Below are 72,089 nucleotides of genomic sequence, written 5' to 3'. Positions count from 1 at the left end.
GGAGAGGGACGGAAGCAATACTGTTACGTTGATGCTGTTGACCCGGATCACTGGTTGCTGCGGAGAAGGAGGAGGTTAAAAGGGGGGTGAGTGTAACCGATGTGAAATGGCTAGCTAGTTAGTGGTGGTACGCGCTAATAGTGTTTCAATCGGTGACGTYACTCGCTCTGAGACCTGAAGTAGTTGTTCCCCTTGCTCTGCAAGGGCCGCGGCTTTTGTGGAGCGATGGGTAACGATGCTTCGAGGGTGACTGTTGATGTGTGCAGAGGGTCCCTGGTTCGAGCCCGGGGCGAGGGACGGACGAAAGTTATACTGTTACACACATGTAGCCTATAGCTTGTTTAAGAGAAATGTATTCATTGAGTATTGGCTACTTATATACCCCCTTTATTTATCCTAGTTCTGACTTGGTGTACAGGGAGAATACTGTACAAAAGGCCCATGTTCTGAATTCTGTTGCTGTACATTTCAAATGTGCTGAACAACTAGTTATATTGACTACGTCCGTCCTAGCTCGCTCATTATTTCTTAATAAAAATAACGGATTGCCTCTTGTCAGCTCGTCGTCCCCTTATGCCATAGTTTGTACATCTCAATTGTCAGTAGAAACCACATTTGTTTAAGCAAGTCAGCCATATCAGCTATGTTTTTTTAAATGGCAGTAAATGAGGCTGCATGAACTGTTTCGCTGCCAGGTGTTACAGTGGTAAGGTGGTGCTGTTGGGACTCCACTGTTGGGACAGCTTTATGTAGGCCCTAACAGTTTGTGGACACCGTTTGTCACCGTTATAGTCCAATTAATGTATTGTTTAGTGTTGTTTTGTGTAGTGGCTTTGATGGAATGCATAAAAAAACATACATACAGTTTGTCCCACCAATATTTACTTGCTAAAATCGCCACTGATTCCCAGTCATGTGAAATTCATAGATTACAGCCCGGATGTGGGTACCCAGACCTGCAAGCAGCTGCGGTCCCTGATGACAAGTTCAGATTTTTTTGTGGCCCCCACCCCCATCAATGTTACCCATCCCTGATCTAGGTAGAACCCTTTGCCTTTCAAAAGAACTCTTGCCTTCCAAAAAGGGTTCTTCAGATCAACACGGTTCTTGGTAGAGTCCTATCTCTCCGCAAAGAACCCATTTGTAACCCATTTTTCTTAGAGTGTATTTTTGTCTGGAGATACAAAGGAACAGCCTTCATTACAATATCTCTGGTGTTTAGACCTTCACACAAAGCCAACCAATTAAACATAATCATTTTACCATCATTATGAGAAGTGTTGGCAGGGGAGACACAACGGAGCGTATAAATGTTATGAGGTTTAAACTGTATCTAAAAATATATATTCTCCTTGTACTGTATGAAAATGTCATGGTATGAATATATGAATTTGTAAACTGCAGAATGGTAGTCTGAGTGATGCATTTAAAGGTTACATTCAAACAATGCGCTTGTAGATCGCACAGTGCAGCGGGATTTTGGAAGTGGGTACTGAAAATGGAAGGAGAGACATGGGATGAGAAATTATACTCTAAGGTGCTGTTTTGGTTACAGTATGCCTATTGCAAACCATGGTATCTCCACCAAGATTCAACGGTTTTGGACCATACCGTCAGTGTATCTGGGCTTGCTTTAGAGAGCTGAGACTGGAAGTTAACCTATGTGTCACTTTTACATTAAGGTAATATACACTGAGTGTACAAAACATTAAGAACACCTTCCTAATATCCTTCCTAATATTGAGTTACAGTCGGCCCCCCCCCGCCCCAACTGAACAGAGCTCTTGCAGCATTAACTGATATGTCCACCTAATCAAGGGATCAGAGAATTAGTCTAGTACTGAAAGCATAAGTTACAGCTAGTAACAGCACTGCAGCTCATAAAATGTGGTGAGTAGTTGACTCAAAGAAAGAGATAGACAATAGATGAACAGTTTTTAACAAATTAAGGAGAAGCAAAAAAGAAAGAAAGAAGAGCTACATTTGGTKGTATATTTTTTTACTTTCACATAGCTAGCAAATGCAGCTAGCTAGTTTAGCCTACTCAAACACTTGGCTCAAACATATAGGGATGCTATGTTAGCTAGCTGGCTATGGGTATCCAACACTGGAACTCGTCCAAGTCAAGGTAAGCTTTTTTTGTTTCAATAATTTATTGCCATCGGGGAACCCTGGTGTAACTGCTAAACTGCTTTCTGGCTGTACACTGTACTGCATGATTGTAGCGGATTTACTAACACGTTAGTTCTAGTAGTTCTAGTTCACTATGACCTGAAAATAATGTAGGCTGTGTATTGACTTAATGTAATAATGTTATTCTACTTCTTTGTCACGTTCCTGACCTGTTTTCCTTTTTCTTGTATTTATTTAGTTGGTCAGGGCGTGAGTTGGGTGGGTTTGTCTATGTGGTATTTTCTATGTTGGGATGTTTGTGTYCGGCCGGGTATGATTCTCAATCAGAGACAGCTGTCAATCGTTGTCCCTGATTGAGAATCATACTTAGGCAGCCTGGGTTTCACTTGTGTTTTGTGGGTGTTTGTCTTCCGTGTAGTCGTTGTGCCACACGGGACTGTTTGTCGGTTTTCTATTTGTTATTTTGTTTCATTATAGTGTTCAGTTCGATGCTAATAAATTATGGACACTAACCACTCCGCGTATTGGTCCGATCCTTCTCGCCTCTCCTCGTCCGAGGAGGAGGAATTAGAAAGCCGTGACAGAAACACCCACCACCAAAGGACCAAGCGGAGTGGAGAAGGGCGGCAACAGCAGCGGAAAAAAACCCAAGACTCCTGGACTTGGGAAGAGATTCTGGATGGCAAAGGACCCTGGGCTCAGCCAGGGGAATTTCGCCGTCCCAAGGCGGAGTTGGAGGCAGCGAAGGCAGAGAGGCGCTGGTATGAGGAGGCAGCGCGGCGACGCGGTTGGGAGCCCGAGAGTCAGACCCACAAATTTCTTGGGGGGGGTGGCACACGCGGAGTGTGGCAAAGCCGGGTAGGATACTTGAAAATAAAAAAGAGCCGCACACTCTAGGAGCTCAGATGCAAAAATATTTAATTTACCAACGTTTCGACAGGCAAGCTGTCTTCATCAGGGTGATGAACAGGCAAGACAGCTTGCCTGTCGAAACGTTGGTAAATTAAATATTTTTGCATCTGAGCTCCTAGAGTGTGCGGCTCTTTTTTATTTTCAAGTTTTCTACTCCGCTAGCCAGCACCTCGCCTAAATAGGTGTGCGTTTCTTTTTCTTCTAGAAAGCCGGGTAGGATACCTGAGCCAACTCCCCGTGCTTACCGTGGAGTGAGAGGGCGTCGTACTGGTCAGACACCGTGTTATGCGGTAAAGCGCACGGTGTCCCCAGTACGCGTGCTTAGCCCAGTGTGGGCTATTCCACCTCGCCGCACTGGTAGGGCTAGGTTGGGCATCGAGCCGGGTGCCATGAAGCCGGCCCAACATATCTGGCCTCCAGTACGTCTCCTCGGGCCGGCGTATATGGCACCAGCCTTACAGATGGTGTCCCCGGTTCGCCAGCATAGCCCAGTGCGGGCTATTCCACCTCGCCGCACTGGCAGGGCTACGGGGACCATTCAACCTGGTAGGGTTGGGGAGGCTCGGTGCTCAAGAGCGCGTGTCCTCCTTCACGGTCCGGTATACCCGGTGCCACCTCCACGTACCAGTCCTCCGGTGGCAGCCCCCCGCACCAGGCTGTCTCTCCGGGTTCTTTCTCCAGCTGCTCCCACCTGTCCAGCGCTGTCAGAGCCTTCCTCCTCTCCAGCGCAAGCCTGAGTCTGAACTGCCTGTCTTCCCGCGCTGTCTGAACTGTCTGCCTGGCCAGCGCTGTCCGTCTGGCCAGAGCCGTCCAGCCAGGACCAGCCAGAGCCGTCCAGCCAGGACCAGCCAGAGCCGTTCAAGCCAGGACCAGCCACGAGCCGTATCAGCCAGGATCAGCAGAGCCTTCCGCCAGACAGGATCAGCCAGAGCCTTCCGCCGCAGGATCAGGAGTTCGCCAGCAGGACACAGAGCCTTCCGCCAGACAGGAATCAGCCAGAGCCTTCCGCCAGACAGATCAGCCAGAGCCTTCCGCAGACAGATCAGCCAGAGCCTTCCGCCAGACAGGATCAGCCAGAGCTCGCAGCTCACAGAGCCTTCGCCAGACAGGACCGCCAGAGCCGGCCAGCCAGGACCCGCCAGAGCCGGCCAGCCAGGACCCGCCAGAGCCGGCCAGCCAGATCCGCCAGAGCCGGCCAGCCAGGATCCGCCAGAGCCGGCCAGCCAGGATCCGCCAGAGCCGGCAGCCAGGATCCGCCAGAGCCGGCCGCCAGGATCCGCCAGAGCCAGCCAGCCAGGAGCTGCCAGAGCCAGCAGCCAGGATCCGCCCTCAGTCCGGTGCTCCCTCAGTCCGGAGCTGCCCCTCAGTCCGGTGCTGCCCTTTGGTATAGGATTGACATGGAGGGTGGCCATGGGAGGAGGCCATGGAAGCTGGGTTTGACTATGGTGGGTGGGGGACCACGACCAGCGCCAGAGCCGCCACGTGGACAGACGCGCCACCAGACCCTCCCCTAGAGGTTTATGCTGGTGTGCCCGGAGTTCGCCACCTTAAGGGGGGTTATGTCACGTTCCTGACCTGTTTTCCTTTTCTTGTATTTATTTAGTTGGTCAGGGCGTGAGTTGGGTGGGTTTGTCTATGTGGTATTTTCTATGTTGGGATGTTTGTGTCCGGCCGGGTATGATTCTCAATCAGAGACAGCTGTCAATTGTTGTCCCTGATGAGAATCATACTTAGGCAGCCTGGGTTTCACTTGTGTTTTGTGGGTGTTTGTCTTCCGTGTAGTCGTTGTGCCACACGGGACTGTTTGTCGGTTTTCTATTTGTTATTTTGTTTCATTATAGTGTTCAGTTCAATGCTAATAAATTATGGACACTAACCACTCCGCGTATTGGYCCGATCCTTCTCGCCTCTCCTCGTCCGAGGAGGAGGAATTAGAAAGCCGTGACATTCTTGAACTTCATGTCTAACTTGTTCTTCTCAAGTTGTCTTGTATTACTCTTATGATCGTGTTCTTTTCTTCTGAATTCTTCCAGACGATGCTTGTTCCACAGCTACACGACACATTCCCTGGTTCGCGGGTTTGATTGAAGGTTGAAGGTTGTCATAAGTGTAGATGATACTTGGTTGGAGAACTCTAGTAGAACGTCTACTAAACTCTGTATCATTTTGATCATCCTCTGATTCTGTATTGTCAGCTTGACCATTGTCCTGCTCATGCTCTTTTTCTGGTTCCGTATCGGGTTCCTTTTCGGGTTCCTCTTCAGTTCCTGACTCCTCAGTATGACCTTCATCCTGAGCGTACTCTGGTGCCTCAGCTTCCTCTTCAGCTTCCGTTTCTTCAAGATGCTCTCTTACTGCAGGTCGGAAGAGGGTTGAGAATGTTTTCTTGCTTTGGTATCCACAGGTTGTACTTTTCCTCACTTGAACTTCCATATTGTCCACGGTAAGTATGAGTCTTTGACTGTTTACGTCTCACTGATTATTTTCTTGGTTCTCTATTTTTCTCTTTCAGGTTTGTTGAGTTTTGCTGTGTGTTTTGTCTATCGATGAGGTAAGGACAGGGTAACAAAATATTTTTTGGGCCGATTCCTTCCAAAGGTTGTACCACATGGACTGAACTGTTCACTCCTCTTCTTTCTTTAACCACGTGGACATGGTTTTCCCAGTAAGCACAGATTTTGCCTGGTCCTCCTCTCTGCGAAAAATATCTTATCAGGACATGGTCTCCGAGTTCCAGTACTGAACTCCATGCTCTTTGATTGTAGTAGTTTTGTCCTCTCTTTGCTGCTTTTTTCATGTTCTTCGTCACAATGTTGTAAGCTTCCAGCATCGATGTCTTGCATTTCTCTACGTATCCTGCACAAGACTGTGTTCTTCCTCCATTGTCTCTCCGGAAAATCAGGTCGATTGGCAGTATCGGTTCTCGTCCAAAGAGAAGGAAAAAGGGAGAGAAAACAGTTGACGGCATGAACAACTGTTGAGGTAATCCTTACAGTTCAGTTTCTGTGTTTCTTTCAGTGTCCTCAGTATACTTAACAAGGTTCTGTTAAAGCGTTCTCCTGGGTTTGAATCGGGATTGCATGGGGTCGTTCTTGAGTGATGTATTCCACTGTAGCTTTGCAACTTTCTGAACAGTTCATTCTCAAACTCCCTCCCCTAATTGTGATTAATTTTGGATGGGTAGTCGAAGCGCAGAATGAAGTCATTGAAGATCTTGCGAGCTGCAGTCTTTGCGGACTTGTTCGGTGTAGCGTAAGCCTGGGCAAATTTTGTGAAGTGGTCTGCAATCCCCAGAATGTAATCAACATCACCCTTGCTTCTCTCCAATTGAAAGGAAAAGGAAAGGGGGATACCTAGTCAGTTGTACAAATGAATGCATTCAACTGAAATGTGTCTTCCGCATTTACAAGGTAGTCAATTGAGATGATCTCAAATGGGGGAGAGGTTTTGATGTTTTGCAGCGGTGTTCTTGTCATTCTGTTTGGTTTCTTTTGCTTCAGACAGCGGTAGACTTGTCACATAGTGTTACATCTCTTTGATGGACGTCTTGATAGGAAATCTGCACCTCTGTTAGCAGTTCCAAGTCGGTATTTCAGTGTGAACCGATAATCTGCCAACTCTCCCACCCAGCGATGTCCTACAGCATTGAGCTTCACTGACTTCATCACGTAAGTCAAAGGTTTGTTGTCACTATGTACAGTGAAATGAGGGCCATGGAACAGATAGTAGATAACCGGAATCGCTCAGTAATGGCCCACTTTAATTCCAGAAATTCCAGTTTCCCAGAATGCAACTTGTAGTTCTTCTCAGTAGGGGTTAACGTCCGCAACCCATATCCGATAACTTTCAACACACCTCCCTGTCGCTGATACAGTACAGTACGGCACCAAGACCTTCTTCAGACTCATCTGTGTGTAACAAAAACAGCTTCTTGAAATCTGAATATCCCATCACAGGTGGATTAGTCAGTGTCGTGACTAACCTCTCTAGCACCTCTTTGATGTTTCTCTGTCCATTCCACTGCTGGGATGACGGCAGCTGGAAAGAACAACATCCACAATCTTTCTTCTTTGGGTGTAATAACATGTCGTAGAGCAGCTTGGCGATCCTGGAGAAATCAGCGATGTAAGCTCTGAAGTGTCCCAGGAAGCCAACCAGTGTTCTCACCTCCTTGAATGTCTTTGGTTTTTCAGTGTCAGAGCTTGGATAGCCTCCACCTCGTTGGGGTTCATGCAGTATCCATTCTCTGAGATCGCAAGTCCCAGACTTCTCTATTCAAAAAATCTAATTTCTTGGCTCTTAGCTTGATTCCACATTCCTTTTGTCTTTGCGGCACTTTTCGAACTTTCTCGGTATGTTTGTCAAAGTCTGTGCTGAAGACCAGGATGTCATCAAGGTAAGGGGGACACATCTCATCTCTCTGGTCTCCCAGACAACCTTCCATGTAGCGCTGATAAGATGCCCGAGCATTCGTAAAGCCAAACGGGATTCTCACCCATTCATATAGTCCCCAGGGTGAAATTGATGCTGTCTTTGTCCTGCTCTCTTCACTGATGAAGCCCTGATGATATGCTTTTCCTTTGCCAAGCACGGTGAACCAGGAGTTTCCACCAAGATTTTCCAGTATCTCTTGTATTCTCGGAATGGGATGACGGTCAGGTGTGTGTTCTCATTCAACCCTCGGTAGTCCCAACATAGACGCAGGCTACCATCCTTCTTCCTGACGCACACGATCAAAGAGGAATAGAAAGAGTACAATTTCTGAATCCATCCTCGACCGTGTAGATCTTGTATGTGATTCTTCCCATCTTGATACAGTGGTAGTGGAATGCATCCTTCAGTTGGATCTCCATTTGTAGATCTGGAATACATCCAGTGTCCCAATCGTATTTTGAGAACACATCACATTCCTCTCTTAACATACAACAAATCTTCTCTTGCTGGTCCTCTGATAAGTAATTGAGGTTGACTGGTGGGTCCCAACTAGCCTCTTCAAATTTCTTCTCTTGGTGTTTAACCACTTTGTATTTTATGTCCGGATCTGGGCCGTGTGGACTGCTCTTGAGGTGCTGGTTTAGCTTCAAAAGGGAGGATGACATCAATAGCATGTAACCAAGCAAGCACTGTTTTATTCTGGAGAGTCATTTTCTGTAGTGCTCCCTACTGTCACTGTGATAACAGCTTTGTCTTCATGTTTCTTTACCGCCAATCCAATAGGCCATGAAGTATTCTCATTGGGTTGTAGCATCACGAGTTCCTGTCATTAAATTCTTATTCAAATTGCCATAGTTCACTTTTGCAACTTTGTATTGTCTTGCAATGTGACCGTAGGTGTTGCGGTTCGGTTTCTTCAGCACTGTAAAAACAACTCTAGGCCCTACATCCAACGCTGAGTTTAGGCTGTAAACAAACTGACTTGAGGAAACAGTTTGGTCTGCAGTTAAATCTTCTTGAGCCAACTCTTCAATCATGTTGAACCCTATGATCGGCCTCTCAAAGGAACTGGTGCTTACCAACACTGGGACTTCCTGTCTGGGTTGTCTGGCAGATCAAATTCCCCTTCAAACCAGCCCTCGTAAGGTACACTTGTTCCGTTAGCAGCTGGGAGGTTCAACCCTTCATCATCAAGTAGTTCTTCAACGGATCTGATTTCAACGTCAGATAAGTATCTCCTCTTCCAGTTCAGCCCCACAATTGACACTTGTGATCCAGCATCCCACAACACTGAGGTGTTGATTCTGTCAAGAGAGCACTGGACTAGACATATGTGTCCTACCAGCTTGGCAGCTCTCGCTTGCTTCCTGGTAAGTGGCAACTGTCTCTCTGTAATTGCAGCTGAACATGTTTCAATCTTGCTTGTAGTTGCAGTATTTTCTTTTTGTTTACAACAGCCTGCAGCGAAGTGTTCATTACTGACACATTTGTAACAGTGTGCACATCTTCCATCAGGGTTGGACTCTTCACACTGTCTTGGTTTGCATTTCTCGTTACCACCACCAGAGTCTTTTTTTTGTACGTGGCTGGTGTGTTTACTTCCCAGTCTTTATCCTATTGGTCTGAGAGAGGCTGGCTACTTGTGTGGTGAGGTTTTGAAGAGCATCAGAGATAGCTTTGTTTCCAGCGTCAAGCTTCTCAACCAGGGTATTTGATAGGTGTGTGATAGGTGTGTGACTTTCCCCTTCCTGGAACCACTGACCTGTTCTGTGTCATCTTTCTCTTCTTCCTGAACTGCAGCTACTTTAGCTCCTCTGCTCTTCAATAAGGCCGAACACTTGTTTTTCTTTTCCATCTCCAGAATGTAGACAGTATTCATGTTCTCCAGTAATGTCTCGTCCATCATGTTTGGATCCTGTAAGCAAGGCTTGTGATCTGCACATATGACGTCATCTTGGAGGCCTGTCATCACTGTCTGCAAGAACTATGTTTGGATCAGTTCTGGATTGTACTTCAATCCAGCTTTAGCTCTTTCTGATCCAGAGATTACTTTCTGTCTGATGTCCATTGCACGCACTAGCAACTGAATTGGGGTTTCTTTGGGTTCTTGAACTGCACTGGTCAATGAGTGATACAGCTCTGTTGCATCTTTTTCAATGTAGTGAGTTCTCAGTACTTGTCTCAATGAGCTCAGTGTCAACTCAGTTCTGCTTTCTAAGTATGTTTTCAGTTTAACCTCTGGAGCGATCGACTGAATGACAGCTTCAACAATTTCCCTTTCATCATAGCCTTTTTTCTGAGCTCTTTCAATCTGTTGAAGTTAAATTGATCCTTCTGGCCAACTTCACCGATCTGACCACTGATTCTGAACACTTTTCTGTAAATGGGGTGTACACTTGCATGGCTTTTCACTCGTATTGGCTTATTATCTGACTCAATTGCACTGGCTGGTTTGTGAGGAGAAATGCTTGTAGCAGTAGTACCATCATCCACCACAAGAGGGCACTCGTCAACCACATCCACACCCTTGTTCCCCAAGTTGTCAGTCAAAGGCATACACACACAATCCATGTCTCAATAGTCTCAAGGCTTAAAAATCCTTCTTAAACCTGTCTCCTCCACTTCATCTACACTGACTGAAGTGGATTTAGCAAGTGACATCAATACTAGCTTTCACCTGGATTCACTTGGTCAGTCTACAGTATGTCATGGAAAGAGCAGGTGTCCTTAATGATTTGTACACTCAGTGTTTAGGCCCAGGCACTTTACTGTAATCTCGTCAACAAGTGGCATCTTAGTCCCCCTCACACTGGGGCATTTTACCAATGCTATTGCCTGCCTGCTAGACAATGGGACAAACTGTACTCGTTTAGCATTGGGAAGCATTTCTAAAGCTCTTTCTCTGAGACAGACAAGGATGGATCCTGGTCTGTTGTTCTCTTGAATTGCAATTGAAATATCCAGTTCAATATACTTACTCTGCACTTGCCTTATAGACGTGGAGGGCCACTCTGCCTCCCCAGAGATGACATGAGAAGAGCACTGAGCTCTCTGTGTAATACAATAAAACTGTGAACTATACGACCCTCGACGCGTGCATGTCTGTGCATTTAGAAATGTGAACTGAAGCTTGAAAAGCACAGAGAGGCTATGTTTCATAAGATGTTTTGCTGTCTGGGGTTAAGACACCTGTCTAGTCTTGCTCACAAACACACACTGGCGTGATACTATTTTGAATACATCCTGAATGTGAATGCATGACAAGCCGATGAATGTGGTTGAAATATATTGCATTTTCAGTTTTCATCCCAATACTACACTTTATATACATCACAGAAGACTGAAATATAACAAAACCGTTTGACATAGAAACACCGGATTATATATGTATATTTTATAATGTTTATTAATTATGAAATTATGAAAAATATTAACATTCCACCCTTGAGGCCACTAGAGGGAGCGTTGGTCATTAGACTGCAAGAAAGGGTTTTAATTAATCAGGTTAACGTTCACAAGGCCCCGGGGCCAGACGGATTACCAGAACGAGTACTCAGAGCATTCGCTGACCATTTGGCAAGTGTCTTCACTGATGTTTTAAACCTCTCCCTGACCCAGTCTGTAATACCTACATGTTTCAAGCAGACCACCACAGTCCCTGTGCCCAAGAATGCCAAGGTACCCTGTCTACATCACTATCGCCCCGTAGCACTCACATCTGTACCCCTGTAATGCTTTGAATGGCTGGTCATGGCTCACATCTACACCATCATCCCAGAAACCCTGGACCCACTCCAATTCCGGTACCGCCCCAACAGATCCACAGATGACACAATCTCTATTGCAGTCCACCCTGTCCTCTCCCACCTGGACAAGATGAACACCTACGTGAGAATGCTGTTCATCGACTACAGCACAGTGTTCAACAACATAGTGCCCTCCAAGCTCATCACTAAGCTCAGGACACCGGGACTGAACAACACCCTCAGCAACTGGACTTCCTGACGGGCCGCCCCCCAGCTGGTGAGGGTAGGCAATTTGGCATGTGCCCTCAGATCCTCAAGTAGTTTTACAGCTGCACCATTGAGAGCGTCTAGATTGTCAAAGACTCCAGACACCAAGTCATGGACTGTTTTCTCTGCTACCGCACAGCAAGCAGTACCGATGCACCAAGTCTGAAACCAACAGAACCCTGAACAGCTTCCACCTCCAAGCCATAAGACATCTGCATTGACCCTTTTTGCACTAACTCTTTTGACTCAATCCAAACGCTGCTGCTACTGTTTATTATCTATCCTGTTGCCTCGTCACTTTACCGCTACCTAAGGTTGAAGTCGGAAGTTTACATACACTTGGGTTGGAGTCATTAAAACTCGTTTTCAACCACTCCACAAATTTCTTGTTAACAAACTATAGTTTTGGCAAGTCGGTTAGGACATCTACTTTGTGCATGACACAAGTCATTTTTCCAACAATTGTTTACAGACAGACTATTTCACTTATAATTCACTGTATAACAATTCCAGTGGGTCAGAGGTTTACATAAACTAAGTTGACTGTGCCTTTAAACAGCTTGGAAAATTCCAGAAAATGATGTCATGCCTTTAGAAGCTTCTGATAGGCTAATTGACATCATTTGAGTCAATTGGAGGTGTACATGTGGATGTGTTTCAAGGCCTACCTTCAAACTCAGTGCCTCTTTGCTTGACATCATGGGAAATCAAAAGAAATCAGCCAAGACCTCAGAAAATAAATTGTAGACCTCCACAAGTCTGGCTCATCCTTGGGAGCAATTTCCAAATGCCTGAACAACAGCAAAGACCACAGACCTTGTGAAGCTGCTGGAGGAAAGCTGCTGGAGGTACAAAAGTATCTATATACACAGTAAAACAAGTCCTATATCGACATAACCTGAAAGGCCGCTCAGCAAGGAAGAAGTCACTGCTCCAAATATGCCATAAAAAAGACAGACTACAATTTGCAACTGCACATGGGGACAAAGATCGTACTTTTGGAGAAATGTCCTCTGGTCTGATGAAACAAAAATAGAACTGTTTGGCCATAATGACCATCGTTATGTTTGGAGGGAAAAGGGGGAGGCTTGCAAGCCGAAGAACACCATCCCAACCGTGAAGCACGGGGGTGGCAGCATCATGTTGTGGGGGTGCTTTGCTGCAGGAGGGACTGGTGCACTTCACAAAATAGATGGCACCATGAGGGAAGAAAATTCTGTGGATATATTGAAGCAACATCTCAAGACATCAGTCAGGAAGTTAAAGCTTGGTCACAAATGGGTCTTCCAAATGGACAATGACCCCAAGCGTACTTCCAAAGTTGTGTCAAAATGGCTTCAGGACAACAAAGTCAAGGTATTGGAGTGGCCATCACAAAGCCCTGACCCCAATCCCATAGAGAATTTGTGGGGACAGGGGACCAACACTTTACATGTTGCATTTTATATTTTTGTTCAGTATAATTTCTCATCCTAGAAAAGTAAGTAATTGTGAGGATGAGATGAGGAATTGACCATCCGCAGATTGCCTATGAGGATATTTACTTGGAATGCTCCACATTGTGAAACTACAGTCCAGTAGGCCTAGGCATATCAATAGCTGTATAGTGGGAAGGTTGAATTCTTCATGAAGAAAATTAAGACTTGATCTCATCGCCAAACAGTTTGTCAAATTACCTAGCTAGTGAAGCAAATAAGTAAGTAGGTACTTACAAATAAGTAACGATGTGCCTTCTTTGCCACCACAAGTTAACAAAGATGGCGGTGCCTTTATTTCTGTGAAAAATAAGATGCAGAGAAGCTTGATTGGTTGCTAAAGCTTTCCAAATGCACTCTAAAGTTTAAATTGATTGATAAAATAAAATAAATGGAGAATAAATGTGTGAGTAAGAAGGACATCATCTGATCCTTATCCGTCAGTAAATGTTGACCTTCTTGACTTGTTCACACTTGTTAATTTCCTCAGTTATAGCCTGAACTTCAGTTAGAACACATGACCCAGGGATACGAGAGACTGTGGAGAAACAATCAAGTTCTGAGTAGGAAAGGTCGGATCATATCAAATACGCAATGAGAACCCCTTTCATATGGTACTTCAATATGTCTGGAGAAAATGTAATTCTCTCTCTCTCCCCTCTCTCTCTCTCCCTTTTTCTCTCTCATTTGGTTGGGGTTCTCTATGGGATATGATATTATTGAAATCCAAAGCTTACTCCAATACGAGTTGTTTTCAATTAAACATGCAACAGTAATTGTGTATAAATGAAATAAATTGAACAGTTAATTGGAATGAAAAATACATTGGGCATAATAAATCAGCTTTGCATATTGCTGCTGTATATCACCCGTAAGGTATAACAGTAGTTCATTAAATCTGTTTATGGCATGGTAATTATTTAGACATGCCTCAAGGAGATTTCATACAAAGTGAGACCCATAGAAATATAATTATTTCAAATTCTATGGTGAGACCAATCTTCATAAAATCCAAATGTGTGCCTCTTAAATGGATGCAATGCATGTTTGAAATGCTTTGGGGCTGTGTCACAGGGATTTCAGCATATTACCTTATAGTTTAAATGACATAAATCCCACACACAGGTCAAGAGGCGAAATACCCCAAACCCGCTAGATCAATATGGCCCCTTCTACCTACAGTTTTCACTGTTGCTAGGCAACAAACAACCTTGTAGGGATAAAGAGTGACAATCTGTGATGGGTTAGATTATGAATATTTACTGAGAATTGACAATTGCATTTCCTTGTCCAGTCCTTGATAAACAATATCTGTTTCAGAGGGGATAGTCTGAGTAAAGTCTGCTCGACTTGGGGGATGGGGCCACAGTGTCTCCTGACCCCTCCTGTCTCAGCCTCCAGTATTTATGCTGCAGTAGTTTATGTGTCGGGGGGCTAGGGTCAGTTGGTTATATCTGGAGTACTTCTCCTGTCTTATCCGGTGTCCTGTGTGAATTTAAGTATGCTCTCTCTAATTCTCTCCTTCTCTCTTTCTTTCTCTCTCTCGGAGGACCTGGAGCCTAGGACCATGCGCAGGACTACCGGGCATGATGACTCCTTGCTGTCCCAGTCCACCTGGCCTTGCTGCTGTTCCAGTTTCAACTGTTCTGCCTGCGGCTATGGAACCCTGACCTGTCCACCGCACTTGCTACCTGTCCCAGACCTACTGTTTTCAACTCTCTAGAGACCGGCAGGAGCGGTAGAGATATCCTTAATGATCGGCTATGAAAAGCCAACTGACATTTACTCCATGATTATTATTTGACCATGCTGGTCATTTATGAACATTTGAACATCTTGGCCATGTTCTGTTACAATCTCCACCCGGCACAGCCAGAAGAGGACTGGCCACCCCTCATAGCCTGGTTCCTCTCTAGGTTTCTTCCTAGGTTTTGGCCTTTCTAGGGAGTTTTTCCTAGCCGCCGTGCTTCTACACCTGCATTGCTTGCTGTTTGGGGTTTTAGGCTGGGTTTCTGTACAGCACTTCGAGATATTAACTGATGTACGAAGGGCTATATAAAATAAACTTGATTTGATTTGATTCAGCCTCTTGGTCATTTCACCAATTCGGTGCCTTTTGAAAAGTGTAACTTGGTAAAAGAAAAACGTTGGGATTTCACCTAATTTTAACATTCTGTCATAAGGAGCACATGTTCAACTTCATTAAAAACAGGTTTGTGCCAAATAAAGTAACAGGGTTGACGATTTCTTCTTAAATCAGCCATAAATTTGATTCACTGTTCATGAGTCTTATTGCAATAGCTTCTACCCCTAAGCCATAAGACTCCTGAACAGCTAATCAGATGGCTACCCAGACTATTTGCATTGCCCCCCCTTTTATGCTGCTGCTATTCTCTGTTTATTATTATTGCATAGTCACTTTAACTCTACCTATATGTACATATTACCTCAATTACCTAGACTAACCGGTGCCCCCACACATTGACTCTGTACCGGTACCCCCTGTATAAAGCCTCGCTGTTGTTATTTTACTGCTGCTCTTTAATTATTTGTTACCTTTATTTCCTATTTTTTACTTAACATATATTTTTTATTAAAACTGCATCGTTGGTTAAGGGCTTGTAAGTAAGCACTTCACTAAGGTCTACACATGTTGTATTCGGTGCATGTTAATTTTTGATATGATTTGAAATTCCCTTGTGACAGCGGGAATGGAAGCTTGTTGTGTGCATCAGGGAGTGGCAATTGAATACAAGCTTCATCCCAAAACATTTCTATCCCGTCTATCTCAGGCTTCCACCACAAAACACCAGAAAATGGCCAAAAAGAGTAGAACCAGCTCACCTGCTTTTACTCTATGGTTTGACTTTTAGATGTTCAATGTTCCATTTAAAAATTATATTTTAAATAGTTTCACCATATCAAAACGAGAGTTCAGTTCACATAACAGGTGTTGACTTTAAAAGGAGGGACAAATGTAAATAAATCATAATTTTCAGAAGTGACTTTTGACAAAGTAACAAAATAACTTTCACATTATTTTGGGGTTATGTGGCTTAAAATCTTCCTAGAAGTGATACAGGGTTGAGGAAAGAAATGTAACAATTCAGAATTTTGGCACTTTAGCAAGCTTTAATTCATATTAAAAATCAGATGTATTGAATTCTCCATGTGGTCTATATTAAAAGGCACTCTACAGTCTCACCACACAGTATCAAGGTTCAATTTCTTCCAACAATTCTACACATATAAATGGTTAAAATTGTTCCATACCCCCAATGAGTATACAGTACGTTATACAGTAACATAATGGAATTGATACCATTGGTACCTTATTAGGAGAGTCCAATTTAGATTGTGAGAAACAAATTATCCAATTCTTTTTAGGGGATTTCGTATTTATAACATAAAAATACATTACAAAGCAATCATGTCAATAAGACAATGCTAACCGAATTAGGCCTATGCATGGAGGAAGGAACCCAACCCAGTGGATACTCTTCTGTTCCCATTAATGCCATTTGGCTAATTGGCAGGACAAATTACACCAATCCTGCAGAACAGAAGCACTTCAGGCATAACCTCTACAATCTCCCTGGTATTATAACCCTCTTACAACATGGCCATAGAAGGTCACGCTCAATAAACCAGCCGGTCAGTGAGAAATATCAGTGGTGATTTCTTTTTCAAATTTTACCCMCTTTTTCTCCCCAATTTCGTGATATCCAATTACAATCTTGTCTCATTGCTGCAATTCCCAGACGGCTCGGGAGAAGCGAAGTTGATCGTAATGCATCCTCCAAAACGCGACTCACCAAACCGCGCTTCTTAACACCCGCTTGCTTAACCCAGAAGCAAGCTGCACCAATGTGTTGGAGGATACACCGTTCAACATGCGACCGAAGTCGCCCGCCACTAGGAGATGCTAGAGCGCGATGAGACAAGTAAATCCCACCCGGCCAAACCCTCCCCTAACCCGTACGACGCTAGGCCAATTGTGCGGTGCCCTATGGGACTCTCAGTCACGGCCGGTTGTGTCACAGCCTGAGATCAAACCCCAGGCTGTAGTGACGCCGCAACACTGCGACGCAGTGCCTTAGACCGATGTGCCGYCCGGGAGACTTAAGTGGTTATTTCTAATAAGGTAGAGGGGCCCTTTACTAAGGTCAGAGTGAGAGGTCATCCAGTCATATCCAATGACTGTCTTCATGTCTCTCTGGGGCGGTGCCCTTGATTTGGACTCATACTTCCCTTAATTATCCCATTAATTATAGTGTAAACCTAAGGCTCTGCACAGAGCTTTAATAGGACAGCTCTGTGATTTAGAGCTCCAGTAATGTCAGCTTTGATCTGTGGGCCCACTGGAAACATCAGGCATGATTACCAAGCAGCAGCCAAGGAGCAGGTCTGGGAGACCACTAGGCCATTTAAAAGGACCAGGAAAGCCTTAAGAATCTACAGTTGAAGTCGGAAGTTTACATACACCTTAGCCAAATACATTTAAACTCAGTTTTTCACAATTCCTGACATTTAATCCTAGTAAAAATTCCCTGTCTTAGGTCAGTTAGGATCCTCACTTTATTTTAAGAATGTGAAATGTCAGAATAATAGTAGAGTGATTTATTTCAGCTTTTATTTATTTCATCACATTCCCAGTGGGTCAGAAGTTTACATACACTCAATTAGTATTTGGTAGCATTGCCTTTAAATTGTTTAACTTGGGCCAAACGTTTTGGGTAGCCTTCCACAAGCTTCCCACAATAAGTTGGGTGAATTTTGGCCCATTCCTCCTGACAGAGCTGGTATAACTGAGTCAGGTTTGTAGGCCTCCTCGCTCGCACACGCTTTTCATTTCTGCCCACAATCGCACACAAATTTTCAGTTCTGCGCCACAAATTTTCTATGGGATTGAGGTCAGGGCTTTGTGATGGCCACTCCAATACAATGACTTTGTTGTCCTTAAGCCATTTTGCCATAATTTTGAAGGAAGTATGCTTGGGATCATTGTCCATTTGGAAGACCCATTTGCGACCAAGATTTAACTTCCTGACTGATGTCTTGAGATGTTGCTTCAATATATCCACATAATTTTCCTCCCTCATGATGCCATCTATTTTGTGAAGTGCACCAGTCCCTCCTGCAGCAAAGCACCCCCCACAACTGATGCTCCACCCCCGTGCTTCACGGTTGGGATGTGTTCTTCGGCTTGCAACCCCCCTTTTCCTCCAAACATAACGATGTCATTATGCCAAACAGTTCTATTTTTGTTTCATCAGACCAGAGGCCATTTCTCCAAAAAGTACGATCTTTGTCCCCATGTGCAGTTGCAAATTGTAGTCTGGCTTTTTTAATGGCGGTTTTGGTGCAGTGGCTCTTTAATTGCTGAGTGGCTTTCAGGTTATCGATATAGGACTCGTTTAACTGTGGATATAGATACTTTTGTACCTGTTTCTCCAGCATCTTCACAAGGTTCTTTGCTGTTGTTCTGGGATTGATTTGCACTTTTCGCACCAAGTACGTTCATCTCTAGGAGACAGAACGCGTCTCCTTCCTGAGCGGTATGACGGCTGCGTGGTCCCATGGTGTTTATACTTGCATGCTATTGTTTCTACAGATGAACGTGGTATCTTCAGGCATTTTGAAATTGCTCCCAAGGATGAACCAGACTTGTGGAGGACTCGTTTTACTGTGGATACTTTTGTACCTCCAGCAGCTTTCCTCCAGCAGCTTCACAAGGTCCTTTGCTGTTGTTCAGGCATTTGGAAATTGCTCCCAAGGATGAGCCAGACTTGTGGAGGTCTACAATTTATTTTCTGAGGTCTTGGCTGATTTCTTTTGATTTCCCATGATGTCAAGCAAAGAGGCACCGAGTTTGAAGGTAGGTCTTGAAATACATCCACAGGTACACCTCCAATTGACTCAAATTATGTCAATTAGCCTATCAGAAGCGTCTAAAGGCATGACATCATTTTCTGGAATTTTCCAAGCTGTTTAAAGGCRGTCAACTTAGTTTATGTAAACTTCCGACCCACTGGAATTGTGATACAGTGAATTATAAGTGAAATAATCTGTCTGTAAACAATTGTTGGAAAAATGACTTGTGTCATGCACAAAGTAGATGCCCTAACTGATTTGCCAAAACTATAGTTTGTTAACAAGAAATGTGTGGWGTGGTTGAAAAACGAGTTTTAATGACTCCAACCTAAGTGTATGTAAACTTCCGACTTCAACTGTATTACATGTCAAGCTGTCTTTCCTTTTTCTCCCCCTCTATTTTCTCTATCTCACCTCACCCTGTATTAGACCTTTGATTCATTATTTCATGAATTAATGASGGCATTCCGTAGCGACTGCGTTCGAGACAACTCATGGTCCAATGAATGCACCTGCTAGGACCATTTGTCCTGCGTCCAAAGCTACATCCATAATCGGTAGACGGTTCTGTATGAAGAATTACCGTTTGCATCGCACAGCAGTGAACAAGAATCTATTAAATCCAATGTTTTCAGGTTTTTCCCGCGTTTACACCTGTCTGTTGTTAGCTAATGAGTCACGCAAAATGAGCAGACGTGAAGTAAAGGGGGGGGGGGGGGGGGGGGGGGGGGGGGGGGGGGGGGGGGGGGGGGGGGGGCGGTAGCATCTAAAAACTGGATTTAATAGATTCTTGTTCACTGCTCTGTGATGCAAACGGCGATTCTCCAATCAGAACTGTCTAACCCATGATATATTCAACATTTATCAACACTTTATTACACATGTCAATCTGCAGGTGAGAGGTTTAGCTAGAGGAACATATCTGTTTCAAATTCAGTGTTCTCTGCTACCCAAAGGCCATTAGTTGTGCAGTCCATAATATGAATATAAATACAGCAAATATTGTTCGTTGTATTTATTTAATATTATTATTATTATTATTATTATTTGCCTACTTCTTCGTGTCTCGGTGGCATTAATTGGTGGATATTTTGAAACACCAAGCAGGGTACTGCTGCTTTAAATATATCAGGCTATGTAACCTACAGTAAGTAGTCAGTCCACTAGTGTTCACAAAACTGTGTAAAGGAGCAGATACTCGGTGCTTGCGTGCTACCTTCGTACACACACATACACACACACACACACACACACACAGTCCACTTCGTTCAGTTGGTCATCTTTGGAGAGGTGTGCTCATCCAGTGTGATAAATATTTCACACTTTGCGTGTTTTATGCTCAAGATGGACCAGAAAGACACCGATATGAATGAAAAGGGAGTTACTTCTTCGAYCAGTGGAGTTGTGGTCCAAGTAAGAGAGAAGAAAGGACCTTTGCGTGCAGCTATTCCATACATGCCATTCCCAGTAGCAGTAATATGCCTATTTCTCAACACTTTTGTTCCTGGTTTAGGTGAGTTTACACTTTGATTTAGCAACTTTTTTTTAAAAACACCATGTGAAGTATCAACTGTCGAAAGCATACAGTGAGCATATTGCACTGTTTTTCTTAGGTTTTTCTTAGAACTGAATATTTGCATACTTTTTGAAACGGTTTGTATTCATCACAAATTCGTTTTTATTATCATTGTAGTTGTATTATATATWTTTTTTTTGTGAATGTCTGAATTCACCGTTATGCGCACCTGGGGTGTATTAATTACGCCATTATGTTGCAAAACGTTTTGCAACCGATACTGTTTACTCCAAACGGAAAACGTTTTGCAACAAAAAAAAYGTTTTATTTTGGACAAATTCTGGTAGGTCCCTGCTCCCTTCATTCCCTTTGCTCAGTTTGCTTCTGGTTGGTTCTTAAACTGTAAACGGTTTCCGTTACAAGACGTAATGAATGCACCACTGATGCTTGGGACATGGTTGTAACATTTGCCAGGTTAGGCGTAGGAGTAAAGAGAAAAGCGAGGCCATAAAACTGAAAGTGGTTGCTGCCATCTTGCTAGTTCAGGTTTTACTGGGACTAGTCTGTCCGCTGACTAGCGCTCAGTGCATACATGAGCAGCAAAGGAGCGACGACGTCATCATGACGTCATCCAAAAACTTGACAAACATTGATTTTAATATAAAATGTTAATGCATTCGACATTGCAGCCGACTTTGAAGGCAAGGTGAGACTGACTAATCTACAAATCCACTTGCATCATAAATAACTACTCAATATTATTTKTAGATCAGCCAGTCGGTCACGTTTTACCCATGATACAYCATAGTTTTGATGCACTCATACACTCTGAGTGCAAAAAAAAGGCCTCTGCAACAATTATTTGAGTAATTAAATTGTTATTTTGTGCACAAAGGTAATGACTAAAGTGTCTTATTTGGACTAGAAAAATGTAACTTCTCTATTGTCTTTTTGGCAGTACATCAGATAAACTGCAGTGAGGAAAGTGCCCTCTGAGCACAAGGGAGAGCCTGTGACATATCTTCCGCTTTTGGATGAGCGCCTCGCTGTTTACAGTCCCTGGTGAAACGGATAGCGTACGACTGGAAAACATTGAGCTTTCCGAGCAAGTGTTCGAGGAAGCTCTAACTAAAACTTATTCATGGGATAGCTTCTTTGTAGGCACTTCCACATACCAATTTTGTTGCTGTCAACTTGGTTGGAGATTCTATTATCGCTAGATAACACTAGCTAATATCTGGGAAGCAGCTAGCTAAGGCAGGTTTGCTAGCTTGCTCTCTGAAATTGTTTCCAATATTAACGAGACGACACTCCATCTTAACAACTCCTCCAAATTTACTGAACAGTGCAGAAGTGAACCTCCAAACGTTTTTTTYCCCTCTCGTCATGACCAGAATTTGGGGCATGTACACTAGTTTCAGGCGTTTCTTTTTCGCCTGCTACGTTAGGTTAGCGTTCTGTGGAGAACTGTTCCCTTCTTTGCCAGTGTCAACTCTGGTAGCTGGCTTCCATGAAAGAGAGGCTATAACTTTAAACTATAGCAAAATACACAATTAAGTGAATTAGTGATACAAATTGTTAGACATACAGTACGTGACCAAAAGCATGTGGACACCTGCTCGTCGAACATCACATTCCAAAATCATGGGCATTAATATGGAGTTGGTCCCACCCTTTGCTGCTATAACAGCCTCCAATCTTCTGGGAAGGCTTTCCACTAGATGTTGGAACATTGCTGCGGGGACTTGCTTCCATTCAGCCACAAGAGCATTAGTGAGGTCGGGCACTGATGTTGGGCGATTAGGCTTGGCTCGCAGTCGACGTTCCAATTCATCCCAAATTTGTTCGATGGGGTTGAGGTCAGGGCTCTGTGCAGGCCAGTCAAGTTCTTCCACACCGATCTCGACAAACCATTTCTCTATGGACCTCGCTTTGTACATGGGGGCATTGTCATGCTGAAACAGGAAAGGGCCTTTCCCAAACTGTTGCCACAAAGTTGGAAGCACAGAATAGTCTAGAATGTCATTATATGCTGTAGCGTTAAGATTTTCCTACGGGGCCTAGCCCGAACCATGAAAAACATCCCCAGACCATTATTCCTCCTCCACAAAACTTTACAGTTGGCACTATGCATTGGGGCAGGTAGCGTTCTCCTGGCATCTGGATTCATCACTCCAGAGAACTCGTTTCCACTTCGTCGGAGTCCAATGGCTGCGAGCTTTACACCACTCCAGCCGATGCTTGGCATTGCGCATGGGGATCTTAGGCTTGTGTGTGGCTGCTCGGCCATGGAAACCCATTTCATGAAACTCCCGACGAACAGTTATTGTGCTGACATTGCTTACAGACGCAGTTTGGAACTCGGTAGTGAGTGTTGCAACCGAAGAGTGATGATTTTTAAGCGCTTCAGCACTCGGTGGCCCGGTTCTGTGAGGTTGTGTCCTACCACTTCGCGGCTGAGCCGTTGCTACTCCTAGACGTTTCCACTTCACAATAACAGCACTTACAGTTGACTGGGGCAGCTCTAGCAGGGCAGAAACTTGACAAACTGACTTGTTGTGAAGGTGACATCCTATGACGGTGCCACGTTGAAAGTCACTGATCTCTTAGTAAGGCCATTCTACTGCCAATGTTTGTCTATGGAGACTGCATAACTGTGCTTGATTTTATACACCTGTCAGAAACTGGTGTGGCTGAAATAGCCGAATCCACTAATTTGAAGAGATGTCCACATACCTTTGTGTATATATAGTGTAAATCATTAATACACATTTATGAGATGCATATCATAATAGTGATACATAATATACATTAGAAAGACATTTCATCAGCAAACTATTACTCCCCTTCATCTCTTCATCTATGAAGATGAATTCGTTGAGAATCTCAGTCAGATGCTTCCTCCCTAGAGTCTCAGTAATTGCAACACTGCTGTTTAATATGGATTTTGCAATTTGGTTTTATATGCCCTATCTTCTTCCCTATCCTCCTTTATCTTCAACTCTTCCTCATCTCCTAATTGTCAAGAGGCGATGCTGGGCTGACAATAGGTCCCATTTGGAGTTCCGTCTATGCATGCCTCTGTCTTTGTACAGATGCCACTGTACCCTATCTGGACCATGGAGTTAGAGGATCTAATAGGAGTCAGTAATGGGATCTGTATAGTAGTGATTTCCATTTTCAGCATAACATTGATTTCCACACTATCCTGCCCTGATCCTAATGAATCCTGTGGAGCCCAGGCCCCACATATCCCTTTCATAGCAGGCACATCTGAAAGGAGAGGAGCCAGGAGCTGCTCGGCCCTCGTTAGAAAAGTGAACTAGGCCTACTGTGCTGTTCACTGCCAGTGCCATTCACTGACTGAGTCACTGTTATTATTTGATCATACAGTATTTCTATTCAGTATCTGTTTCAATAGAGCCAGACGGAGCTACACACAGTCTTTCTTAGTTTCCTTTCAGATTCATGTATCCATGGTTATTGACCACAGTTATTGATCGCCCTTTTATGCGACACTATCCATGGCCCGAGTACTATGACTTGTCCTCTTTGGGATATCTTTGTGGGGACTAGGCCTAGGGAGTCTATAGTACTGAGTGTGTAACATTAGAAATGTGTCTCTCCATGTGGCATATCCGTGGCATCCCTGTAATGTCATTGTGTACCTGGCTGGCCCAGATGTAATTCTTTATATTTTTTGTGGTTTTTATTAGTATTTAAAAACAAAATGTATTTATTTTTTCTAGTATTGGTTTTGTTTTTTTAACCTAGTCAAGTCAGTTAAGAACAAATTCTTATTTACAATGATGGCCTACACCGGCCAAACCCGGGCTACAGGTTTGCCAACAGGCCTCCCCAGTTCCCATGTCACCCAGCAGCAGCTGAGGGTTCTGTGTGACTACCATGTCTCTTCAGGTTTTGTCCAATCACCAGTCTTATTCTTGATTTTGTGGTTTGACCTATACCCTGGCTAGTGTTGCTGTCTCATCAACCTGTTTACACTGAAACAGCATCATCACACTTCCTCAACCCTGCAAGGCCATCACGTCAACTGGGATGTCCACTAGTCCCACGACTGAGTGAAACTAAATACATTCACAGGAGCTGGGCAAAGCTGTTTTTAAGTAGCAGCTTGTTGTTTTATTAGGAAGGAGTGATATTTCTTAGGGACAGATTCAGACGGGTCTTTATTGGGCGTCTGTGAAGTCAGCACCTGAGATGAGGAACAGAGAGCGGATACAAAGTAGTAATGTACAGTAGCTGAGTGCTAAATACAAAGAGACATCTCCCGCTACAGTCAGTGAGCCATATCTAACACACCCTGTCCTTGTGTTTACTGTAATTGCTAGTGGCATGTGCTGTGTGCCAAATTAAGTTAAATGAAATCTTGTTAATTGGCACTGGATTTGATACGGCTATAATTGAAAGAAATATATAAAAAAATCCTCTGCTGAACTGACAAAATAAATGAATATCTGCTAGCTTGTTTGTCAGCACCTTTCACCAGCAGCTTTCTAGAGAGAGAAATTAGGCTACCTTCAGAGGGAGACCAGATAGTGTGGCTGGGACTGTGGACAGAGGGATGGGGATTAATTGGTTGAGGGAAATAGCATGGGTTTTCGCCCCATGTGATCCTTATCTGTTTGGCGAGGCTGGTCCAAATTGAATTAAATTTCAAGATCAATGACTAGTCATAGGAATACCCTTCAAAGATATGCCAATGGAAACATTACAATTGGACTTCGGTATCTGCTTTTTTCACTGTTCAGACCTGTTCTCATTGTTGGCTACATGAAGCTCCCTAAACGTAAAAACAGTATATTTGAAAGAACAATTAAAACAACTGTTCTAATTATTGGTCTTGATGGAGAGTTAAAGAAATCCTCGTATTTTTTGCGCAATCTTTCTTTACCTTTGTGTCTTCCCGTCTTTTACAACAAAGGTATTGTGGAGGATGTCCATTATAATCTGATCAACAAGTGAGACAGTTGGAGGTACTGTATCACTCTCCATTAGTTTTCACACAAGACCACTGTAACCTTGGAMCGGATGTTTTTTCTTCTTCTGTGGATACATCATATAATAGCATTCTGACAATGGCAAACCATTACAATGCGATTCATAAAATTAAAAAGGCAGCATCAAAAACAGCGTAGGAAAACCACAGTCAAACCACAGAAGCAACAGGCCATGTGTGGCTTCTCTCTGTCCCCTAACCTGTTACAGAGCAGTTGTTATTGGCTCCTTTAATCACAAGGCCTTCTGAATGGTTACAGGGCTCCCATTGTACCACTCCCATTGCTCTCCCTCCCCGTAGTACGCTGCAGTTTCCATGACAGCAGGTAGAGCTACCAGAACAGAAGGCTGTTCCTACCATTAAAGGTCTTCTCTATGGATGGCTGTGCCTTTCTTTCTGGTGACACTCAGCAGGAGTAGGACTCATAGCAGGGGGAGATTATGGGCTGTTTTAGGGAAAGCTAATTGCATACACTTGAAACGACCACTCACATTTTTAAACCCAAGATGTGAGACCTGCATAGAATAGGAGCCATGACTTGAGTGAACACAGTAGGACATACACTGATTGTACAACACATTTTTTTTTGCTCTTTCCATAGCATAGACTGACCAGGTGAATCCAGGTAAAAGCTATGATCCCTTATTGATGTCACTTGTTAAATCCACTTCAATCAGTTTAGATGAAGGGGGGGGACTGTTTAATGAAGGATGTTTAAGCCTTGAGACAAGACATGGATTGTGTATGTGTGCCTTTCATAGGGTGAATGGGTAAGACACAATATTTAAGTGCCTTTGAACAGGGTATGGTAGTAGGTGCCAGGCGCAACAGTTTGAATGTGTCAAGAACTACAGCGCTGCTGGGTTTTTCAGGCTCAAAAGTTTCCCGAATGGTCCACCGCTTATAGGACATCCAGCCAATTTGACACAACTGTTGGAAGCATTGGAGTTAACATGGGCCAGCATTCCTGTGGAATGCTTTCGACACCGTGTAGGTCATGTAGGTCATGCCTCGACGGATAGAGGCTGTTCTCAGGGCAAAAGGGGCTGCAACTCAATATTAGAAAGGTGTTCCTAAGGTTTTGTACACTCATTGTATATCTTACAGTACAGTACTGGCCATCTGACACACTGGAAACAAGCTTTATTAGGACTGAGAGAGAAGAGAGAGAGAGGAGAGATGAAAGAGAGAGAGATGAGAGATGAAAGAGAGAAAGAGCGATACCATGGAGATGCTTGGTTTGGCATTGGTCCGGCGACACAGCTGGTTTTACAGATCCTCACCCCAACAGAAGCACAGAGAATTGATGTTTCACCCTTTAGATGAGTAAGTTAACATCAGACACACTTCTTCCATCTCTACCATCCATCCTGCTTTAATACTGTACAGAAACCCGGTGGCCATCAGAAATGTAAATACACTGGGCCAGAACAAATTGCCGTACGTGGTGAGTGGTTACAGTGAAGTGTCAGAGTAAGTACGGTACGAGCTGCATGCTGGATGATTAATGACAAACCCCCTCTAAGCAATAAACATGAGCCTTCCTTCCCAGAAGCAACTTAATCAGCTCCATCCAGACAAATGCACATTTCCATTACTGAAAACAGAGGAAAATTAGGTCTGGGTAGACATCGCAAAATGATTCATAAGAGCAGAGATCCATCATATGATGCACAAGCGTCGGGCTGCATGAGGACATGTTGATATCCTCCCCCAGTCTCTAATTGTGTTGACTGAACTTCCAGAATGGCTTTGTGTCTTGGTTTGGAAAAGAGAATAACATGTGGGTTTATTTAGAAGTAGACAATAGGCTACGCCTGCTGTTTCAGTGTCATGAGTATTTGTGATCTTGGTTGAGCGTTGACAAATTAATATCAATAAGAACTATTATTCAATGGGACTGTTTTAAAGTCAAACCTCAGAGACTGTTCAAGTCTCTCCCTAACACGGAACCCAAACCGGCTGTGCGCGTGCGCCATCGGACACACATTTATTCCCCCCCCCCTCACCATACGCGATCACAACACGCAGGTTAAAATATCAAAACAAACTCTGAACCAATTATATTAATTTGAGGACAGGTCGAAAAGCATTAAACATTTATGGCAATTTAGCTAGTTAGCTTGCACTTTCTTGCTAATTTGTCCTATTTAGCTAGCTTGCTGTTGCTAGCTAATTTGTCCTGTGATATAAACATTGAGTTGTTATTTTACCTGAAATGCACAAGGTCCTCTACTCCGCCAATTMATCCACACACAAAACGGTCAACCGAATCGTTTCTAGTTATCTCTCTTCCTTCCAGGCTTTTTCTCCTCTTGACTTTATATTGCGATTGGCAACTTCCATAAATTAGGTGCATTACCGTGACCGACCTCGTTCGTCTTTCAGTCACCCATGTGGGTATAACCAATGAAGAGATGGCACGTGGGTACCTGCTTCTATAAACCAATGAGGAGATGGGAGAGGCAGGACTTGCAGCGCGATCTGCGTCAGAAATAGAACTGATTTCTAATTTAGCCCTTGGCAACGCAGAAGCTCGTGAGCAGTGTGGGAGCAATAATTGACTAACATAGATTTTTTAATTTGTGGTGTGGTCAGCCTGTTAGAGTTTACTTCATTGTAAACGAACAGCTCCATGCCCTTGATAATGTGCGGTCTAATACCAATGGGAGATAGGTGTTTCTTGCCAGGTTTTCGCACTTTCTTGTGGATGCAGAAATATTCTACAACCCACCACAATTGCAACAGATGAATAGAGTTGATATGATATTTGGATACTGTTTTTTCAAACACAGTCAATCAATCTAATATAATTCATACTGGATCCCTACACTGTTCGTAAAAAATATATACTATGTAGAACCTAAAAGGGTTCTTTGGCTGTCCGAATAGGGGAACCCTTTGAAGAACCATTTTTTGGTTCCAAGTAGAACCCTTTTGGTTCCAGGTTGAACTCTTTTGGGTTCCATGTAAAACCATTTCCACAGAGGGTTCACCATGGAACCTAAAAGGGTTCTCCTTTGGGGCATCCGAAGAACCCTTTTGGAACCCTTTTTTCTAAGAGTGTATCTGTTCTAGATTCTGGCCATTCAAACTAATCAAATTAGATTGGTCATAAATTGTAGCACCTGCAGCCTGTTACTGTATGGTGGTGCTGTCACAGGCCCAGAGTGCATGCTGCACTTGTCCTTGAGCTTGTATTCCTTTTTAAAATCATAAATTGAGGTCACTTAAGCACACATTTTCAATTTCCGGTCTGCATGCTGGAAAGACTCTGACAATAGTGCCATCATGGCAGGCTACACATCTCCCATGTGCCCAACCTCAAGGCTAATCCCACGTCTCCCAGACACACACACACACACACACACACACACACACACACCGCACACACACACACACACACACACACACACACACACACACACAGAGACTGTTATCTAGCTGTCATACACCGTTTGTTAGCGTCTAGGGATCAGAAACACAGGTAGGCACAGACAGTACTGAATGTGGGGTTTTGCTTTGATGCAAGTTAACCGTCCACTAGTTATACGCTATCCCAATATGTTTGGAGGCGATATAATCCGAACAAATTGACATGTGGCCCTCTCCAGCCAGCTAGAGCATGGATGTTGTAGTATGCCGCCATAATGAGAGAGCAGATCTGTTGAGAGAGCAGATGTTGAGCCCAGGTAGGCAGGCAGGCCCAGTGAAAGTGGGGGTGGTTGCCTGGGTGAATGATTGATCGGCTGTGTCAGCTAGTGCTAGAGCAGGGATGGGCAACTGGCGGCCACGGCCCCCATTTTCTAGGCCCGCAGATTAATCCCCCCTCCCCCAAAAAAAAGTTGGTCTCAACTTAATATTGAGAGTTAGAATAGTACAATACACAAGTTGCGATTTTGACATTTGGTTGTGCATCAGCAATTTTTCTCTTGTTGTCAGTCACTGACAGTGACTCAATTAGCCCATGTCAACTAACATTTTTTAGATTGGTAAATTAGTCTTGCCAGCTATCTAAACTTGTAGTAACCATGGTCAAATTACCATCCAGGAGGGGGGGCATTGATTTTGTTTGTCACACTCAGATATCGTATTCAAAACTGCAAACATTTCTCTCCACTATATGGCAAATTGAGTAGAAAAGCAGGAAATAAGCTTTAAAGCAGCACATTTTTCTCCACCCCATGGCAAAACGAGTAGAATTGCATGAAATGTGTTATAACATTTCAAAAATCTTTCCTCTGCCCCATGCCAAAATGTGTAGAATTGCAGCAAACTTGCTTTAACACTGAAACATTTTCTCTACGTTCCATGGCAAAATGTGTAGAATTGCAGGAAATTAACTCCAAAATGTCAATTTTTTCTCTCCATTGTCAAGACGGGGTGGTCACTTTTTTTGTTGTTGCTCAGAACAAAATTTCACTTGGGTCCCCAAAAAAGGCTAGGGCCGAGTGAGTGAGTGAGTGAGTGAGTGAGTGAGTGAGTGAGTGAGTGAGTGAGTGAGTGAGTGAGTGAGTGGGTGAGTGAGTGAGTGGGTGGGGATGGGATTGGAGAAGGGATGGGAAGGGGGGCGGTTGTTGGGAGGCAGGGGGAGTATGTTTTTAGCCAAGGTTAAATTTAGCAGAGGTCATTTTCTATTTCAATCTCGGCATATCCAGTTTTCTGTCTCTGTGTGGGTTAGTAAATACCATGTGAACTCTTTAGGGCCTTTGGCTAGAATCCAGTTTCTTAATTAATTTGGTGCCACCCGAGCATTAGTAGATTTACTTTACAAAGACAGGGTATCTAAATGTTGTGTGGAAATGACCTTTTTGAATCATTCTGGAACTACGCCATGTACACTGCTCAATCATAAATGTGAAAAGCAATGCTTTGAATAGCACAGACGAGTAGATTGAAATCATGAAGGACAAGCTTTTTAGATTATCCAACAAATTAGCACCTGGACTGAAGTGTGGAACAACATAAGACACTCATTGGTGCTCAGTACTGTTGACATTGTTTTAGTGTTTAAAAAAGTCTCTCTCTCTGCTTCTTCAGCTCAGATGAGTTCCCCTCTAATTCTGCCACAAGTGGTCCCTTCCAAGGCCACTCGCAGTGAGAGTTTTCTATTTCTCTCTTGTCGTCATTCTCAAAAAACAAGGACTAAACAGGATAATTAACCTCCCACTTTTTCAGTGGGCACTAAGTGTGAATGCTTGAGAAAATTACATTCATCAGCGGCTTAATGGATGAGGACGATGACACTCACCATCCCCCTGTCTCACTCCACACACAGACTCTGTGCAGGGGTGGGCGGGGGAGGGAGGGATGGGGTGGAGGGTGAGTGAGAAGGGGCTTTGGTGAGAGAGGGAGACAGAAACAGAGACAGAAACAGAGGAGAGTATTAGACCTCAGGATAAGACCCAGATGCAGACAGTTCGAAGTAACAAAAGTTTATTACAAAAACAGGGGGCAGGCAAACGACAGGTCAAGGGCAGGCAGAGGAGTCTTGTTCTGAGCACAGACAGTGCAGGCGGCAACGAAAGCAGAGACATCCGGAACCATGGTGGGCCACCAAAAGCGTTGTCGCACAAAGGCCAGGGTCCGACGGGCCCCCCCGGGGTCCGGTTGGGAACGCTGAGCCTCACGGACCTGGTGCTCTGTTCCCCAGACGAGGGCAGCCGCCAGGCACGAGGTAGGAAGAATGGCCTCGGGGTCCAAGGGTGTAGAAGCAGGACAATTGCGGCGTGAAAGCATGTCCGGCTTAACATTCTTAGACCACGGGCGGTAGGAGATGGTGAAGTTGAACCAGGTGAACAACAGGGCCCATCGAGCTTGCCTGAAACGTGCAGCTGCACTCTGGACGTGGGTTAGGGCCAATCCACCACAGCTCTCACCTTTCCCAGATCCATCTGCACATTCCCAGCAGCGATGATGTATCCAAGGAAGGAGATGATGGAGCAATGGAACTCGCAAATTTCGGCTTTGATAAACAGCTGGTTCTCCAGGAGACGCTGGAGGACTTGTCGGACATGGAGAACGTGTTCTTAAACTGAGCGGGAAAAGACGAGGATATCGTTGCGGTAGATGAACACAAACCGGTTCAACATGTCCCGGAGAACGTCATTAACTAGGGCGTGGAACACAGCAGGAGCATTGGCCAAACCGAATGGCATCACCAGGTATTCATAGTGTCCGCTAGCAGTGTTAAAGGCTGTCTGCCGCTCGTCACATTCCTGTATCTGTACCAGGTGGGAGGTCTTCCGCAGGTCTTACTTAGAGAAGATAGGGCCCCCTGGAGCGGCTCGAAAGCCGATGCAATGAGTGGTAGCAGGTAACGTTTTTTAACCGTGATGTCATTGAGGCCCCGGTAGGCGATGCACGGGCGCAGAGGTGGAGGGAGAAGGATGGATACCCCCTGCAGCCAGGAAGTCCTCGATGCACGTCTCCATAGTCTTGGTCTCCGGACCCGACAGTGAATACAGCCGTTCCTGGGGTAGTGTAGTGCCCGGGAGAAAGTCGATCCTGCAGTCATAGGGTTGATGCGGAGGAAGCAAAGTGGCCCGGGCCTTGCTGAAAACCTCCCGGAGATCCTGGTACTACCGCGGGAAAGGTTAAGAGGTCAGAGGCTTCTTCCAAGCCCACAGGAAGATGTTCCCGGGCAGGCTGCGCCGACTTCAGGCAATGGGCGTGGCGGAACGGGCTCCAGCCCCCAATAGTACCCGCAGTCCAGTTGATAAGGGGATTGTGGCACTGGAGCCAAGAACACCCCAATACCACGGGAACCTGAGGAGACTTGATGAGCATAAACTGTATAGACTCACTGTGGTTCCGGGACACACGCAGGTGGATAGGAGTAGTATTGTGGGTAACCCTGCCTATGGAGTGCCATCCAGTGCTCTAACGTCCAGGGGACTGGAGAGGGGCTGAGTGGGGATGCCCAGCTCAGATACCAGGGTGGCGTCCATGGAACTCTTGTTGGCCCCAGAGTCAAGGAGAACCCAGAGAGATTTAGACTGAGTCGCCCAACAGCAGGTTGGCATGGAGAGGGGTGCGAATAAGGGGAGAAGAAAAACTCACCGTGTGGCATACCGGAGAACTCGTAAACTACTTATGAGCCTGGTCTATTTAAAGGACCGGTAGACACATAATGACCGGCAGTTCCGCAATACAGACAACTCTGGGTGTTAAGTCTGCATAAGCGTTCGGCTGGAAACAGCCTAGCTCTGCCGAGTTTCTCCGAAAAAGGCGAGCCGGCAGACCTCAGACTCTCGTAGGACCTCGGGTAAGCTCGGATCCTCGGGGACGTAGACGCCGGGGACTTCCAGAGTTCCTCGGAGGCAAGGTGGAATCCTTTGGCGAGCGATTGGGATTGGAATCAGACCTCTCGCTCCTGTTCCCGTAGCCGCCCATTGATCCGGATGGTCAAGGCGATGAGCGAATTGAGATCCGTAGGCAGCTCCCGGGCTGCAAGCTCGTCCTTAACCTCCTCCGATAATCCATTAAGGAATATGTCGAACAGGGACTCCAGGCACTCTCGGCAGCCAAAGTGCAGAAATCAACCGCATAGTCTGCCACACTGCGGGAGTCTTGGCAAAGCTGGAGTAACTTCCAGGCAGCCTCTCTCCCAGACAATGGAGAATCAAAAACCTTTTTCACCTCAGCCACGAACTCCTCCAGGATGAAACTCACGGCAGATTGTTGTTCCCACACCGCAGTGGCCCAGGCAAGAGCCCTCCCGGACATTAGCGTTATGAGATACGCTATCTTCGAGCGCTCTAGGGGAAGGACAAGGGCTGCAGCTCGAAAATGAGGGATCACTGGGAGAGAAACACCCGACAGGTTCCTGACCCTCCAGCGACGCGTTCCAGAGGACTTAAGTGGGGTTCTTGGGAAGCCGGGGTGGCCTGGAGAGACGCACTGCTGACAGCGGTGTTACTGGGGGGTCTTGGAGGCTACTGTTGTGGCCGGCGGCCTCATAGATAATCCGCAGAATTTCTTCAGCACTGTATTCAAGGCACAGTCATGGCATTCTGCCAATGTCTGGAATCAGTCCATAAGACCTCTGAGTATCTCCTCGTGTCTCTTAATGGTGGCTCCTTGGGAGGAGATGGCGTTGCGGAGCTGGTCTGAGTCTGCAGGGTCAGTCATCGCCAGTTCGTACTATCAGACCTCAGGATAAGACCCAGATGCAGACAGCTACAAAAGTTTATTACAAAAACAGGGGGCAGGCAAATGACAGGTCAAYGGCAGGCAGACTCAGACCAGACTCAGACCAGCTCAGACCAGTAATCCAGAGCAGTGTCCGAAAGGTACAGAACGGCAGGCAGGCAGGCTCAGGGTCAGGGCAGGCAGAATAGTAAAAACTGGGAAAATTAGAAAACAGGGACTAGAGAGAAAAACACTGGTAGGCTTGACAAGACGCACTGGCAACAGACAAACACAGGATAATTGGCAACACCTGGAGGGGGTGGAGACAGGCACAAGACAGGTGAAACAGATCAGGGTGTGACAGAGAGATTAGTGATGGAAATTCCACCAACAGTGGTTGGACTTTCATTTGTGTTTCTTGTCATTACTCATTTTATTTAACTAGGCAAGTCAGTTAAGAACAAATTCTAATTTACAACGACGGCCTAGGAACAGTGGGTTAACTGCCTTGTTCAGGGGCAGAACGACAGATCTTTACCTTGTCAGCTCAGGGATTCAATCTAGCAACCTTTCAGTTACTAGTCCAACGCTCTAACCACTAGGCTACCTACCACCCCAAATGTTTTGTTCTAATGACAGCTTTAACAATGTATGTTATTATAAGTGTCATTGCAGAAAGCTATTACTATCTGTGACCAGATGCTGTAGGGAAATTCCATGGTAACAGTGATGCTGACACTGAGATTTCTCACTTTAATAAAATGTATTCCAAACAAAACACCAATGATTGCAAATTTTAACAAACCATACAACTTTGTTAAAGTTGCACAAGGACTACTTTTAAAAATGTCCACTGAAAATTTGACAAAAGCATATTTACTTGAACAGTGCAGATGCAAAGTTTTCTGTGAAAATTGTTAAAAGTAGTCCTCGTGCATTGAATTGTATGGTATGTGGAATTGGCCTGTACTAACTAATCTAATCAAAACAAATCAAATTGTATTTGTCACATGCGCCGAATACAACAGGAGTAGACCTTACTGAGATTAACCAACAATGCCGTTTTAAGAAAATGGAGTTAAGAAAATATTTACTAAATAAACTAAAGTAAAAAATGACACAATAAAATACAAATAACGAGGCTATATACAGAGGGTACCGATACCGAGTCAATGTGCGGGGGGTACAGGTTAGTTGAGGTAATTTGTACATGTAGGTAGGGGTAAAGTGACTATGCATAGATAAACAGCGAGTAGCAGCAGTGTAAAAGCAAAAGGGATAAAAAGGGTTGTTTTGAGGCTAGGTGCAGTTTGTGCCAAGAGACATACCTTTCTGGTCATGGGTGGTACATTATAGAGTGTATATAAAACACAGGAAAATCTTGTTTTTGGCTGCACTGGGCTTGTCAGAGGATTTGTTGTGACTCTCACATTCCTGCGTGTGCTCTGTTCATATTTAGAATTACTGAGAGACAATTTTGCATCATCTCTCACCATGGCATAATTTTGATTTTAATCACCCTCGTCTGATTATCTCTAGATCAGTATGGTATGGATGAATTTCCAGTAGGATATAACCTTGATTTGAAAAGGACAGCAATTAAGCAGCATGTCAAGTCGTTCTGAAATCAACCGACCTGTCATGTTCATTCTCACATACAGTGGGGCAAAAAAGTATTTAGTCAGCCACCAATTGTGCAAGTTCTCCCACTTAAACAGATGAGAGAGGCCTGTAATTTACATCATAGGTACACTTCAACTATGACAGACAAAATGAGGGGGAAAAATCCAGAAAATCACATTGTAGGATTTTTCATGAATTTCAGCAAATTATGGTGGAAAATAAGTATTTGGTCACCTACAAACAAGCAAGATTTCTGGCTCTCACAGACCTGTAACTTCTTCTTTAAGAGGCTCCTCTGTCCTCCACTCGTTACCTGTATTAATGGCACGTGTTTGAACTTGTTATCAGTATAAAAGACACCTGTCCACAACCTCAAACAGTCACACTCCAAACTCCACTATGGCCAAGACCAAAGAGCTGTCAAAGGACACCAGAAACAAAATTGTAGACCTGCACCAGGCTGGGAAGACTGAATCTGCAATAGGTAAGCAGCTTGGTTTGAAGAAATCAACTGTGGGAGCAATTATTAGGAAATGGARGACATACAAGACCACTGATAATCTCCCTCGATCTGGGGCTCCACGCAAGATCTCACCCCGTGGGGTCAAAATGATCACAAGAACGGTGAGCAAAAATCCCAGAACCACACGGGGGGACCTAGTGAATGACCTGCAGAGAGCTGGGACCAAAGTAACAAAGCCTACCATCAGTAACACACTACGCCKCCAGGGACTCAAATCCTGCAGTGCCAGTACATGTCCAGGCCCGTCTGAAGTTTGCTAGAGAGCATTTGGATGATCCAGAAGAAGATTGGGAGAATGTCATATGGTCAGATGAAACCAAAATAKAACTTTTTGGTAAAAACTCAACTCGTCGTGTTTGGAGGACAAAGAATGCTGAGTTGCATCCAAAGAACACCATACCTACTGTGAAGCATGGGGGTGGAAACATCATGCTTTGGGGCTGTTTTTCTGCAAAGGGACCAGGACGACTGATCCGTGTAAAGGAAAGAATGAATGGGGCCATGTGTCGTGAGATTTTGAGTGAAAACCTCCTTCCRTCAGCAAGGGCATTGAAGATGAAACGTGGCTGGGTCTTTCAGCATGACAATGATCCCAAACACACCGCCCGGGCAACGAAGGAGTGGCTTCGTAAGAAGCATTTCAAGGTCCTGGAGTGGCCTAGCCAGTCTCCAGATCTCAACCCCATAGAAAATCTTTGGAGGGAGTTGAAAGTCCGTGTTGCCCAGCAACAGCCCCAAAACATCACTGCTCTAAGAGGAGATCTGCATGGAGGAATGGGCCAGAATACCAGCAACAGTGTGTGAAAACCTTGTGAAGACTTACAGAAAACGTTTGACCTCTGTCATTGCCAACAAAGGGTATATAACAAAGTATTGAGAAACTTTTGTTATTGACCAAATACTTATTTTCCACCATAATTTGCAAATAAATTCATAAAAAATCCTACAATGTGATTTTCTGGATTTTATTTCCTCATTTTGTCTGTCATAGTTGAAGTGTACCTAAGATGAAAATTACAGGCCTCTCTCATCTTTTTAAGTGGGAGAACTTGCACAATTGGTGGCTGACTAAATACGTTTTTTGCCCCACTGTACATAACCCTCTAAATTATTTGGATGACATCCTTATATCAATCAATTAAAGAGCATTTCACAAAGATTAAGATTATGGAAGTCTGTTAAGTATAGTTCTCCTAAATTAGATTTTGTGTCAAATTGAACCTRCCATTCTGATGCAATTATGAAATGGGCTCATCTGAACAAGCCAAAATTGGCACAGGACAGTGAACACAAGGACTGCTAGTCCCCTGCTGCTGCCTGTTGATTGTTGAGCTCTTTCCCTGTAAATCATGTTTATCTGCCTGCAGAGGAAATTTGGAGGCTATTCTTAGGCTGATTGGCCCGTTGTAAAGGGAAAGGGAGGCAGATCTCTGGCAGTGTACTTACTCTGTGTCTCGTTGGAATCTCCAGTATGATTAATGGTATGTCTCATTTGATAAGACAGATTAAAATTAAACATAGTGGGAAAATGGGAGGATATTTATTTGTTCACTTCCTTTAGCTGTTTTTTTTTGCGAAAGTCACATTGATTTAGAGGCCTGGCATTTAACAATTGAGAATAGTTCATATTCTGGAAACACTTCAAATAAATAACCCTGTATGAGGTTTGGTTCAGATCACCATAGGCACAAACACGCTCACTATACTGCCGCCATTGACCTCGACAGAGTTAACTAGCTGTGGTATACTTCAAGCTTATTATTTAACCTTTTCCTAATTGACTGGACAATGTTTTGGCCCATCAGTCAGTTTACATAGTGTTGCACTGCTGCATGTGAATTAATATTGTATTTGAAACTTCCTTTTACCTGCTCCCTCTCTCTTTGATCTCCCTGTCCTTTTGAATATTCTTGAATATTCTTTGTAGCAAATCATCAGAGTCCTAATATGTTGTGTGTGCGTGTGTGTGTGTGTGTGCGCCTTTACACCTGCGTCTTCTCTCCGCAGGTACATTCGTGTCTGCCTTCACTGTGCTGTGCGGAGCGCGTACGGACCTGCCCGACCGCCACATGTGCTGTGTGTTCTGGCTGAACATCGCAGCAGCCTTCATCCAGATCCTCACAGCCATCGTCATGGTTGGCTGGATCATGAGTATATTCTGGGGCATGGACATGGTCATCCTGGCAAGTATGTATCACTATRTATCATGCCTTTAGACGTGATTGATTTAACTTTTGAAAGTCTATGTGTATAAGGCTTATTATTGTGTATCAAAGGTCTATACAGGACATTTTCGAGCAGACCATCATAAGACAGGTCAGAAAATGTCCAGAAAGGTCATATCGTACCCCACACATGTACTGAACACAGATTTTCAGCTGATGCCATTGGGGTGGTGTTATCAGTTTCCTAGATGCAGGCTGAACATATACAAACATTCCTTTCCTTTTCCTGTCAATAAAATGTCTAAACAGTAAAAGAGGTAGGACTGGAGCCTGGCCAGTAGGCCTTAAATCACCAATAAAAAGTTCGGACACACCTACTCATTCAAGGGCTTTTCTTTATTTTTTTACTATGTTTGACATTGTAGAATAATAGTGAAGACATCAAAACTATGAAATAACACATACGGAATCATGTAGTAACCAAACAAGTGTTAAACAAATCAAAATATATTTTTATATTTAAGATTCTTCAAAGTAACCACCCTTTGCTTTGATGACAGCTTTGCACATCTTGGCATTCTCTCAACCAGCTTCATGAAGAATGCTTTTCTAACCGTCTTGAAGGAGTTCCCACATATGCTGAGCACTTCTTGGCTGCTTTTCCGTCACTCTGCGGTCTAAACTCTCATTCCTTCACTCTCACTCCAAACCATCTCAATTGGGTTGAGGTCGGGTGATTGTGGAGGCCAGGTCTTCTGATGCAGCACTCCGTTACTCTCCTTCTTGGTCAAATAGCCTTTACACAGCCTGGAGGTGTGTTGGGTGATTGTCTTTTTGAAAACAAATGATAGTCCCACTAAACACAAACCAGATAGGATGGCGTATCGCTGCAGAATGCTGTGGTAGCAATGCTGGTTAAGTGTGCCTTGAATTCTAAGTAAATCACAGACAGTGTCACCAGCAAAGTACCCCCACACCATCACACCTCCTCCATGCTTCACAGTGGGAACCACACATGCGGAGATCATTCGTTCACCTACTCTATATCTCACAAAGACACCGCGGTTGGAACCAAAACTCTTAAATTTGGACTCATCAGACCAAAGGACAGATTTCCACCGGTCTAATGTCCATTGCTCGTGTGACTTGGCCCAAGCAAGTCTCTTCTTCTTATTGGTGTCTTTTAGTAGTGGTTTCTTTGCAGCATTTCAACCATGAAGGCCTGATTCAAGCAGTCTCCTCTGAACAGTTGATGTTGAGATGTATCTGTTACTTGAACACTGTGAAGCATTTATTTGGGCTGCAATCTGAGCTGCAGTTAACTGTAATGAACTTATCCTCTGCAGCAGAGGTACAGTGGTTCTTCATTTAAAAGTTTTGAGCTTATGCCGTGACCGTTAGTGGTAGATGGTGGCATTCTGTCATTGCACCACACCATCACAAGGTGGAGTTAGACCACTGATCTATCGGTAGTCTAAACTGTGGCAATTAATGGAGGCGTTTTCAGTCTGAGAGTCTCTCCTCTGGCACTAGAGTCCTGCATCAGGCAACAACCACAAAAACTGTCGGTGGTCCTGGAGTTAAGAGAGAACTTGGGTATATACCAATTAAAAAATTAAAAAATTCGCCTTTATTTAGCCAAGTAGGCCAGTTGAGAACAAGTTCTCATTTACAACTGCGACCTGGCCAAGATAAAGCAAAGCAGTGCGATAAAAACAACAACACAGAGTTACACATAAATAAACGTACAGTCGAAAAGAAAAATAGAAAAATCTATGTACAGTGTGTGCAAATGTAGAAGAGTAGGGAGGTAGGCAATAAATAGGCCCTAGAGGCAAAAATAATTACAATTTAGCATTAATACTGGAGTGATAGATGTGCAGATGATGATGTGCAAGTAGAGATACTGGGGTGCAAAAGAGCAAGAGGGTAAGTAATAATATGGGGATGAGGTAGTCGGGTGTACTATTTACAGGTACAGTGATCGGTAAGCTGCTCAGACAGCTGATGCTTAGAGAGGGAGGTATAAGACTCCAGCTTCAGAGTTTTTTTGCGTTCGATTCATGTTCATTGGAAGCAGAGAACTGGAAGAAAGGCGGCCAAAGCGGGTGTCGTGTCTTTTGACTATGCCAGATTGATCGCTATGAAATGCTATTCTATAAAATAATTTCTCCGTAATTATTATCACCTGATTGAACTAATCATGTAAATATTAATTAACTAGAGAGGGACCACACGAAAGAATATTTATAGAGCTGTTATCTTTCGAATAAACTCTTAAAGATTTTGTAATATTTTACTAAATAGCCGTCACATTAATCGTCATTATATTCAGTCTCATCTGAAAGTTGTAAGTCCTTGATTGTCTGCAAGAATCCTGGCCAACAAGTTGAATCAGCAATACAAAATTGGGGTTAATTATTTATTTACTAAATACCTAACTAATCACACCGAATCACACATATACAATTAAATCATAACTTGATCACAAAATTACGTCATACAGAAAACGGCCCTAGCGGGCGGAATAGATATGACAGCTTGTTACACAAAGGAAGGGGCGGGATTTTAGTGAAAGAGCGGGAGATTCGGACTAGGCGAGCTGTGCTCTCGTAAATCAGTATTTGGTGCATTCTAAATTACCGCCCATTTAAGAAAGAAAATGCAATACATATTACTCTGAGCTGCGCTTCAGTAGGTTGGTGGTAGATGGAAGACCGTATCGCCAACCCGAGTCCTCTGTCCTTTGGAGGATGTCTCTGGTCTCTGGTAGTCACGGGATACTTTGTAGTACCGTTGTGTGTGGAAGACGGGATACTCGACTGTCCTTCCTAACCTGCGTTTGTAGCAGCTGTTGCCAACTCAACGGCTAGGAGATATCACTTCTGTAGTGAACACGAGTTCAAAGTTCATACCATTCACAATCAAAGTCCCTGCTGATGTTGGCCTAGTTCTGTAGTATTTGTCTGAACCATCTTGACATCGGATCGTCATCCAAAATGTGCCCGGAACAGGAAGTTACATTTTTGTCACTGGCTTTATATAGTGGATAGAGGGTGTGTCTGAAAAGTTTATAACCCATGCCTCTTCACAGGGGCGGCCACTGTGAGCAGAGGGAAACTTATGAAAGCACAGATCTCTCATTTGGAAGCTAAAATTACATTTCAACTCTTCACAAATAATGTCATATTCAAACATTTCAATTAAACAACAATTCCATGTGAATCCGATACCTCTGACGTTTAGACTTTTCACAGTAGAGTTTGTCATTCTATCATTGATGAGGAATGTGTCAGCGGGCAACCGAACTGACATAATATACCTTAAGTACCACCGCATATGTTCAGTTGGTTGGATTGCCAGAATATAGTTCATTTTCCCCCAACTTCTGATGTTACCCAGAATCTCTATGTTAACCCATGGGTTTCCTTATGTCACATCAGTTATAGTGGGGAGAGAGAAAAAGGGGGAAGGAGGTATTTATGACTGTCGTAAACCTACCCCCAACCCAACGTCATGACAGTCCCCCCATGTTGGGTTCAATCTTGCGATTAAACTGCATGTTGCAAACCAACATACAAATGACCGTGGGTTGTCCTGGTTGTGGACCATCGTTTTGGTCCCCATCTGGTGGTCGCTCCAGGTAGGGTATCTGCGAATCAAGAAGTCTGCTCCTTGGCTGGACAGCAGATGTCCAGTTGGTGATCGCTGTGGCAGTCCCCCCTCTGGTGTGGTCGACCCGGGTAGGGTGTCTGCAAATGAAGAAGTCTGCTCCATGGCTGGACAGCAGATGTCCAGTTGGTGATCGCTTGTGGCAGTCCCCCCTCTGGTGTGGTCGACCCGGGTAGGGTGTCTGCAAATAAGAAGTCTGCTCCATGGCTGGACAGCAGATGTCCAGTTGGTGATCGCTGTGGCAGTCCCCCTCTGGTGTGGTCGACCCGGGTAGGGTGTCTGCAAATGAAGAAGTCTGCTCCATGGCTGGACAGCAGATGTCCAGTTGGTGATCGCTGTTGCAGTCCCCCCTCTGGTGTGGTCGACCCGGGTAGGGTGTCTGCAAATGAAGAAGTCTGCTCCATGGCTGGGCAGGGAGGTCCGGATTGGGATCACCGTTCCGGACCCGTAGTCTGGTCGTCCAGACTGGAAGATTGGGCAGTAACTTAGGCAGATGTTAACAACGCACACACACTCATGAAATATAGCATTACATTTCCTCCAAATGAGCGGCGTGTGGCACTAACTGATGGTTGTATGGGGAAGTTGTTGCCAATTTTGCCGAAGAAAATGAAACAAAATGAAATGAAAGCATAAACAAAACAAAATATAGTTTATGCCACCTTAAACCATCTAATTGGACTGTATTCTATCTACGTCCATGGTCTTGGCAAAATGACCCTATCATGGCATTGTCTAATGTCATATCTAGGGCTCTTCTAATTTGCGGGGTGTGGTTAGGGTACTATCCTAAGTTGATAACTATATGATACGTCTACAGCTGTAAGGCACTAGTTTTGGGCAGTCTACAGGGATTGACCTATGGACTTCTGAGAAGAAAACTGGTGAGTGCTGTAGCTGTAGAGTTAAAGGCCTCAAAATAAATGTTCAACTTTACTAAGGCTGGTATTTTGCTCGGACCCTTAAGTGATCCTAGCATAAATCCTAATTGGATGTTCCGTTGTACATGTGCGTTTATGCGTACGCAAGCAACATGTCAAGGGAGGAAACCAAGTATCCTGGCAGATTACAACTTGTTCAGAACGATTCTGACGTAGTCAGGTAATTTTCAGGTCAATGCCTGGAGGTCAGTCAGAATTGGTGTCGAGGGAGTCTGTAGTGGTTTTACTACCAGTCACTGTCTTCCACTATTGTAGTGGCAGTAGGTATGGAGAAGTATTCTTCATAGCTATGTTATCCACGGAGGAGCTAACCTCATGACGGAAGTACTAAGTATTAGACCAGTCGTACATGGTGTGATCGTGGTTCCTGCCTTCTAATAACTTTTCTCCTGAACGGAGGGTTCTATTTATTAGCGGCGTGTGTAACCATTGGAAGAGTGCAATGGAGATTCCCTTCCCCGCGCTGCACCCTGAGTGACTCGGACTCAGTCACTGTTATCAAAAGCAATTTAAGTGAGGTTACTAATCCTCTTACTGAGTGTTGCTGGACTGACTGTGGTATTGGTACTGGTACTCAAGGGGTCCAGTCGTCCTACCGATTTATTTCTGAAATGTTATCCTACAGGAATACCTGATTAGAGCATATTACTAGTTGTCTTGTAGTGACTACTACACATGGCAAGGAATGATTATTGTTGCCATTTGTTTTGGAGGTGGACAAGTCCACTGGACTTCCTTTACGACCAGGTGGTACACCTCAATAATATCTTAATGTGTTCTAAGATAATCCCCGTCTAGGGCCTGTCTGCTCCTCACTGTTCTCAAATGGGAGTTTACAACTAGATTTGATTTTTGCTCTGGCGGCCTCGTACGGTGTTGTCCGTAGTCTCGACCCCCCCACCGGCCTCGATAAGGCTCATCATGGGTCTGGCTACTATTCCCCCCTTTGCGTCTCGGGACCCCCCACCAGCATGTGGTGTTGGTATCCGAGGCGCAAACGAAAGGTTCGGACCCTATGTACGAGTGTCAGTGGCCGCGTTATTATGAGAATGGCTGCAACCTTTCAACCAAATCTCCTGGTGGTTGTGCTTCAACACCCTCAGTGGCTGTCGAGGTCTGTCAGTCACCACGCGACCGCGTGTGGCAACCTCTTCAGTACCTGCGAACTGAGACGAGGATATCGGTCTGTGATATCGCAAAGTGTTTCACCAGTGGGAGTCAACGGGTCAGTTGCTGGACTGACGCCATTAGTGTCATTGTAAGGGTTGACAGTCCCCCACAAAGCGGAAGGTGTGTCATCGGAAGCAGAGTATACTCTGCGCATCGATGTGTTTTTCTTGCTGAGACGGCCGCAGTGCTTGCGGAAGTGTCTGAAGGGCAAGAGAAGTTCATCTCCAACTACCGTATTGCATGACTGCAAGGAGGAGGGAAGTAGCTCATTCACAGAGACACTGGCTCGAAAACGTGAAAAGAATTGTCCATCAGATTGGCTGATGGAATGTGTTGAGATATCGTAATATCTCCTTGGATCGGATTCTGCACCCAGTGTTTTTTAAACGTCTTTTTCCCGAGGGGTGCTTCCGACAGATACCCCTCGTGACTGACTGCGTTGCAGCTAGCGTTAGGGAAAGACAGTGTGGTCGGTGTGGAGAAGGCACGGTAGCCTGTGACCATACCTGGTTTGTTTTCCAATCCATCAATGGGAGTAACCGATCCATCAAGTCTGCTCCCAGTAGCAGGGGTACAGTTTCGAGGCTAGTAACATACACAGGGTGGACGAGCGATATGTCCTTGAAGTGTAGTTTCAGCATGACGCTCAATGTGAGAGGCGAGGTAGTCTGAGTGACCCCTCGAAGTGTAGTGTCGCATCGTTCCACTTTTAACCAACGTTTAGTTGGCTTCAAAGCCCTTTTTAGATCATCAAACAATGTTTGAGAGATGAGTGATATTGTCGCACCCGAATCAATTAGCGCATGACAAGTTAAGCAGTCCTCCAGGACTGTTTCCAGGTATGGGCGTTTAGATTCGTGTTTAGTGGACATATTCCCCACAAAGTGAAGTGGTCTTTCGCAACAACGTGATGTGTCAATTCTGTTCAAGGTGGAAGCAGATTGACTTTTACGATTTTGAGTGGGCTTGCTTTAACAAGCGTTTGACCTTTTTCTTCGCAACCTGTATCAGAGTTTATAGACAAAGCCCGTGGGCTTGTTTCTTGGTCAATCGGGCCCTGGATAGGGTCTCGAGTGAAAGCAGGAGGGATTTGAATTTTAACGTTCCTTGCTATGGGTTAATTCCTGCGGACCTGGAGTCCGGTAATTCCCTGTCTAGTCCTTGTGACTTATCTTTTACCCTTTTCTCAAATGTTTCTCCCTTTAGTTCTTCACGTAGTGGAACTTCTGGAGAACATTGGTCTACGTTTTGATCATCCTTCAACCCTTTGTTACCCTTGTGCTCTGACCTTGTGTGGGTTGGGTGCAGGAACGTAGGTGAACAGGTCGATTGTAGCGGTAGTCGTTTTGATGGCGACGTGCTTTACAGTTTATTTCGACCGCGGAGGTTATTGGAATCATGGTTTTGTGGTAGAAACTGTTGTTGTGCTGTCATTTCTTAACGCTCCAATACCTGATAATGCACCCTCTGACTGGAGTGAGTGCTCCTGGTCAAACTTCAAAACCGAGTGGTCAGGCTCTTTGCGTTGCGAGCTTTTGATGCCTCAAAAGCTGTGCTTGCGAGCTCTCTGAGTTGTAAGATAGGCAAGCCAATGTGGGCTGCATGCCCAAGTAGGTAATGAAGGTGGGATACATGTTCGACAGGAACATTTGTTTAAATGGTAACAGGTCTTCCATGCCTGTTTCAGTGAGTAGGCCAAAGTAAGCTGAACGAAGCCTATGATAGTAAGCTTGTGGGTGCTCATTCCGAGCTTGTTTGACCGTGTTAGCCAGTGAGCTATCGTGTTTGCGAGTTGCAGAACCACTGAATTCTAATTTCAAAGCTGTGGCAAGTTTTAGCGTAGTCATTTACACGTGTTGCTGTTGTAGGCGAATACCTTGTCACGTGTCTATTCGACGTTCGCTTCAACAAGGTAAACCCTGTCAGAACCCGTAGCATTCGGGTAGCCATCCAACACGTCCTCTATGTCAGCGAGGAACGTTTCAGTATCGTTTGGCTGACCTGGAACGGGGTCAAAGGTGGGGAAATACTTGACGAGTTTGTCAAGGTATTCCGCATCAAGCGGGCGGGCTTTATCCTGTGGGGAAAGTGGGGCCAAAAGGCCAAGAGGAGAAGCCAAGCTTTGGCTTTGTTGGCCAAGAGGCGCCATATTACTCAGTGCCGAATGGCCAAGCGGAGAAGACTGGGGGACACCTGACGGAGGCAATGTCTGAAACCTATCGTCTTCACTCCATTGAGTACCGGGCTCCGGTTGCTTGGATGGATAGTCACGCTGTAGAGCGTGACCCTTCTGGACTTCCTCCAGATGGTACCTAAGGTGGTATTTCTGCTGCATTGCAGAGTCCACTTGAGCGCTTAGAGTACTGATTTTGGACACGTGAGTGTCGCACTTGCTCCTTTCGGTCTCAAACTTATCTGTCATGGCTTGCAGATAGATGTCTTGAGTACTGAGCGAGAGATTCAGTGATGAGATTTCTTCCGCTTGTTTAGAAATCAAGATTTCCATCTTCATCACCCGAGTTCTCTCATCATTCATTTGGTCAGCGACTTCAATGATGTTCTGGCTATTTGTTCATCAAACTTCGTCATTTTGTTCATCAACTGGATCGTCTTTGGTCTGCAGAATGTTTTGAGTAGCGCCGTGTGTACTCTGAGTAACGTTTCAACAAAACTGCCTGCATGTCTGTTATCGAATTGCGCGCTCCTATTTGTAATACACTCAACAGATTATCGTTTGGAGTTGGACCACCTCGTATTCAGTTTTTGGCTAAATCGAGTTGTTGCTGGAGACAACGATTTGTGTTGAAGGATTTTGCTCTCATCGTCAGTAAGCTATTTGCACATTACTTTCAATTGTTCAGATTTCCAAACGGCAGTTCCATCGACTAAGCAGAATGTTTTCCATTTTTCCTGCTTTTGTCAATAGTGGCTCAGTTCTCTCCACCTGTACCCTAATGCTAGCACGACTGCACGTGCTTCAAGCTTGTGCACGTTGGATTGAACGATTGCCACCATTTTTTATGGTCGATAACGATCAGTGCAAAAGTGGGGGAGACCGTTCACAAAGCCTGCGTTGATGGGTTGATTTCTGTGAGGCGTGCGCACTTTCGGCTGTTTATTTCGCACTAATGGGCATAATTGATAGGGTTTGGTATCGCTGCTGAGGTCAGAGATCAATCCGTTTTCATGGGTTGGAGGATCACTACTTAGCGGAGGAGTGGTGACCCCCTCCTTTGCTGTAAGCTTGCCACATTCATTAGAAAATTTAGAGGAAATTTTTGCACTAAATTATTCAAAGTTTGGGATTTGAATTGAATTGGACAGCTTGCAAGACAAAGTATTAATCTATTTATAGATGTTTTGGACCAAAACTACCAGACGTGTACCAGTAATGTGGAAGTTGGCGTGACAATGAAATTTGCCAAAAAGCAAGTTGGAGATCTATTAATCAAGGCCAATATTCAATCCTACCTGGTAGGCTATGAGAGTATTAAACTTTAATTAACATGAGATGTGGGCTTCATCTTGAGGTTAATATGATAAGTTTAGAAAGTGTCTCATTTGATTGGAAAGAACATGAAAATATGTTCCAACCAATTTAACTAGATTAAATTGAATGAGACGATTATCCATACAATCTCTCGTTGATGAGTATAATAAGTCGTTAACACAGTCAGTAGACCAAATGCTGGGCACCATTCAACAACTGTGGACCTTCCTCCCTAAGGCCGAACCACAATGGGATTCCCGCTGGGCGGGGCTTTCTGTTCAATACGGATTACTGAAAGGTTTTGAAAAACCGAAAATTTTACTGATTTGAATCAATTTAATATTAAATCAAACCTGTATAGGAATTTGGATAAAAACTTTAATTAACCGTGAGAGAAGTGCTCTTAATCTAGGGTTAGTTTGGAAAAAGTGTGCAATGTCGTTATTAGAGAGAACCTCAACATTTGGATATTATTTAAAATATCCCATTTCAGAATGATAAATGGCCAGATTCACACTTACTTAGTTCTCAATTGGATAAGACACTTGATATTTCGTCGTGGAAAATCATAAGTAATGACTGAGGTGTTGACCTGGAATAATTCGTTCATGAACAGAAGTATTCTTGGGGACACTTCACGCGGGCCAATGATTTACCCGCTGAAATCAATACGAACTTACCGCCTCGGGCGACTTTCCGTTCCGCGATGGCGGAGGAATGTTCAGCTGGCACCAGAAACAATATTACTATGGGCTCTTTCCCTTGTTAGTCGTTTCAGCAACCTCTGCCCAGGCTAACCTTCCTTTGATGCCTTGAAAATGTACACTGTTAGGATTCCCCTTGGCAAGGAAAGGTTGTTATAATAACCAGTATATGTTCAAACCCTTATTCGGCGTTTTTGACAATGTTTTTTACCGGAACACCGCGGCAAACATGAATGCACCAGGAGAGAGATCATATTACGGCTGGGTCGACTATAGTCTCCTGAAATTTCAATTCGGCTGGCTCTTCGGTCCTCGCTTCGAGAAATTAATAATGACTCCGCCTACCAGCCGTATGAAACGCGGTCAGCAGGAAATGAGCCCTGCGTTTGGCCAAACGCACTATTTCTCGATGTTATAATTAGCTTTCTTCAAGCCTTTTGGTAGAAAATGTATTCGCTTATGTTGTCTACTGACTATTACGTCAAGAGAACACGTGGGCGGGGAATCTCCGCGCACACCACACAACAATGCTTGTCTTATCACTCCAAAAATGTGTATAGTTAAATTTGGTATATTAGGAACTGCTTTTAAATTTTAACAGGCTGAATCAAAATGAAGCTTCAACTCTATCTTAGCTCCACGCCAGGGGGCTCCAATATGCTTTTAATTAACCCAAACGTTTGGCAGCCTAGTTCCCATTTAATCGTTCAAATCCTCTTCCGGGACATCATTGAACAATGGTAAATTCTTAATTACGGAGTATACATCTTGGCTAAGAAGTTGAATCAGCAATACAAAATTTTGGGTTTATTTATTTACTAAATACCTACACTAATCCACCACAGATATCACACATGTATACAATTTAAATCATAACCTTGATCACAAATTACGTCATACAGAAAACGCCCCTAGCGGCGGGAATAGATTTATGAAGCTTGTTACCACAAAGGGACAGGGGGGCCGGGATATTTAGTGAAAGAGCGGGAGATTCGGAACAGGCAAAAAGCTGTTGCTCTCGTAAATATAGTTTCTTCAGGCATTCTTAAATACCGCCCATTTGACAAGGAAAATGCAATACATATCATTACTCTGAGCTTGCGCTTCAGTAGGTTGGTGGGTTAGATGGAAGGCCGATTATGCGACGAACCCGAGTCCTACTGTCCTTTGGAGAAATGTCTCTGTTGGTCACGGGAGACTTGTAGTAACGTTGTGGGGTTAGTAGACGGGATACTTCGACTGTTCCTTCCTAACTGCGTTTGTAGCAGCTGTTGCGCAACTCAAACGGCTTAGGAGATTATCCACTTCTTGTAGGAACACGAGTCAAAGTTCATCCATTCACAATCCAAAGTCCATGCTGATGCTTGGCCTAGTTCCTGTAGTTATTTGAGTCTAACCATCTTGGACATCGTTGATCGTCATCCAAAAATGTACCCGGAACAGGAAGTTACATTTTGTTTCACTGGCTTTATATTAGGTGGAGGTAGAGGGGGGTGTGGTCTGAAAAGGGGTTTATAACCCATCCTCTTCACAGGGCGGGCCACTGTGGAGCCAGTAGGAAAACTTATTTTGGAAAGCACAGATCTCTCATTTGGAAGCTAAAATTACATTTTCACCTCTTCACAAATTAATTGTCATATTCAAAACATTTCAATTAAACAAACAATTTTCCTGTGAATCCGATACCTCTTGACGTTTAGACTTTTCACAGTAGAGTTTATCATCTATTCATTTTATGAGAATTGATGTTCAGGGGCCAACGAACTGACATAATATACCTTAAGTACCACCGCATATGTTCAGTTGGTTGGATTGCCAGAATATAGTTCATTTCCCCCAACTTCTGATGTTACCCAGAATCTCTATGTTAACCCATGGGTTTCCTTATGTCACATCAGTTATAGTGGGGAGAGAGAAAAAGGGGGAAGGAGGTATTTATGACTGTCGTAAACCTACCCCCAACCCAACGTCATGACAGCGGCCAAAGTGTTGGCTTTGGGGATGACCAGTGCAATATACCTGCTGGAGCGCGTGCTACGGGTGGGTGTTGCTATGGTGACTAGTGAGCTGAGATAAGGTGGGGCTTTACATAGCAAAGACGTATAGATGACCTGGAACCAGTGGGTTTGGTGACGGATATGTAGTGAGGGCCAGCCAACGAGAGCATACAGGTCGCAGTGGTGGGTGGTATATGGGGCTTTGGTGATAAAACGGATGGCACTGTGATAGACTACATCCAACTTGCTGAGTAGAGTGTTATTTTGTAAAGGGTGAGGGCAGCAATCGGTTGAAGAGCACTTAGTTTTACTTGCATTTAAAAGCAGCTGGAGGCCACGGAAGGAGTGTTGTATGGCGTTGAAGCTCGTTTGGAGGTTTGTTAATACAGTGTCCAAAGAAGGGCCAGATGTATACAGAATGGTGTCATCTGCGTAGAGGTGGATCAGAGAATCACCAGCAGCAAGAGCGGCATCATTAATATATACAGAGGAAAGAGTCAGCCCGAGAATTGAACCTTGTGGCACCCCCATAGAGACTGCCAGAGGTCTGGACAACAGGCCCTCCGATTTGACACACTGAACTCTATCTAACTCACTGGGGAAATTTCACTTGACATGGCACCGAGTTTGAAGGTAGGTCTTGAAACACATCCACAGGTACAACTCCAATTGACTCAAATGATGTCAATTAGCCTATCAGAAGCTTCTAAAGCCATGACATCATTTTCTGGAATTTTCAAGCTGTTTAAAGGCACTGTCAACTTGGTGTATGTAAACTTCTGACCCACTGGAATTGTGATACAGTGAAATAATCTGTCTGTAAACAATTGTTGGAAGAATTACTTGTGTCATGCACAAAGTAGATGTCCTGAACGACTTTCCAAAACTATAGTTTTGTTAACAAGGAATTTGTGGAGTGGTTGAAAAACGGGTTTTCATGACTCCAACCTAAATGTATGTAAACTTCCGACTTCAACTGTATGTATTTATTTATTTATGTGGAAGCAGCAGCACTCTTTAATTTTCCAGGTCAAATTCCCCCGTAGGACAATAAATTGTATCATATCATATGTTCATGGACAGTGTTATGAGTTTTTCTTGACCACATGACCTGTCCAGGAACACTCCTGGTCCTGTTCATAGAGGGTTGGTATGGTATTATAGTAACCCTCTGCCCCTGAACACTTTCCAGCCACAGCCCCAACAGATTGATTGTTTTTTTTGTGGGGGATGATGGGTACCGTAATGATCTCTCTCCCTCTCTCTTCATTGCTCACTGCAGATTGAATTGCATTGCAAAAGGTGTTTTTCTGAATGAGAATGTCAAAATACTGGAATAGATATTTTGGCTCCCATTGTGCATGAGGTACTTGACGTAGAGACCCCAGTTAGCTGGGACCTACTCTTTGTTACTATTTCCGTCGGCCCTGCAAGCTGTGTTGGCTGGAACTGTGTGGAGTACCAGCACTAGCCTACATTGCTACCATCATGCCGCACAAAGTTAAAGAAGGTTGGAGTAATGGAGAGGACAGTGTTTTGCTAACACAGGTGCGTGATCTTTTAAATCAACAAGATGTCCAAGCAATTATTACAGCAACAGGAAAATGGCTTCAAGTGATTTGTCCAAAACTGGTGGACTCAACTAACAAAAGAATGGGCGATCTGACCAGAGAGGTCCTAGACTTTAAGAACAGTTTGCAGTTCTTCCAGGGAGAGGTGGATGTCATGAAAGAGACTTGCAGCAAGATGACAACAAACTGTCCACGCGAGATGACAGAACTGTCTGTGAATCATTATTACAGGTGACTGGGAAAACAGACTATCGAGGGACAATCCAGGAGGAATAACATTGTTGTGGATGGCATACGAGAGTCTCCACTTGAGACCTGGATGGAGTCTGAGGACAAAGTGAGAAAAATGATCACCGAAAAGCTGCAGATGGATCATAGGAAGATTGAGGTGGATCGCGCCCACAGTTCTGAAAAACCGGTAACGAGCCCAGGTGACAGACCCAGGCCGATAGTGGTCAAGTTCCTAAGGTTCAAGGACAAGATGGCTGTTCTGGAGAGAGACAAGAACTTGAGAGGAACCAAAATCTTCCTCAACGAGGACTTCCCAGCTATAAAAGCTGCCAGGGGGTGTGGGGACATTGCTTACATCTGCTACGACAAGCTCATTGTCCACCCTCCCTCCCAAAAGCCTGGAATGACTGAGAGAGGCAAGCTTCCGAGTCAGTAGCTTCAGCCCAACATCACATACACCCACATACACACATATATATATATACACCAACTGACATTCACAAGTGCCTGATTAACTGACTACTAGCTAACAATGTTTTTATTTTACTTATATTTTTTCTCCATATTATGTCCATCCCCGATAAGCTACCCAGGAAAGGGCTAAGAATAGCCCATATTAATATAGTTAGCCTTAGAAATAAGGATAATGAAATCAATAACTTGCTAACGATAACGTTCATATACTGTCAATCTCTGAAACTCACCTAGATAATTCATTTGATGATACATCAGTAGCAATACAAGGATATAACATCGACAGAAAGGACAGGAATGCCTATGGAGGAGGTGTTGCGGTATACAGTATATTCAGAGCCATATTCCTGTAAAGCTTAGATGGGATCTCATGTCAAAAGTTGTTGAAGTGTTGTGGTTACAAGTTCATCTGCCTCATCTAAAGCCTCTTATTTTGGGGTGCTGCAATAGGCCACCAAGTGAGTACAGTCAGGATTTGGATAATATGTGTGCAATGCTTGATAGTGTGTGTGATGTTAACAGGGAGGACTATTTTCTGGATGACCTGAACATTGACTGGTTAGCAACTAGCTATCCTCTCAAGAGGAGCCTTCAAACTGTGACTTAAGCCTATAATATGACCCAGGTTACCGCTCACCCGACTAGTGCATACCAATAGTGTTGGATCTGCGACATCCACTTGTATTGATCATATCTTAGCACGGGACGTGACGTCATCATAGCGCCGATCCATCACGACTGGTCTGCCGACGTAATTCCGTCTGATGTGCCCTCAACCGGCCTTTGCTGGACGTCGGTGACACCCTTGTCCCGAAGCTAGCACCAGTTAGCCTCGAGCCAGGCGCATCTCCCGGCTAGCGTAGTAACGACTACCTAACGGCTTCTCTGTTTCATCTATTTCTGTTCACTGGACCCTATGATCACTTGGCTACATAGCTGATGCCTCCTGGCTACCCCAACCCCGGCCAACAGCTCCGCATTCCCCGCAGCTACTTGCCCAAGCCTCCCCAGCTTCTCCTTCACCCAAATCCAGATAGCTGATGTTCTCAAAGAGCTGCAAAACCTGGACACGTACAAAGCAGTTGGGCTAGACAATCTGGACCCTCTTTTTCTAAAATTATCCACCGCCATTTTTGCAACCCCTATTACTAGTCTGTTCAACCTCTCTTTCGTATCGTCCGAGATTCCTAAAGATTGGAAAGCTGCCGTGGCCATCCCCCTCTTCAAAGGGGGTGACACTCTAGACCCAAACTGTTACAGACCTATATCCAACTGTTACAGACCTATATCCACTGACCACTTCGAATCCCACCGTACCTTCTCCGCTGTGCAATCCGGTTTCCGAGCTGGTCACGGGTGCACCTTAGCCACGCTCAACGTCCTAAATTATATCATAACCGCCATCGATAAAAGAGTACTGTGCAGCCGTCTTCATCGACCTGGCCAAGGTTTCGACTCTGTCCAATCACTGTATTCTTATCGACAGACTCAACAGCCTTGGATTCTCAAATGACTGCCTCGCCTGGTTCACCAACTACTTCTCAGATAGAGTTCAGTGTGTCAAATTGGAGGGCCTGTTGTCCGGAACTCTGGCAGTCTCTAACAAGGTTCAATTCTCGGGCCGACTCTTTTCTCTGTATATATCAACGATGTCGCTCTTGCTGCGGGATTCCTTGATCCACCTCTACACAGACGACACCATTCTGTAAACAGCTGGCCCTTCTTTGAACACTGTGTTAACAAACCTCCAAACGAGCTTCAATTCCATACAACACTCCTTCCGTGGCCGCCAACTGTTCTTAAATGTGTAAAAGTAAAACTAAATGCGTGCTCTTAAACCGATCGCTGCCGCACCCGCCCGCCCAACTAGCATCACTACTCTGGACGGTTCTGACTTAGAATATGTGGACAACTACAAATACCTAGGTGTCTGGCTAGACTGTAAACTCTCCTTCCAGACTCATATCAAGCATCTCCAATCCAAAATTAAATCTAGAGACGGCTTCCTATTTCGCAACAAAGCCTCTTTTACTCACGCTGCCAAACATACCCTCGTAAAACTGACTATCCTACCCATCCTCGACTTCGGCGATGTCATTTACAAAATAGCCTCCAACACCCTACTCAGCAAACTGGATGCAGTCTATCACAGTGCCATCCGTTTTGTCACCAAAGCCCTACATACCACCCACCACTGCGACCTGTATGCTCTCGTCGGCTGGCCCTCGCTTCATATTTGTCGCCAAACCCACTGGCTCCAGGTCATCTATAAGTCTTTGCTAGGTAAAGCTCCGCCTTATCTCAGCTCACTGGTCACCATAGCAACACCCACCCGTAGCACACGCTCCAGCAGGTATATCTCACTGGTCATCCCCAAAGCAATCACCTCGTTTGGTCGCCTTTCCTTCCAGTTCTCTGCTGCCAATGACTGGAATGAATTGCAAAAATCGCTGAGGTTGGAGACTTATATCTCTCTCACTAACTTTAAGCATCAGCTATCTGAGCAGCTTAACGATCGCTGCAGCTGTACAAAGCCCATCTGTAAATAGCCCATCCAACTACCTACCTCATCCCCATATTGTTTTTATTAACTTTTTTTGCTCTTTTGCACACCASTATTTCTACTTGCACATCATCATCTCCACATCTATCACTCCAGTGTTAATTTGTTAAATTGTAATTACTTCACTACTATGGCCTATTTATTACCTTACCTCCTTACTCCATTTGCACACACTGTATATAGATTTTTCTATTGTGTTATTGACTGTACTTTTGTTTATCCCACGTGTAACTCTGTGTTGTTGTTTTTTGTCGCACTGCTTTGCTTTATCTTGGCCAGGTCGCATTTGTAAAAAAGAACTTGTTCTCATAAAAAAAAAATATATATTTGTTGTTGAACGCTGTTGAACTCCGAAATCTGAACTAGAGACCTTGGTTTAAAAGCTGACAGTGTTTTTATATACTTTTATTTCATTTTGGATCCTGCAGCTCTTTTGGGCTTAGTTGCTGTGAGCGCTGCTGTCTGTTCCGAGATCCTGCCAGATTCCGCATAGTGGGAGAGACACGAAAGCCCAGCTAGCATAGCTTGGCGGTCTCAAATGGAGGTCGCTATTGAACATTTCCAACGCTGCAAGAGCTGTGTTTACTTTGCTTTGTTCCGGGACAATGTGGACTGCGCTGACTTTCAATGTAGCATCTGCTTGCTTGCGGAGGACTACAGAAGCAAAGTGGCTACTCTTAGCAAGCAAGTAGCAAACATACACAAACTACCAGGGAGCCCACGCACGCCTCCTTTTCTTTTTCTTCCACACCAGTAGCCGGATGCCGCTCTGGTGGAAGTTTTGCCGCCGTGTTGGCTCTCCACAGCTGACTGGCCGGTGCTCAGCAGGGTTCCATCCCCGAAGGGGTCTCCCCTTCCCTGGAGAACGGAGCTGTTCTCAACCCAACCAACCAGCCATGGAGGTACGTCACTCGCTGTGGAAGTCGAAGAAGGCATCCTCTGTCATCGGGGGTCTCCTTGCAGATGTTCAGCCCTGATCTGACACAGAGCAGAAACAGCTTTGCCGCCCTGGATCCAGAGGTTCCGGCGCTTTCTTCCTTGTGGGATTCCCATTCAAGATCGGATCCGGAGGTACCTGCGTCTTCGTCCTTGGTTCTGTCTCCCTCTCCGGTGGCTTCTACCTTGGGTTCAGATCCTCTGAGCTCCCACCCTCATCAGACCGTGAGGCTTCCTGAGAGACTGGCCCATTCAACATCACCAGCTGTCATCATAGGCAGCTTTATGGTGAGAAACATCTTGGTTCAAAAAGCAAAAACCCTGTGCTACCCAGGAGCACGACTACAGGACATCACAAGGCTGCTTCCGACTGTTCTACAACAGATGCCAGGAGCTGACACTGTCGTAGTCCATGTGGGATCAAACGACATCAGGAGGGCTAACTCAGAACATTTGAAAACTGATTTTTTTTTTAAACTAATTTTAGTATTAAAAGACTCCAAAAAACGGCCAATCATTTCAGGTCCAGTACCATCGTTGGGTTGCGGGTATGAACGATTCAGCAGACTGCTGGCATTACACATCTGGCTAAAAGATTATTGTAGCTCTGCTGGAGTCACTTTTATAGATAACTTCTGGAAACAGAAGATACTCCACAGGAATGACGGAGTCCATCCAAATCATCGTGGCTCCTGGACTCTGTCCAAGCATTTCAAGGCTGCGTTGAAACTGTGACTTTTCAATGATCCAAGACCAGCTCAGTTAATCCCTACCATTGTGACAATGAGTCGTCATAATGCTGCATTATGATTATTATTTTATGTGCCCCTAATTGCACCGAATACCTCTGTTKATCCTACAGCTATTGTATGCATTAAACATGAGCCTATGAACCAGAGTTACACTGTTAGCAGTGTGCCCTAGTAGGAAGACCACTTTGTGCAGCTCACCCTGCACTATCAGCTCCAATATAAATAACATGAGCAAGTCTACTTCTGATAAGCTTCCCAGTAAAGCATTAAAAACAATCAAGCAATCCAGAAAAGTGCTCAAAAATAGCTCATATTAACATATGCAGCCTGAGAAGGTCCATGAAGTCAATAACTTGCTTGTAACAGATACAATTCATGTTCTATCTCTGAAACTCACTTAGATAATACCTTTGATGATACAGTGTACAGCATACATGGTTATAACCTCTACCGAAAAGACAGAAATGGCAACGGGGGCGGTGTTGCGGTCTTTACATTCCTGTAAAGCTTAGAGACGATCTAATGTTAAATGCTGTTGAAGTAATATGGCTACAGGTTCACCTGCCTCACATAAAGCCCATTCTTGTTGGAAGCTGCTATAGACCACCAAGTGCTAACAGTCAGTATCTGGATAATATGTGTAAAATGTTTGATAATGTTCAGGTTGTCAGTCGACCTACCAGGGTAGTTACAAACAGCACGGGAATTAAATCATCAACATGTATTGATCACATCTGTCACGGCCTGACCATAGTGCTTATGTGTTTTGCTTGTTTTAGTGTTGGTCAGGACGTGAGCTGGGTGGGCATTCTATGTTGTGTGTCTAGTTTGTCTGTTTCTGTGTTCAGCCTAATATGGTTCTCAGAGGCAGCTGTCAATCGTTGTCCCTGATTGAGAATCATATATAGGTGGCTTGTTTTGTGTTGGGGATTGTGGGTGGTTGTTTCCTGTGTCAGTGTTTGTACCACACGGGACTGTGGCGGTTGGTTCGTTTGTTGTTTTGTATCTTGTCTAGTTTTCATGTTCATTAAATCATGGAAACTTACCACGCTGTACATTGGTCCTCCGATCCTTCTCGCCTCTCCTCGTCCGAGGAGGAGGAGGACTTAGACTGCCGTTACAACATCTTTACAAATGCTGCATAAATTTGCTTTAAAGCAGTATCCAAATCTATAGGATGTAGTGATCACAATATAATAGCCATATCTAGGAAAACCAAAGTTCCAAGGCTGGGCCTAATATAGTGTATAAGAGGTCATACAATAAGTTTTGTAGTGATTCATGTGTTGATGATGTAAATCATTTTTGCTGGTCAGTGGTGTGTAATGAGGAGCAACCAGATGCTGCACTTGACACATTTATGAAATTGCTTATTCCAGTTACTAATAAGCACGCACACATTAAGAAAATTACTGTAAAAACTGTTAAATCCCCTTGGATTGATGAGGAATTTAAAAATTGTATGGTTGAGAGGGATGAGGCAAAAGGTATGACAAATAAGTCTGGCTGAATTGGCAAATGGACTGCAAATTAAGAAATCATATGACTGAACTAAATAAATAGAAAAATAAACTATACTATGAAACAAAAATAAATTATAGTAAAAAGCTTTGGGGCACTTAAATGAAATGTTGTAGATAAAAAGCCACCTCAGCTCCATCATTCATTAAATCAGATGGCTCATTCATCACAAAGCCCACTGATATTGCCAACTACTTGAATGCCTTTTTCATTGGCAAGATATGCAAACTTAGGGATGACATGCCAGCAACAAAGCTGATACTACACATCCAAGTATATTGGACAAAATTTTGAAAGACAAGAGTTGTACTTTTGAATTCCATAAAGTCTGTGTGGAAGAGGTGAAAAAAGTGTTGTTGTCTATCAACAATGACAAGCCACTGGGGTCTGACAATCTGGAGGGAAAATTACTGAGGATAATAGCAGACGATATTGCCTCTCCTATTTGCCACATTTTCAATTTAAGCCTACTAGAAAGTGTGTGCCCTCAGGCCTGGAGGGAAGCTGAAGTCATTCTGCTATTCAAGAATAGTAAAGACCCTGGCTCAAATAGCCGACCAATCAGCTTGTTACCAACCTTAGTAAACTTCTGGRAAAAATGGTGTTTGAACAGATACAATGCTATTTCACAGTAAACAAATTGACAACAGACTTTCAGCACGCTTATAGGGAAGGACACTCAACAAGCACAGCACTTACACAAATGACTGATGATTGGCTGAGAGAAATTGATGATAAAATTATTGTGGGGGCTGTCTTGTTAGACTTCAGTGCAGCTTTCGACATTATTGATCATAGTCTGCTGCTGGAAAAACATATGTGTTTTGGCTTTACACCCCCTGTTATAATGTAGATAAAGAGTTACACAGAGGGTGTTCTTTAATGGAAGCCTCTCAAACATATTCCAGGTAGAATCAGGAATTCCCCAGGGTAGCTGTTTAGGCCCCTTGCTTTTTTCAATCTTTACTAAGACATGTGTCTATTTATGCGGATGACTCAACACTATAAACGTCAGCTACTACAACGACTGAAATGACTGCAACACTTAAGAAAGAGTTGCAGTTAATTTCAGAGTGRGTGGCAAGAAATAAGTTAGTCCTACATATTTCTAAAACTTAAAGCATTGTATTTGGGACAAATCATTCACTAAACCCTAAACCCTAAACCTCAATTAAATCTTGTAATGAATAATGTGGAAATTTAGCAAGTTGACGTGACTAAACTGCTTGGAGTAACCCTGGATTGTAAACTGTCATAGTCAAAACATATTGATACAACAGTAGCTAAGATTGGGAGAAGTATTTCCATAATAAAGCGCTGCTCTGCCTTCTTAACAACACTATCAMCAAGGCAGGCCCTACAGGCCCTAGTTTTGTTGCACCTTGACTACTGTTCAGTCGTGTGGTCAGGTGCCACAAAAAAGGAAAATTGCAATTGGCTCAGAACAGGGCAACACGGCTGGCCCTTGGATGTACACATGTACACAGAGAGCTAACAATAATATGCATGTCAATCTCTCCTGGCTAAAAGTGAAGGAGAGATTGACTTCATCACTACTTGTATTTATAAGAGGTATTGACATGTTGTATGCACCAAACTGTCTATCTAAACTACTGGCACACAGCTTGGACACCCATACATACCCCACATGACATGCCACAACAGGTCTCTTCACAGTCCCCAAGTCCAGAACAGACTATGGGAGGTGCACAGTACTACATAGACCCATGACTACATGGAACTCTATCACACATCAAGTAACTAATGCTTGCAGTAAAATTAGATTTAAAAAACTGATAAAAAAACACCTTATGGAACAGAGGGGACTATGAAGCAACACAAACATAGGCACAGACACATGCATACACACACAACAACATACGCACTATACACACACATACACATGGATAGTGTGTTGTGAATGTTATGTCATGTTTTTAAAATTGTATAAACTGTCTTAATTTTGCTGGACCCCAGGAAGAGTAGCTGCTAATGGTGATCCATAATAAATACAAATACAACTCTTCACTATTGCTGCAGAACTTTGCTATAGAGCAATATTAGTTCCCATTGGCTGTAGTGACCATAACATTGAGGCAATAACAAGGAAAGCCAAAGTGCCAAAGGTTGGGCCTAAAGTAATTTATAAGAGATCATACAACATGTTTTCTCAGGACTCTTTTGTTGAAAATGTAAAAAATGTATGTTGGTCTGTGTGTGAGGAAGTGAATCCAGATGCAGCACTGGAGGTATTTGTAAAATTATTCATTTCAATTGTTGACAAGCATCAACCTGTTAAGAAATGAACTGTGAGAACTGTTAGAGCCCTCTGGATTGATGATGTATTGAACAATTGTATTGTTCAGAGAAATGATACAAAAGAAGAGCCCTCTGGATTGATGATGTATTGAACAATTGTATGGTTCAGAGAAATGATACAAAAGAAGAGCCCTCTGGATTGATGATGAATTGAACAGAAGTGAAATTACAACATTGAACAGTGAACCAACATATTTTTGTAAATGTTTTGTTATTTAACTCGGCAAGCCAGTTAAGAATAAATGATTATTTACAATGACGGCCTACCCTGGCCAAAACCTAACCCGGACGACGCTGTGCCAATTGTACGGCACCCTATGGGACTCCCAATCACGGCCAGGGTCTGTAGTGATGCCTCTAGCATTGAGATGCAGTGCCTTAGACCGCTGCGCCACTCGAGAGCCAAAAAGTTATAATAATGAAAGAAAGGGATTGCTGTTTTGAATTTGGACAAGTTAGTGTGGGAGAAGTGGAAAAACTATTGTTATCCATCAATAATGATAAGCCACAAGGTATAGACGACTTTGATGGGAAAATATTGAGAATGGAACTGTAGCAGACTGTATTGCCACCTCTATTTGCTATATCTTTAACCAAAGCCTAAAGGAGTGCGTATATCCACAGGTTTGGAAGGAAGCTAAAGTAATTCCACTACCTAAAAATAGTAAAGCCCCCTTTGCTGGCTCTAACAGCTGCCCAATCAGTTTGCTGCCTGCTCTTAGTAAGTTGATGGAGAGAAATGTGTTTGACCAAATACAATGCTATTTTTCAGAGAAGAAGTTAACTACTGACTTTCAGCATGCTTATAGAGAAGGGCACTCCACTTGTACTGCACTGACTCAGATGACTGATGATTGGTTACAATAAATGGATAATAAGAGGATAATTGGAGTTGTATTATTAGATTTCAGTACAGCCTTTGATGTTATTGATCATAAGTTGTTATTGAAAAAACGTGCATGCTATAGCTTTACATCACCTGCCATCACATGGTTGGAGAGTTATTTATCCAATAGAACCCAGAGAGTGTTCTTCATTGGAAGCTTCTCTTACATCAGATATGTACAGTGCGATGTACCTCATGGCAGTTGCCTTGGGCCGTTACTCTTCTCTATTTTTACAAATGAGTTGCCACTGGTCTTACACAATGTTAGGTATGCGTAACTGGCTGTAAGGGAGTCAGGCGCAGGAGAGCAGAATTTGGGTAGCAAACGGAGCCTTTTATTTATGCGAACAAAACACACGGCACAAAGAACACTAAACACAATACGGGCAACATAACCCAGCGCAACCAGTCTAACGTGTGCATACACGAAACAATAAACAATTCCACACACAGACATGGGACATGGGGGGAACAGAGGGTTAAATACATGACAAGTAATGAGGGAAATGTAAACCAGGTGTGTGGGAAAACAAGACAAAACAAATGGAAAATGAAAGGTGGATTGGCGATGGCTAGAAGACCGGTGACGCCGAACRCCGCCCGAACAAGGAGAGGAACCGACTTCGGCGGAAGTCGTGACACACAAAGCTAAAATGACTATGTATGTGGATTATTCCACTCTCTGCATGTCAGCACCCAAAGCCAGTGAGCTCACTGAAATTTTAAACAAGGAGTTACAGTCAGTATCAAAATGGGTGATTAATATAAGCTGGTCTTAAATACATCTAAAACTAAACACATTGTATWTGGTTCAAAACATGCTCTAAGACCTAAACCTCAACTGGAGTTGTGTGTAAAGGGTGTGACCATTGAGGAAGCAAAACTCTGAGGTATAACATTGGATGTCAATTATCATGGTCAATTCATTTTGACAAAGTTGTTGTGAAGATGTGGATGGGTATGTCTGTTATACAAATATGTCCTGTGTTTTTGACACAAAAGTCAGCTGTACGAGTTGTTCAGGCTCTGGTCTGCACCCATCTTGATTACTGTCCTATTATATGGTCAAGAGCAGCAAAGGAAGACCTAGCAAGGCTGCAGCTGGCTCAAAACAGAGCAGCACGCCTTGCCCTTAACTGCACATACAGAACTAACATCAACAACATGCATGCCAGTCTTTCCTGGTTGAGAGTTGACGTGCGATGAACTGCTTCTCATCTAGTTTTTATGATAAGTATTAATGTTATGACATTCCAGATTGTCTGCATAATCAAATAACATTCACCCATACCCCACAAGACCTGCTACCAGGTGTCTCTTCACAGTCCCCAAGTCCAAAATGAATTCACGGCAACACACAGTATTATACAGAACAATGATCGCATGGAATTCCTTTCATGTCCAATTACTCAAGCAACTAGCAAAATGACCTTTAAAAAAATATTAAGCAACATCTCATAGAACAGCGGGGACTTTGAGGGGACACACAAACACAAACATCATTTTTTGTTGTTGTATTTGTATTATTATTTATACATTTTTGTTGTTGTACATGTATTGTTTTTATATTGTTGTACACTACATGGCCAAAATGTATATGGACACCCCTTCAAATGAATAAATGTAGCTATTTCAGCCGAACCTGTTGCTGACAGGTGTATAAATTCGAGCACACAGCCATGCAATCGCCATAGACAAACATCGGCAGTAGAATGGCCTTACTGAAGACCTCAGTGACTTTCAATGTGGCACCGTCATAGGATGCCACCTTTCCAACAAGTCAGTTCGTCAAATTTATGCCCTGCTAGAGATGCCCTGGACAACTTTAAGTGCTGTTGTTGTGAAGTGGAAACGTCTAAGAGCAACAACGGCTCAGCCGCGAAGTGGTAGGCCACATAAACTCACAGAACCGGACCGCCAAGTGCTGAAGCGCGTAAAAATTGTCTCTCCTTGGTTGCAACAGTCACTACCGAGTTCCAAACTGCCTCTGGAAGCAACGTCAGCACAAGAACTGTTCATTGGGAGCTTCATGAAATGGGTTTCCATGACCGAGCAGCCGCACACAAGCCTAAGATCCCCATGTGCAATGCCAAGCGTTGGCTGGAGTGGTGTAAAGCTCACTGCCATTGGACTCTGGAGCAGTGGAAACCCGTTTTCTGGAGTGATGAATCACGCTTCACCATCTGGCAGTACGACGGACGAATCTGGGTTTGGCGGATACCAGGAGAATGCTACCTGCCCAAATGTATAGTGGCAGCTGTAAAGTTTGGTGGAGGAGGAATAATGGTCTGGGGCTGTTTTTCATGGTTCGGGCTAGGCCCCTTAGTTCAAGTGAAGGGAAATCTTAACACTACAGTATACAATGACATTCTAGACAATTGCAATTGCAAGGTCGAATCCCCGAGCTAACAAGGTAAAAATCTGTCGTTCTGCCCCTTAACAAGGCAGTTAAGCCACTGTTCCCTGGTAGGCCGTCATTGAAAATAAGAATTTGTTCTTAACTGACTTGCCTAGTTAAATAAAGGTAAAAAATAAAAAATAATTCTGTGCTGCCAACATTGTGGCAACAGTTTGGGTGTCACGACTTCCGCCGAAGTTGGTCCCTCTCCTTGTTCGGGCGGCGTTTGGGCGGTCGACATCACCGGCTTTCTAGTCACCACCGATCCATGTTTCATTTTTTGATTTGTTTTGTCTTCATTGTACACACCTGGTTTCCATTCCATGATCATTGTTCCTTATTTAACCCTCTGGTTTCCCCTTTGGTTTTGTGCGTGATTGTTGTTGTCAAGTTGTCTCGTTTATGTGCTCTGGATATTTATTACTCATCTCTGTGTCCTGTGCCTGACTCCGCCTTACCCACATCATTTAGACTTTTGACATTGGGGAAGGCCCTTTCCTGTTTCAGCATGACAATGCCCCCGTGCACAAAGCGAGGTCCATACAGAAATGGTTTGTCAAGATCAGTTGTGTATTTTACATTTGTGTGACTGTCCTTGTCTATCAGTGTATCAGTGTTTTGTTACTTGTCATGCTCTGTGTTTTTTGTGGACCCCAGGAATAATAGCTTCTGCCTCTGCAAAGCTAGTGGGGATCCAAATAAACAAATAAACCCCGTTCTTCCCCTTGTGCTCTCTTGTGTCTGCTTTATGTTATCACTTGAGGCAGAATTTTATTAAAATGAAGCTACATTAGCTACATAGTTCTCCCCATGCATCCCACTGATATTTCTTAGATACGCTTGGATTACATTATTATAGTTCTCGCCCTCCAAGCCACATAAGGGGATGGATTCATTGGAATCATGACAATTACTATTGTTTGCCTAGAGAAGAGGTCTTTGTCAAGATAACAGTGTGGTATTAATTGCTCTGTGTGTGGGAGGAAAAGGCTGCTCCCAGAACACTGTTGAGCATTTTCATGCTGTTATTATCAAGCCTGTTATTGAATCTAACCACTGAGCTCTGGGTCCTATCTTCTGTCTCGTCTTCTTTCCATATCAAAGAGGGTTGTTTTCAACAGTGTTTCTTACTATAATAGTCTTTATCAGAACATTTCCTAGAACATGAAGTGCCACTGTGCAGTACACCTGTAGCTTGTCATACTTTCAATACTAATTTCTCTGTTTTTTTTCTTTGCTTGTCCTCCTAAACGGATGAAAGTTTCTGATGGTACGTACTGTATGTGTCGTACTACACAGTCTTTGTGTTTCCACCAACATGTTGCTGCCTCCTCTCACTCACTGCCACCATTGCTTTTTCCCTGTTCCATCTACTCCATCTCTGCCAATGTTCCTGTTCCTCCCACCACCTCCCTTCCGGCTGTCTCTCACACTGTTCGGCTTTGTTGTCCTCCATCATGCTTGTTATAACGGGCGTCATTGACAGGGCCGGAATGGAGAAATAGCTGGGAGTGCCCTGAATGTCCTCAGCACTGTCCCTGACTCCGTCACAGCATGCTTTGCAACTAGCAGCATCACAGATCAGAGAGGACGCTATACTCTCAGCAGCATGTCTGGGAAGATTTTTCGAGAAGATTTTTCAGTATAGATTCAAATTTCGTTCTCTTATATATTAAGGTTTCACTATTAAGCATTTTCCAGCTTGCTGCATGGCTTTACTCAGTTTGCTGAGGCTATTCAGGGCTCACCTGCACCGTTGCACTCAATGCGTTCAGGTGGTGTGTTCACCAGTCTACTTAACGACCTGTAACCTCACTGTGTCCTGTCTGTCCTCCAGGCTATAGGGATCAGGGGGTTCCCCAGCAGGTTTGAGCCCAGCTCAACGTTAAGCCTGGATGTATGGTTGTCTCCTAGCATCCCTCCGGCCAACTGGGGCAGAGAAAGAGCTGCGAGGAGGCCTCACCGCTGGGCGGGGAGCCAAGGCAGGATGATATTCACAGGCTTAACTCTACTCTACCTACTGTACCGTATCGCCTACTGCTCCAACTGCTGCTGCTCCACTTCACAGCTCATTGGTAGAATGAGGAGCACGTCAATATCGATGGAGAGACGTTTTCTACACACCTCGAAGCGTCCTGTGAAAATAGAGAAGAATATAACACAATAGAATATAAATATGTGCCAACTGTATGTACAGTACTGTACGGTGTGCTAAGGACTATCTATCCTGTCTGGGGCAAGATTCAGTTCAGTGGCTTTTATCAAAAAGTTAAATGTGCAGTTTATTCCTTTTGTGTATATTATCAGCTGTTTAACCACTCACTTGATTAGTAGACTTCAATAGTCTGAAGATGGTATCAGTGTCTGTTAAGCCCTCCAGGATTGTATAGTGTGTGATGTTATTAAGACTTATGGCAAGTGGAGATTATCTTGTTTTATATACAGTAATATTCTGCATGGATACCTTGTGTATCATTCTTCAGATATGTCTATCATATTTAAACTACTCACATCACACACAGACATTAATAGCCTTTTGTGACTTTGTATTACTATTTATTGGTTGTTGTTTTTGTGAAACATCAATGTTTTGTTCAGTAAATCATTCTGGGCCAGTTGCCATAGATACTGTCCATTTTAAGCAAGTGTCTTTGTGTGCACGTGGAGCTGAAGTGAATGTAATTGGTACAAGTTATAGCAGGAGGAGACACGACTACAGTGACCAGTGGTGCTGTATGAACCATTTAAATAGTGGTATTTTAAAGCTAGAAATAATAGAAAAATAGACATATACCGTAGATTATAGCATAAACTTTGATTGTGTTTAAAGATTGGATTGTGAAGAGCATGACATCCTCATTGGAGACTGCCATTACTTTCACAAAGAGAGATATTCAATGCATTTGTGAAATGTAAAGACCACTTAACTGTTATCCAATTTGCCCCAAAAAGCTGTAAAATCACGTTGGTGTACAGAACAGCAAAAATAAGTGTCACCCTCAATAAACAAAGTATGTAATGAACAACTCTGTGTTTGTACTGAATGTGTTCAAGGTTTAAAAGGCTCTCTCTTGTCCTGATCGGTCAGCTGTTGCTAGGCCATTCCCATTGAACCGGCAATTTTTTCCTCATATGCAGATCTATTGTTGAGATGTTTCTGGTACTTCTCCACTTGCAATGGCAACATCACTTGAACAAAAGGTGCCATTGAGGGACACAGAGGCTTTGAGAGAGGGGAGGATAGCGATGGCCAGGGAGGGGTCAGCGATTGTGCTGAGCGTGAGAGATGATAGAGAGACAAAGCTGACTGTGTGCTCTAGTCGTCAGGACAGGGCTCAAAGGTATTAGGAAACCGTATGACTTGTCATGGGTGGGCAGACGTTGCCTCACAGTTGTCCTAAGATCTATTGTCTAAGGTATAATAAGGAACTTACATAAAGAAAAATGTATTTTGTGTCTCGGATGTTATTATTCAACATGCAACCAGACTGTAAAACACATTTCAGTATGATATGGATGAAGCATGCAGGATAATGGTTGTCCTTGGATGTCCTCTCTATCTCTGTTCCATAGCAGCAGACAGACATCATCTCTTTTGAGTCAACAGTAAAAAGGCTATTGTTACAGTAGTTGTCCTTTAAATGTGTCTTGGTAGAATTCCCTCCCTCTGATGGCAGGCTAATGGATCGCTTTTCTCCAAATAAGTAATTCTCTCCTGGTAGAACGGGCTTTCATGCTAGATCTTTTCAGGCAGCAACAGACAATACACAGCATTCCATTGCTGATTGGGAGACAGTAAAGTGCTATTCTGCATTTTTAAGCTATCTGAGGTTAGGGTAGTGGATATTAAATCATTTTATAACAGTGCTGGAGATACCAACAAATATAAACATACTCAAATTCTCTGTCTTTGGTTTTTCAATACGGTGATACACAGAGACAGTCGGGATTTGATCCCAAAGCCTCGGTGCGAGAAAAGCATTGGGTTATTGTTTCAACCATGACATTACAGGCCAGTAGGGAGCGCTCTAAACTTCATTAAAAGACMATAGGAGACTGCTCACATCAACAATGGTGTCACTGATACCCTAACTATGCAAGGTCTCGGTAGTCATTTCTCGGTTCATGCATCTTCACCATCTCATACTTGTAGTGTGCACCTACAGTAACATGGGACCTTGGCCTGGAGAGACTCATTTGTATTTACAATACCACTAATAGCAAAGGAGTTTTGTTCAACATCACTGGTTGACATAGATGTCTAATATCATTCCTTTTCACAGCACCTATCTTATGTTCATTTTCTGCATCAGAGAATGTGATGTAATGGGAAACAATGCTTCTTCAACACTACGGATATGGTGAGGACACAGCTCTGCTTCTCAGTCTGAGGCTTCTTCCAGGTGTGACGTACATTTCCTCATTCCTCTGTGTTTCTGTCAAGTGGGTCTCCAGCATTCCACTCTCTGTTTCCCACGATGCTGTTGGCTCTGGGAATGTGCAAGACGTATTCTCTACCAGCAGCTGCTCTGTTTCTCAGTGGTATCACTGAGTAAACAACACATGCGTACAGCTGGCCCAGAATCTGTATGGAGTGTACAAATGTAAAGTAAAGGTAATACTTGGTGATGTGCAGGCCACTGCCAAAATAAATGAAACAACATTGTGTCTTAATAGCGCCATTTGGCCACCACGAGCCAGAAGGGCTACACTGAGCCTTGGCATATATTCTATGTGTCTGGAAGTCTATTTGAGAGTGCGACACCTTTCTTCTATGGGAAATGTCATCATTTGGTGTTTTGTTGATAGTGGTGGAAAAAGCTGTCTCAGGCCAACTAGCTTTCACAGTCTCACGTTAGAATTAGACGTTCATCCATGTTTCTCAAACATCACATTTCTAAGTGTTTAAGGTTAAGTTTAGGCATTAACTCTGCATTTTTAAGGTTAGAGTTAAGGTTAGGCATTAACTCCGAATGGTTAAGGTAAGGGTTAAGGTTTAAAACCAAAATCTCAAAAACAACTTACTATTGCTGGATTTGAACATCCAACCTTTTGGCACCAGAGGCAAATACTTACACATATCCACCATCCCCATCCACAACACTTAAGCAAAACCAAAACCTACTTGAAGGTAACAACACTCACTGTTGCCCCTAATGGCTGGTTTCCATGTCATCTTTCAATGTCCTCAGTCATGGATGGATGTAGACTACTGACTCGTATCACAGGTGACCTGGCTGCTCAGGCGTCACTTCAGAAACTCCCATAAGTGTTCAATTGGGTTAAGATCTGGTGACTGAGACGGCCATGGCACATGGTTTACATCATTTTCATGCTCATCAAACCATTTAGTGACCACTCTCGCCCTGTGGATGGGGGCAATGTCATCCTGGAAGAAAACACTCCCAACCCTAGGTTGAAGGTGATCACTCAGAATGTTTGTGTATTGATTGGTGTTTACCTTGCCCTCTAAGTGGTTGAGTGGACCTAAACCATGTCAAGAAAAAGCACCCCACACCATAACAGACCCGCCAGAACCCTCATTTACTCAAGTGTTTCCTTTATTTTGTCACTTACCTGTATGTTGTACATCATTGTTTGGCCTACTGTCGGAAGCCGGGAACCCAATATGTTCTGACAGCAGCATGCATCTTGGGTGATTTCTACCATAGACGTGATGTCCCTCACACTAATGCAGTCAGCTAGGACCATTGAATGGCATTAATGGATTTCGTTAAAATGCAACCCAAACCTCTCCAAATTGACCTCATCGATTTCTCTGTTTGATTGATCAGGAGATTGATTGATTTTACTGTCGTTTACAGTAGGGGACGGGTGATTCATACAGACAAGTGATAGTCCTATCCCAGGAGGAAATTGGGCATATCACAGTGATTCATAACCATCTAGGGAAATTCCCATAACCTGATCTCTGCTCTCGCTCATGTCCCCTGCCTGCCTCACCCCCTGCCTCACACACACCCACATACACACACATGCACACACACCCTAACCCATAAGCCTAAAATAGCCTTTGTCCCCATGGGGAAACGTCCCCACGGGGGAGGATTTTCCTTGTTTTACTATCCTTGTGGGGACTTTTGGGGATTTCCGGTACCCACAAGGATAGTAATACAAGCCCCCCCCACCCCCCCCACACACACACACGCACGCACACACGCACACACACGAGCTCTTACAGTAACATCTTCTGATTCCTGTAGGCAGCCCAGTGAAACATGTATCACCAGGGCCACATAAAGCCTGTCATCAGTCAATCTGAGGGGGTCATATCTCTTCCTCCACAACCGGAGCTGTTATAAAACCACAGTAATAAAACACAGGTCTGGGAGAGAGCCATTACAACACGTCACAACATAGCCTTGCCATTTCTCTAGACAGATTGTGTTCATTCATGACCAACTTCTGTTGAATGATGTGTGTATTCACAGAACTGTACTTCCCAGCAAAATGTATGAGCAAACTAACTTCAAAGATTGCCTTTTCTTTACTCGTAGTTTTGTAACATTCATAGAAAGTACAGTTTTTAAATGTTCTAAACATATTACACCCAGTTCAGTTGATGACAGCTGACATGCCATCCTGCCCCATGACTGAGGTTTGCCTTGTCACTGTCTGTCATCTGTTGTCGTCGCTGACGATGAGCCCTGTGCCATGTTATAGCGACACTTCACAAGATGACAGGCAGAAAGGGTTACCCTGTTACACACGTCAGCCATTGGCTACAGTATGTTGCGCCTAGTGCAGGTGGGAATATGGGAAGGGGAAGAAACGGAGGAGAGAAGAGAGGAGAAAGAAGAGGAGGGTGTCAAATTAAATTGTATTGGTTGCCTACACAGTTTAGCAGGTGTTATGGCGAGTGCAGCGAAATGCTTATGTTACTAGTTCCTTTCAATCAATGCTTTAAATGTCAACAAGCACACAATAATCCAAAATGTAAAAAAGTATCCAAAATGTTGTACAGCTGTAGATATACAAATAGTATGTAAACATGTGTGGGTGGGTTTTATGCATGGCCCCTCTCCAAGCCTCCCTGTCTCCAGACCAGCAACATTTCTTAGGCTCCCTGCCAGCAGCCTGACTCAGGCCAAGCGTTACTAAATAAGGAAGTCCTCTCCTCCTGCTTTGGGGAATAAATACTCAAGTAACTCAATAAGATCATCATCATTCTCACACAGCCACACCACCTCCTCTCACACTCACTTATTTTCTAGTTTTTATGTTTTAGCTCTGTTGTTATACACACACAAACACATATATACGGTACCAGTCAAAAATTTGGACACACCTACTCATTTAAGGGTTTTTCTTTATTTTTACTATTTTCTACATTGTAGAATAATAGTGGACATCAAAATTATGAAATAACACATCTGGCATCATGTCATCAAGGCAAAGAAAGGGTGGCTACTTTGAAGAATCTCAAATATAAAAATCATTTAGATTTGTTTAACACTTTTTTGGTTACTACATGATTCCGTATGTGTTATTTCATAGTTTTGATGTCTTCACTATTATTCTACAATGTAGAAAAAAGTACAAAGAAAGAAAAACCATGGAATGGTTTGGACACACCTACTCATTCCATGGTTTTTCTTTATTTGTACTATTTTCTATATATATATATATATATATAGTGCTTGTATTGACCTGTAACTCTGACGCACTCTCAGAGTTGTGTTTGTGGAAATGTAATGTTTCTCATGCCCCCTGGCCTTCCATCTACCTGTAACATCTGCTTGTTAATGTGTAGTTTGGCCACAAGGTGGCAACAGGTGCATCTAAAAAACAAAAGAGCCTGATCTACAATCATGAGCAAATCATGATTTTGATCTATCTGGTGCTATTTCGGTGATGTAACTATTTCAGAGGAAATCAACAGTTTGTTATACAGTAATTGATCAATGGTGTATTTTGTGGTGTAAGCTACTTTGGGTTGAATGTGTTGGAGATGTTCTTCAGAATAATGGGCTCCTGAGTGGCGCAGCGGTCTAAGGCACTACATCTCAGTGCTGGGGGCACTGGGAATCCCAATCACAACTGGCTGTGATTGGGATTCCCATAGGGCAGCACTCAATTGGCCCAGTGGTATTAGGGTTTGGCTGGGGTAGGATGTCATTGTAAATAAGAATTTGTTCTTAACTGACTTGCCTAGTAAAATTCAAAAAATGAATGTGTTGTATATCATAGCATTAGAATCATCTCTATTTATACTCCCAGTGCTTGGGAGTGTTGACATTATACGATCTACGCTGGTGGCCAAACTGTAGCTATAGAAGTACATACTAACAACACTCCATCTGCTACAATGCCATGTTGGAAATGACTGCCTCATCTAGGGTTGTGGTTCTTCTAAGTTATTTTATGCTTAATAGGTAGCTTAGTGGTTAGAGTGTTGGGCCAGTAACTGAAAGGTTGCTGGACTGAATCCCTGAGCTGACAAGGTCAAAATCTGTTGTTCTGCCCCTGAACAAGTTAACCCACTGTTCCCCGATAAGCTGTCATTGTAAATAAGAATTTGTTCTTAACTGACTTGCCTAGTTAAATAAATGTTACTTTWAAAAAATGTACTGTTGCTGGGGTGCTGGTGACTCTGTGCCTGTCAGTCGTCATGTTTATATT

The 72,089-nt window shown here is 43.8% G+C and overlaps 1 protein-coding gene across 1 annotated transcript; it reads left to right on the top strand.

Annotated features, from left to right (window-relative positions):
• Positions 1-20,012: 20,012 nt before the first annotated feature.
• Positions 20,013-66,472, top strand: LOC112068140 (protein stum homolog). The gene is made up of 3 exons (XM_024135191.2): positions 20,013-20,354; positions 37,664-37,843; positions 65,284-66,472. The coding sequence occupies exons 1-3, from the start codon at positions 20,177-20,179 to the stop codon at positions 65,316-65,318; spliced, it is 393 nt and encodes a 130-aa protein (XP_023990959.1). The 5' UTR covers positions 20,013-20,176; the 3' UTR covers positions 65,319-66,472.
• Positions 66,473-72,089: the final 5,617 nt, after the last annotated feature.

Source organism: Salvelinus sp. IW2-2015, unplaced genomic scaffold (genome assembly GCF_002910315.2).
Source record: "Salvelinus sp. IW2-2015 unplaced genomic scaffold, ASM291031v2 Un_scaffold86, whole genome shotgun sequence".
NCBI classification, from domain to species: domain Eukaryota; kingdom Metazoa; phylum Chordata; class Actinopteri; order Salmoniformes; family Salmonidae; genus Salvelinus; species Salvelinus sp. IW2-2015.
This window is presented reverse-complemented; position numbering and strand designations above follow the sequence as displayed.